This window comes from Misgurnus anguillicaudatus, chromosome 22 (assembly GCF_027580225.2).
Source record: "Misgurnus anguillicaudatus chromosome 22, ASM2758022v2, whole genome shotgun sequence".
In the NCBI taxonomy this organism is placed as follows: domain Eukaryota; kingdom Metazoa; phylum Chordata; class Actinopteri; order Cypriniformes; family Cobitidae; genus Misgurnus; species Misgurnus anguillicaudatus.
Window position 1 is genome coordinate 149,162 of NC_073358.2, and position 70,694 is coordinate 219,855.

The 70,694-nt window shown below is 41.1% G+C and overlaps 5 protein-coding genes across 10 annotated transcripts; 3 read left to right on the forward strand and 2 right to left on the reverse strand.

The window, feature by feature from the left end:
- Positions 1-15,503: 15,503 nt before the first annotated feature.
- wbp1 (WW domain binding protein 1) lies at positions 15,504-23,512 on the forward strand. The gene is made up of 4 exons (XM_055200241.2): positions 15,504-15,721; positions 15,981-16,083; positions 17,277-17,444; positions 21,292-23,512. Exons 1-4 carry the CDS (start codon positions 15,659-15,661, stop codon positions 21,687-21,689), a joined length of 732 nt encoding a protein of 243 aa, XP_055056216.1. The 5' UTR covers positions 15,504-15,658; the 3' UTR covers positions 21,690-23,512.
- An 87-nt stretch (positions 23,513-23,599) lies between these two features.
- lman2la (lectin, mannose-binding 2-like a) lies at positions 23,600-28,413 on the reverse strand. Of its 2 annotated transcripts, XM_055200239.2 has the most exons (9): positions 27,898-28,413; positions 27,580-27,698; positions 27,248-27,365; positions 27,087-27,169; positions 26,956-26,988; positions 26,594-26,755; positions 25,346-25,460; positions 25,145-25,264; positions 23,600-24,917 (listed from the first exon to the last, which is right to left on the reverse strand). In XM_055200239.2, exons 1-9 carry the CDS (start codon positions 28,067-28,069, stop codon positions 24,775-24,777), a joined length of 1,065 nt encoding a protein of 354 aa, XP_055056214.2. In that variant the 5' UTR covers positions 28,070-28,413; the 3' UTR covers positions 23,600-24,774. The 2 variants fall into 2 exon arrangements, with proteins under 2 accessions (XP_055056214.2, XP_055056215.2); XM_055200240.2 differs by lacking the exons at positions 27,248-27,365; positions 27,580-27,698; positions 27,898-28,413 and having other exon boundaries at positions 27,087-27,179.
- Positions 28,414-29,760: 1,347 nt separating this feature from the next.
- Positions 29,761-34,850, forward strand: mtfp1 (mitochondrial fission process 1). The gene is made up of 4 exons (XM_055200242.2): positions 29,761-29,962; positions 31,277-31,404; positions 33,956-34,188; positions 34,282-34,850. Exons 1-4 carry the CDS (start codon positions 29,893-29,895, stop codon positions 34,346-34,348), a joined length of 498 nt encoding a protein of 165 aa, XP_055056217.1. The 5' UTR covers positions 29,761-29,892; the 3' UTR covers positions 34,349-34,850.
- Positions 34,851-35,860: 1,010 nt separating this feature from the next.
- On the forward strand, positions 35,861-38,177 carry LOC129440747 (zona pellucida sperm-binding protein 3). Of its 2 annotated transcripts, XM_055200236.2 has the most exons (10): positions 35,888-36,050; positions 36,144-36,322; positions 36,418-36,515; positions 36,595-36,758; positions 37,029-37,203; positions 37,273-37,378; positions 37,462-37,550; positions 37,650-37,735; positions 37,806-37,898; positions 37,975-38,177. In XM_055200236.2, the coding sequence occupies exons 1-10, from the start codon at positions 35,996-35,998 to the stop codon at positions 38,127-38,129; spliced, it is 1,200 nt and encodes a 399-aa protein (XP_055056211.2). In that variant the 5' UTR covers positions 35,888-35,995; the 3' UTR covers positions 38,130-38,177. The 2 variants fall into 2 exon arrangements, with proteins under 2 accessions (XP_055056212.2, XP_055056211.2); XM_055200237.2 differs by lacking the exon at positions 37,806-37,898 and having other exon boundaries at positions 35,861-36,050.
- Positions 38,178-39,029: 852 nt separating this feature from the next.
- pomt1 (protein-O-mannosyltransferase 1) lies at positions 39,030-46,547 on the reverse strand. Of its 4 annotated transcripts, none has more exons than XM_055200233.2 (20): positions 46,273-46,545; positions 46,064-46,171; positions 45,882-45,988; positions 45,739-45,789; positions 45,482-45,628; positions 45,294-45,399; positions 45,155-45,214; positions 44,896-44,989; positions 44,655-44,810; positions 44,424-44,554; positions 44,263-44,358; positions 44,078-44,170; positions 43,900-43,996; positions 43,731-43,823; positions 43,062-43,182; positions 42,879-42,976; positions 42,657-42,770; positions 40,606-40,732; positions 40,277-40,454; positions 39,030-40,165 (listed from the first exon to the last, which is right to left on the reverse strand). In XM_055200233.2, the coding sequence occupies exons 2-20, from the start codon at positions 46,168-46,170 to the stop codon at positions 39,991-39,993; spliced, it is 2,151 nt and encodes a 716-aa protein (XP_055056208.2). In that variant the 5' UTR covers position 46,171; positions 46,273-46,545; the 3' UTR covers positions 39,030-39,990. The 4 variants fall into 4 exon arrangements, with proteins under 4 accessions (XP_055056208.2, XP_055056207.2, XP_055056209.2 ...); XM_055200232.2 differs by having other exon boundaries at positions 46,064-46,174; XM_055200234.2 differs by lacking the exon at positions 45,739-45,789 and having other exon boundaries at positions 46,064-46,174; positions 46,273-46,547.
- Between the last annotated feature and the right edge of the window lie 24,147 nt (positions 46,548-70,694).

Consider the following 70,694-nt stretch of genomic DNA (forward strand, 5'->3'; position numbering starts at 1 on the left):
ATGTCACCAAGCTAATATAAAAACATGTAATAAATATTTCAATTGAAACTATTAATAGAATGTGCTTTGGCGGGCACCTCACAGACTGTGCAGGCTACCTGCTGCCTGCGGGCCCACGTTGGAGACCCTTCAGGGCAAGGTGTTTTTGAATAAAGGCAGCTCAAACATTCATTTAATTCTGGGAGTAGGATAAGTCCAGCAAACAGCCCCAAAATGTGAAGTACCTAGGCCTACATTATGCTTGTATTGCCTATAATTACCAAATGATAAATTGAAACTGAATAAATAATTACATAATAAAACTGGTTAAAAATAAATAAGTAGCTTGGATGTAGCAAGCTACTATTGATGTAGCTTAGCTTGCTACATTTCCCAGGGGGGTAGCTTCAGTGTAGTGAAGCTTCATTTAAAGAGACACAAGGCAGCATTTTTATGTTAATAAATCATCTTCGTAAGTCTGTATATGGTTAAATGACTCATTACATGACGAATGAAGACTCTCTCGCCCGCCCCTACCGTCTGTAGGAAGAATACCCCACTTGCAAGTTCGCTGTATCCGACCCGGTGTCCTTCAGTCTCGTCAAGTCTCACATATAGAAAGCATTTACTCCCAGACACTAGGGGGAGCTAGTAGAGAAATAATACTCAGACTTGCCTTGTGTCCCTTTAATGTGAAGTAACTGGTAGCTTAGCTCACTACATTTTCCAAGTAACTTGCCCAGCACTGCTGGTATGTTAACATCAGGCACCGAACACTGACTCTGTTGGTACTATTATCCATGCAATAACTCCTTGGCATTTTGACTTACAGACACCGCTACTAGCCTACAACACAAGGCACGTCTCTTCTTTCTGCCTCTCGGTCCCAAACAGTTAATGACGTCGCCGAGCAACCCATCTATGAGTCTAGCTGAAAGACACAAGACACTCCTACAATTAGTAATTATGATATTGAGCTATCACAATTTGTACATCATTAACAATCCTTTCAGACATGTAAATGGTTTTACATGACCTTCCGTAATACAGCAAACAGTCTGATCATGAACTGATATGCAAACATGTCTGATCGCTGTTGGTTGCTCTTCACGTGACAAGATAAAATAGTTTTTTTACCTTTATTAACTCATTTTCTTTTCACGGTTACACTCACAGAAAGGGTGGACTGGTTCCCTTTCAAAAAGTACGCCTTTGTACATGAAGAGGGCATATTAGTACATTTAAAGGTATATTGCTTACAAATGTATACATACAGTATCTGTACGTCTCTTTCAGGACCTTTTTCAAAGGGTACACAGTAAAAATAAACTGTGGTTTTTACAGTAAAGAACGTCTCGGTAACTGAAGGAAGGAAACGGAGACGTCACGTCGTGACCGACGAATCGGGAACTCGCTTAGAGGGACCAATCTGCTTTGTATACTACTAAAACGCCAATGAACTTGGCATTGAGATATTTGCATAATGCTGGCGCCGCCCCGCCAGGTGCGTATATAAGCAGCAGGTGCAAATAGGGGAATTAGCTTCATTTCGCTGAGAAAGCCGGAAAGTGTGACCGGCCGATAAACAGGGAGCAGCCCTGTGGCAACGGGACGTGACGTCTCCGTTCCCTTACTTCAGGGAACGTGGGTTACATACGTAACCGAGACATTCCCTTTCAGTCGGTCACTACGACGTCACGTCGTGACCGACAAATTGGGAATCTCTACCAAAACGCCACTAAGGGCTGACCTCTTCCAGTGTCGGCGTAAAGCCCTCCGGTTCCACTTAAGGAGAAGGAGAATTAGGTTTTAAGGCAGAAGGCCGGGCACTGGATGTTCCTTTAACCCCACAGTAGTGCCAGCGACTGGGAAGCGCCCTATCTGAGCGGTATAGGAACGCTGCGGAAGCCACCAGCCCGTTAAGGGCTATTGGTGGGCGAAAGTCAACCATAGTTGAGGTATAAATGACAGCCGTGGCTGTGTAAGCAAAGCAGTGCTCTGCTGAGGGAAACGTGGGCTAGTAGGATTAACCCCACGGAAAAATACTCACAAAGGAACCCGGTGGGACGCAATGTGGATGCCCGAGCCAAACACATAGGTTCGCGAGGATGCTGCTAGTGAGAGGCTGGCAGCGGATGCTCCGCAACAAAGGAAGACAAATCAAACCATTATGCATTTTTGCCTAGATGGCCTTCCATATTGGTACTCAATTTGGAGCACCAGTCGAAGGCTGCAAGCCGACCTGCGAGGAGACAGGCTCGGCAAGAACACTGTAAAATCTAATGAACGTATTAGGTGTCGTCCAACCAGCAGCTCTGCAGATGTCTGTTAGCGAGGAGCCATGAGCGAGTACCCAAGATGAGGCAACACTTCTAGTAGAGTGAGCTCTCAAATTAAATGGACAAGGAATGCCCTGCAGATTATAAGCAAGGGCGATAGTATCAACTATCCAATGAGACATCCTCTGCTTAGTGACAGCTTTCCCTCTCTGCTGACCACCGTAACAAACAAAGAGGTGATCTGAGGTCCTGAGGCTTTGTGTGCGATCCACGTAGAGGCGCAGAGCACGTACGGGACATAATAAAGCCATGGTTGGGTCTGCCTTAGTCTCGCGTAGCCAGACCTTCAATACTGAAGGTCTGGTGTTTTTCGCTGCTTTTTCTGGACAAAGCCCGCCCACGAGCTGTTTGACCGACATGTCAAACAACCAATCACAGTTTGTTTCATCCAGCGTCACGTTTCGGACTCCCCACAATTACGAGCCGGCTGGCAACAAGTCAGTTATTGAAATAACCAGCCGCAACCAAATAGTATCTAAATAAACAACATTACTCACCATAGGACAACGTTGAGCACTTCATCAACAGCCACACCAATGAGACGATCCTATTAAACGTCTGTTTGAAGCATATCTCTCCACTTTTTAACACATACAAGCAATTCAGGAGAACCAAACTTTTAAACTCCACTAACTGCCTTAAAGAAAACTCTTAGACGTCTTTTAGAGAGTCGATGCCGCGAACTATGCATATTTTTGAGAATCCAATGTTTAGCTGATCATGATAACTGCTCATTATTATCCACGTGAACACGACTGATTCTCTTCCTCAATGGAACGTCAGAGCTTTGTTTTCCAGGGACTGAAACTAATCGCGACACTCGCGTCTCCTGGAAATCCGTTTTTTTCCAACCAATCAAAGACTGTGTGCCAACGCATCCACGCCGAGGCTGCCCTCGGTTAGTGAATAAAACAGGCGACAGTGGGTATCGTCCAGTGACGCGAATAGATCTATCTGCGCACGACCGAACTTCTGCAAAATTAGCTGAACCGTCTGGGGGTGGAGTCGCCATTCACAGCCGCAGCTGCTGCCATATGGCCCAGGAGCTTCTGAAATTGTTTCAGAGGGACCGCATTCTTCCCTCGAATGAACCGAGGCAAGTCAGAATAGACTGGATGCGTGCTTCTGTTAAACACGCCGATAAATCGATCGAGTCTACTTCCACACCGAGAAAAAAGATCCTCTGCACGGGGCAAAGTTTGCTCTTTTCCCAGTTGACCTAAGACTTCTTTCTTCTTAAACAAGCGAGATGCCGAAGCATTAAGTCTCTGTGTTCGCGCAGCGTCTGCTGAGAACGAGCTATTATAAGCCGACTTAAATATAAGCAGAATGCGAACACCGGTCTCTCTCGGGCTTTAATGCCGTCTCTAACACTTTCATGGAGACATAGCGAGAGAGAGACAACTCGAAAGGTGGTACTTTGTATTGATATGCCCTTCCCACGAACGCAGAGCGAAGAAACGGCCTGAGGCGAGGGGAGTTGGACACATGAAGTACACGTCTATAGGTCTAAGGCTGCAATCCGATCTGAACATTGAAATACGTGCCTCTGCGTTAACATCCTGAAAGGTCTCATTTGGAGAGGCGGAGCGTAAATCAAATCGGTCTAAATCCACCGCGTAATTTGGGTACTATGAGATAGAGGCTGGAAAAACCCTATTATCATCTCGGTAAGAGGGACCGGCTCGATACGTCCTTCGCCAGCAGGACATCGACTTCTGCACGCTGTACATGTGCATCGGACGTTTTCACTGTAGTGAAACGAATGCCAGAGAATTTGGGGGTATTCCGGTAGAATTGTATTTCGTAACCGAGGCGGATCGCGCGTAAAACCCAACGAGACGGGCTGGAGAGCTGAAGCCAAGCAACCAGGGACCGTACGAGGGGAATTACGGCACTACCGAAGTACCCGCGGTGGGGCAGCCGAGCAGAACAGGTGCGACTGCCGGTGCGCGCGCCGTGGGAGCACACGCAACTACAGTGTGTGTGTGTGACACTGACCTGAGTCCGCTGAGGGTGACGGTCGTCTGGTCTCCTGCGCGGAGAGCTGAGATTCCGGAAAACATCCGCTGGCGATAGAGGAGGAGGAAGGTGAGCTGGTGTGTGCCCGCTCACGGCTCTCTCAATCCTCAGGAGACTTGGAGAGGGAAGAGAATGCACTCTTATGTGTGGTTATGTGGATACCGTTAGCAGGCTGAGCGGGCGGGGCGAGCTGCTGATGACCGGTTCCCCTGCGCTGCCGAAATGGGGTCCGAGGAGGGGGAACAGAGGTGGCCGCCGCAGGACGCCCTCGGCGAGAGGCAGACTGAGGAGCCGGCGTTGGTGGACCAGGGCAGCTCTCTTCCGCCAGGGCACGACTTAGGATATCGCCTCAGTCTGCGTCGTGGAGCTAAACGACTTCTGGACTCGCCAAAGAGCGTGCCCACGGGAAAGGCACCGGAGGTGAGGACCGAGAGGCCCGAGCAACTCCGAAGTACCAATCATGCATGCGGGACGGTTCGGGCAGAGGGGGGATTAACCCCTCCAACTCTACCGCTTCCGCCACTCGAGCGGGCAAGGCCGCTATCTCCGGGATGATTCCGCCTCGGAGGACAAAGGGGGCTCCCCTCTGATGCTGCTGAAGTGAAGGGACCAGAAGGAGGTCAATGGATTCGGCAGAAATCGTAGAACACGACTCTGTGGTCTCCATCGGAGCCTCAACCGGCTGAGGACGAGAAGGCTGGGAGGTGGAGGACGCATCCCCCGACCGGCTCAGCATAGTGATGCGAAGAGCGACCTGCGACCACGGCGCCGTTCAGCACTGCAAAGGCGTGGACGTCGTTCCCGTAGAAACGACAGTCATCTCCGCAATCCAAGAGGGTTATGCTCTCACAGAGAGAACAAAAACTCTCCACGAACGCATCCTCGAAGTGCCCGATGCCCAAGCACGAAGACCATCTCTGGAATCCTTGTACTTCTGCATCCAAGATAGCACGGAGGAAAAGCTATCCTGAAAAGGACGCTGATCTCCAAATATACGAGAGAGTGGCTGTCTTTAAAAAGACACAGAGCTCTCACGTATCACTCTTTCAGGGAAATCACTCTATAGGTGCTCAGCTGGTGATGCGCACAGGGAGAGGCAACGCACACATTGAAACTCAAAATAATAAAGAAGAGCAGTGGAACTGCGGCGTCCGCTGTGGTAGTACTGCTTGTCAAACCGTTCCCAGAAGAGCAGAAAGTAGTTTCTCAGTAGCAGATATTGCCATTTGGAAGCGAAAAAGCTAATTTCCCTATTTGCACCTGCTGCTTATATACGCACCTGGCGGGGCAGCGCCGGCATTATGCAAATATCTCAATGCCAAGTTCGTTGGCGTTTTAGTAGTATACGAAGCAGATTGGTCCCTCTAAGCGAGTTCCCGATTCGTCGTCACGACGTGACGTCGTAGTGACCGACTGAAAGGGAACTACCAGAAACCCACCTTAAGAAATACAGGAAACCATGTAAACAACAAACATATGGTGGCATTTACACCAGCAGAGGTGGAAAGTAACAAATTACATTTACTCACGTTACTGTAATTGAGTAGTTTTTTGTGTATTTTTACTTTTTTGAGTAGTTTTTAAAATCTGTACTTTTACTTTTACTTAAGTTAGTATGTTTTATTTAAAGTATTGTACTTCGCTACATTTTAAATCATATCCGTTACGGAGTAAAAAAATATTTTAAAAAGCAAGGTGATAAAGACGCGCAACGGATGTAAATGGGCGGGGCCCGGGGGAACGCGCAAAAAGAACCATGGAGACGGACGCACAGGCGCGCGCTAATGCAGACCCGCCTCAGTTCATATCTTATGAAAGAAACCCCTGGTCATATTTAAGTGACCACTATCCACTGACGCGAAGCGAGTGTTTCATTTCTATGAAAGGTAGGATTCATGCTCTTAAGTACGAAATTGCACGACACGTTTTTAATACCATGCGCATTATCTTCCGAGGTCTAGCAGCTTCGCGTCAAGTCAAACACAACTTCAAAACGTCCTCGAGAATGTGCAGGTCATTAGACATTGCAGAGAGAGAGAGAACGAGAGAGAGAGAGAGAGAGAAAGAGAGAGAAAGAGAGAGAGAGAGAGAGAGAGAGAGAGAGAGAGAGAGAGAGAGAGAGAAGAATAAAGGTCATCAGGTCCCCAGGTCAGAGAAGTAAGAAGATAATAAACGTGTCAAATGTATATAGACATGGCACTCATCTCATTATATGCTCATTTAAACTATATATAGTTTAATAAAATAATGTATGTTACCAGCAATACATCAATTACAACCTTACTATAGTGATTGTATTTACAAGCTGCTGACCACCTTCAAAAGTGCATAACTCACATGTAAAAATCATTAAACAATTCCATAAATGTTTCTTACTTTAAAAAAGCTTTTTATTTTATTAACTTTTTGTTATTGCACTTTAATTGTAAAGATGTTCCTACAATTAAAAACAACTAGTTTGAGATGTATACCCTTGTCGTTTTTGAACTATACTAGAATCCTCCACCTCTTCCCGCTGTAAAAAAGTAACTTTTACTCTGAGTAAAGTTAAAATGACTTACTTTTTACTTTTACTTGAGTAGATTTTTAGACAAGTAACTTTACTTTTACTTAAGTAAAATATTATTAAAGTAACTTTACTTTTACTTAAGTACAATATTTTATTACTTTTTCCACCTCTGTACACCAGTAAACCCCCCTAATGTATTTAACTGGTAAAAATACAAGAGGGAACATACTTATTTAAATGAAATATTATCAAATTTGAAGAGTCAGGTATTGTGGAAATTATATTTTACTGTAATAATGTATAATCCATTTGATTTTTTACATAAAATACCATAAATGTATATGTCAAGGTGTTTTTGGAGTTACCCAATTAACATGTTTTACTGTAGCATTTTTACATTTTGTACTTTTTTTACATCAAAATTACGAAAAATGTTGTATCATTTAATCTTCGAGTTTAATACTAAAAATGTTTTTCGAAACATTTAAAACATTTTATTCTGCAAGTGTATATATTGTTCTGTCATGCCTGGTTCTATGCAACATCTTCTTTTCATTCATTGAAATTGTTTGTTTTTAATGTCTTCAGATGTCAACTATTAAGGTGGATCAAAAAGGTTCATCAAAGTTGTCCTAAGACAAGAACGAGTTTTGGGTATTAAAATTTAAAAGACCACTTTTATGAAAGGTTTTGATCCACTTTAAATGTTGACTAGTTAAAAATAAAATAAATATATATAAAGCATTATTAAGGAATAATTTTCATGAAATGGAACAGCTTAATAGTAACAAATGAAATGTCTTCTGTAAAAGTGCTATGAACTGATGTGTGTTGGGATAAGGCTCTACTTTATATAAAAAACTGAGTTGAATATGTCTAAAACTCACAAAGCTCTACGTGAAATCTTCTAGAAACAATCCTGTATCACACCCACAAATCTAACTCATCTCGGTCACTATCTCCACACCTTCAAACGGAACGATGGCCCCCTACCAGGCCCTACGGACCCTCCCGAGAGCCCTAATTCTGACCCATGCTGAGGTGTGAACCTATTTTTGTGTCTGTCCTCCCCTGCGAGTGTTTATGATCTGTCCTCTGATTGCTCCTCATCACTCTGCGGGGCTGTAAAGACTCTTGCAAAGGCGACACATCAGCACGTGTGTTTGCTTTTATCATAACAGCATGCTGTCGTGTAATCAGTGGATGATGTTAGAGACTCTCGGTGGAGCTGTTAAGACACTAAAAGATGCCAAAAAGGCCCCTGGTTCACCAGTGTGAGGGATTTTGACCGTGATGATTTTGTCTCTAACAGTAAAATCTAAATGTATATTACAGGACTTTAGTGAAACCATTCTTATCTATGTGTAATGTGTAAATCAACAAAATAGATACCAAAAACCTTGTCTACATTTCTCTGGATTTTTGAGGCATAAAATACTAAACAAAATTAATGATGTATTTGTTATATACTGAGCACTGCAGGGGTTTCTTTGAGGAATTAATTTGCTTCAAATTGTTAGAACTGATGTGACACGTGACATTTTTATTGGCACATATCTGTTCAATTCTAGGGGAGAAAAACGTGTGATATATGTTTTATGTTAATGGAAGAAACATTACCTTACTGGTCTTTCTTCTGAAGCAGGTTGACAAAAGACATCTGAGTCTGACCCGAAGCAGTGGTGTCAGTCATTAACTGCAGCAGCACAAAGGAACCAATGAGGAAAAGTTACTGGGGTAACCTTTTAGTCCCTTCCTGATGATGACTTTCAGGTTACAAGTGCATCTCTCTAACCACTACTAAGCCACTGCTCATGAGTAGCCTAAAGAAAAAATATCTTTGTTCCAAAAATGATTCAGGACACCATACTAACACCGTCAATACTGCAAAAAGATTTTACAACCTTGTAAAGTTCTGTGCTGGTATGTTAAAGAAAAACTGTTAACCAGGCCGTGTGTGTGTGTGTGTGTGTGTGTGTGTGTGTGTGTGTGTGTGTGTGTGTGTGTGTGTGTGTGTGTGTGCACTAAGGACGTCTGAGCAGTGAGAGGACAGTGCCACCTGCTGGACATTTTGCGACCCATTCCGGGACCCATCAATATATTTTAAAATGGAAAAACACATTTATCCTTTTTAATAATCGATTAGATTTTATTTTTCTTGGTAATTCATTGAAATATCAAAATTTTGGGTATGGGTTAGCAAAATATCTTGACTTGTTTAAAATGCCACGTGACATTTAATCATGATCTGTACACTGCTCGCGCAGAGTTTCTATTATTTAAGAGGGTTTTTTTTAGAGCTTTCATACATTTATATAAACTAAACAATCCAAGTGCATTTCAATAATGCATTTCATAGCAGAACATCAGCAAGGATCTTACGCTGGAAATATTTCTGCATGCTAAGATGAAACTTTATATCTGTAGCTCACCCCACATTTAAGCTATTATGTACACACATATAAGTGCTTATGTATAAATGCTATATTCAGTCAAATGTTTATGGCACTGCTGCGCTTGACTTTATATTTGCTCTTTCATCTTCCATTCGCTGACCTGTTGTGTCCATTCAGCGACTCTGTCTTCACACTCACTGAACACCGACTCTTGATTCACCTCTCTTGAGCTTCAGTTGAGTGTTCAGGTATCCACCAGCCTGCAAAGTCAAGGCTAGCCACAGTGTTTCATCATTTCAAAACATTCAAATCATGTTTCTATGAAGTGTGCTATATAAATGCAAATTCTATTAGAGGTCTAGGAAAGAGAGTCATATGTAAATGTCCTTTAAGAGCAGAGCGCTGGGCCCGGGGCTGACGGAGAACACCAGCAACTACAGCGGTGCGTCATAGTGAACAAGGTGAGAACTCTGAAAATTGCATATCGTGGGCTTGTGGTTTTTGATTCATTGTAAATGCATGAAAGGTGCACGAGTGCAAAACAAAAGCAGATGTGATTGTAGCAATGACCGATTGTTTTGTGGTCAAGAGATTTGTGATTGTCCGCGATTACTGTTAAAATTAAATACAGAAAAGTACACCAGAGTGTGCTTGAAAGTCCTTTGAAATACTGGATGTCTTATAAAAGCTCAGTTTAAGATGAATTCACTTCTGCCTTGCATTTTTTGTCTAGATTTCTCACAGAGACATTTGTGATTTCCTTTTGCTATCTGAAACCTTTTTTATATCAAGGTCCAAAATAGTGTTTTATTTAGAAAAGAAAACTGCTCTGCATATTCTGCGATGTGACTATTATATAGATGTCTAAAGTGTTCTGAAGGAGGGCTGATGAGTTGGGAAACAACAGCTGCTGCTAGAACAACAACAACGTTTTGCTCGTGTGTGAATTTAGCTGCTTCTTTGTGACGTTGTACTGCAACTATATAACTATGGGACTACAGATGGTTTACCTTAGTTGTTATTATGTGACAGTGATAATGAAACTTTATTTCCTTATGCCATCCATGAATGTCATTTGTGAGTCCTGTCAGACTGATTTCAATTCGGATAAATGGATACTTTATGTAAATAGGAAATAAACATGTAGCTTAAACTGTATTACAGGGATAGTTCACCTTAAAATGAAAACTCTGTTATCATTTACTCATCCTCATGTATGAATTTCTTTTTTCTGAGGAGTGGCCACGAAGCTCTCTAAGGACGATCAGCGTCTAACTGTGCTGAGCCGGTCGGGGGATTCGTCCTCTGGCTCTCCGCCTTCCCGTCCTCAGCCGGTAGAGGTGCCTATGGAGACTGCAGCGTTGTGTTCTACGATGGCTGTAGAATCCGTTGCACCTCCCTCTGGATCCGCTTCGACCACAACAGCCGAGGGTGGGCCCCCTCTTTCCGAAGCTGACTCCGACATTCTTCCTCCCTCTGGTCGGGGCGTGAGGCCGGAGTTTGACCCAGAGATGGTGGCCGTGCTCGCTCGAGCGGCAGAGACCGTAGGGTTAGAGTGGGTTAACCCCCCTCAGCCCGAATCATCCCGCCTGGATGATTGGTTCTTCGGAGCTGCCCGGGCTTCACAGCCCTCTCCACCAGTACTTTTCTTCCCCGAGGTGCACAAGGAGCTGTCACGGACTTGGAAGTCGCCGTACTCTACCCGGTTACGGCCGATTCAGCCCTCCCCCCTCACCTCCCTCACCAACGGAGCCGCTAAGGGTTACACGGGGATCCCTCCTGTGGAGCGGGGGGTCGCAATGCAGCTCTGTCCGGCCACCGCTGCCTCCTGGAAGGACCGCCCAACCCTTCCCTCTCGGGCTTGCAGACAGTCGTCCGCTGCCCACCAGGCTTGTGGAGAGGTGGCTTCGGCTCTGCATGCAATTGCTTTGCTGCAGGTCCACCAAGCGAAGGCCTTACGGGATCTGCATGAGGGAGGACACGACTCACCCGTCTTCTCGGAGCTCCGGGCTGCCACTGATTTGGCTCTCCACGCAACTAAAGTGATGTCTACACTCGTGGTCCAAGAACGCCACCTTTGGTTGTGTCTGGCTGACATGACGGAAGCGGACAAGAACAAGTTCCTGGACGCTCCAGTGTCACAGAACGGCCTATTCGGCGAGGGTCGGGTGGAGAATCTTTGGTTTCGTTTTGTTTCTGTTCCGCCGACTTCTCAGCCGGCACCCACAAAACCACAAAAAGAGTACATTCCTATTCCTTCCCCAGGTATTCAGAGGATCGAGAGAGCCATGGACGGGCATTCATCTGCTCATCCTCCCTCTCCTCCATCACCAGCGGGTGCTTATCAAAGTCTGTGCTCCCCACGCAGGAGACCAGATGACCGTCACCCTCAGCGGACTCAGGTCAGTGTCACAACACACACACACTGTAGTTGCGTGCGCTCCTACGGTGCGCGCACCGGCAGTCACACCTGTTCTGCTCGGCTGACCCACTGCGAGATCTCCGGTAGTGCCGTTAATTCCCCTCGCACAGTCTCTGGAAGCTTGGCTTCAGCTTACCAGCCTGTCCCGTTGGTTATTACGCACGATTCGCCTCGGCTACGAAGTTCAATTCAACCGGCACACACCCAAATTCTCGGGCATTCGTTTCACTACAGTGCACATGTACTGCGTGCAGAACTCGATGTCCTCCTGGCGAAGGACGCGATCGAGCCGGTCCCTCCAGCCGAGATGAGCTCAGGCTTTTACAGCCCGTATTTCATAGTTCCAAAGAAGGGCGGTGGGTTATGACCGATCTTGGATTTGCGCGTTCTGAACCGGACTCTCCAAAAGCGATCCTTCAGTATGTTAACTCCGAAACTGATATTTCAGTCAATACGCCCCCAAGATTGGTTTGCAGCAATAGATCTGAAAGACGTGTACTTTCATGTGTTCATTCTCCCTTGCCACAGACCGTTTCTTCGCTTTGTGTTCGAGGGGCGGGCATACCAATACAAAGTACTACCATTCGGGCTGTCTCTCTCTCCCCGTGTATTCACGAAAGTAGTGGAAGCGGCGTTAAAACCCCTGAGAGAGAGCGGTGTTCGCATATTGGCTTACCTCAACGATTGGCTTATAATAGCTCATTCTCGGCGGACGCTTTGCGAGCACAGAGACTTAACGCTTCGGCATCTCGCCCGTTTGACCCACGCAGAGGATCTCTTTTCTCGGCATGGAACTGGACGGGTCATGTCGCATCTCGCCCGTCATCTCCTCCTTTGGAGTCAGAAGCATCTGAGGTCCCTTCGTGCCATTCACATTCCGGGTTCGCTCAATACAGCGGCAGACGCGCTTTCCCGAGCTGCGCGCCCCGGCGAATGGCGACTCCACCCCCAGACGGTTCAGCTAATTTGGAAGAAGTTCGGTCGTGCGCAGATAGATCCGTTTGCGTCACCGGACGATACCCATTGTCACCTATTTAAACCGAGGGCAGCCTCGGCGTGGATGCGTTGGCACACAGTTGGCCGCGGCGGATGCGCAAATACGCATTCCCACCAGTGAGCTTAATCGCACAGACACTGTGCAAGGTCAGGCAGGACGAGGAGAGCCTTCTACTGGTCGCGCCTTACTGGATGACCAGGAATTGGTTTCCAGAACTGATGCTCCTCGCGACAGCCCCTCCCTGGCGATTCCCCTGAGGAAGGACCTTCTTTCTCCAGGAGGGGGCACATTATGGCACCCGCGCCCCGACCTGTGGGATCTCCATGTATGGTCGTGGAGCGCGCACAAGGTTTAGGTGATTTATCGCAAGCGGTATCTAACACCATCGCCGCAGCGCGAGCACCGTCTACTAGACGCGCGTACGCGCTTAAATGGAACCTTTTCTTCGGTTGGTGCTCTTCACAACGCGAGGACCCCCGAGAATGCACTATTAATGTCGTGCTTACATACCTTCAACACCGGTTAGATGGTAGGCTGTCCCCCTCCACCATTAAAGTTGACGTCACCGCTATATCTGCACATCACTCTTTAATAAACGGCAGATCGGTTGGCCAGCACGATTTAATTATTAGATTTCTAAGAGGCACACGAAAGCTACATCCTCTATTCCTCCTTGGGACCTGTCCATGTTGCTGAAAGCCCTGCAGGGACCCCCGTTCGAGCCTTTGCAGTCTGTTAGTCTGAAGTTTTTATCAATGAAAACTCTGACCCTGCTCGCATTGGCCTCTGTTAAGAGGGTAGGTGACCTTCATGCATTCTCCATCGACGATTCGTGCCTTCAGTTTGGTCCTGCTGTCTCGAGCATAACACTCAGACCCAGACCTGGCTACGTGCCAAAAGTTCCCACCACTCACTTCAGAGATCAGGTGGTGAGCTTGCAAGCGCTGCCCCCGGAAGAGGCAGACCCAACCATGGCATTGTTGTGTCCCGTACATGCGCTGTGCCTCTATGTGGATCGAACACAAAGCCTCAGGACCTCAGATCAGCTCTTTGTCTGTTACGGTGGTCAGCAGAGAGGGAAAGCTGTCATTAAGCAGAGGATGTCTCATTGGATAGTTGATACTATCGCCCTTGCTTATAATCTGCAGGGCATTCCTTGTCCATTTAAATTGAGAGCTCACTCTACTAGAAGTTTTTTTCCGTGGGGTTAATCTTACTAGCCCACGTTTCCCTCAGCAGAGCACTGCTTTGCTTACACAGCCATGGCTGTCTTTTTACCTCAACTACGGTTGACTTTCACCCACCATCAGCCCTTAACGGGCGGTGGCTTCCGCAGCATTCCCATCTCGCTCAGATAGGGCGCTTCCCAGTCGCTGACACTACTGTGGGCTTAAAGGAACATCTAGTGCCCGGCCTTCCGCCTTAAAACCTAATTCTCCTTTTCCTTAAGTGGAACCGGAGGGCTTTACGCAGACACTGGAAGAGGTCAGCCCTTAGTGGCGTTTTGGTAGGGATTCCCAATTTGTCGGTCACGACGTGACGTCGTAGTGACCGACTGAAAGGGAATGTCTCGGTTACGTATGTAACCCATGTTCCCTGAAGGAAGGGAACGGAGACATCCCGTCGCTACAGGGCTGCTCCCTGTTGTTTTTCGGCCGGTCACACTTTCCGGCTTTCTCAGCGAAACAAAGCTAATTTCCATATTTGCACCTGTGGCTTATATACGCACCTGGTGGGGCGGCGCCAGCATTATGCAAATATCTCAATGCCAAGTTCATTGGTGTTTTAGTAGTATACGAAGCAGATTGGTCTCTCTAAGCGAGTTCCCAATTCGTCGGGCACGACGTGACGTCTCCGTTCCCTTGCTTCAGGGAACGTGGGTTACATACGTAACCGAGATGATTATTCATTTTAAGGTGAACTATCCCTTTAACATAACATCTGTACTATCTGTCCAATCACTGACGCTTATACAGACGGTGAATGCTGTATACATTATATTGAGTTCTTAAGGGTTATTATTGGAGAAGATATTTCTAAACAAGCAAAGAAAGGCTCAACAACATCCTCCTCACCATCTCATCAAAGCACATGACATCTTCATCATCATCATCACTCCTCTGTATTATACAGTACTTTATTCAACTATAGAGTGTGTGAACAGAACACTGGGCTGTGTGTGTAGTGTAGTGTGCTGTGTAGTGTACTGTAGTGTAGTGTAGTGTGCTGTGTAGTGTAGTGTACTTTAGTTTACTGTAGTGTAGTGTAGTGAAGTGTAGTTTACTTTAGTGTAGTGTAGTGTGCTGTGTAGTGTAGTGTACTTTAGTTTACTGTAGTGTAGTGTACTGTAGTGTATTGTATTGTGCTGTGTAGTGTAGTGTACTTTAGTTTACTGTAGTGTAGTGAAGTGTAGTGTACTGTAGTGTAGTGTAGTGTGCTGTGTAGTGTAGTGTACTTTAGTTTACTGTAGTGTAGTGTACCATACAGCTTACCTTGACAGCGTTATTACAGTTTAGTTACTGGAAGAAGAATCTCCAAATAAATCAATTAAAAATCTTACAAGTTAACAATGTTTCTAGTTTAATATTGTACATGCAGTTGACCTATCAATCAACGTCTCGCTCTGTTGTTAACTACTAGCAAGACGTTTCTTTTTTTAACAATGCAGAATAAAATACGAGCAGAAAAGTAATTCTCGAGGAGTTCTGCGGTCAGGTCTGGTTAAACTCCTCGCATGTTTTTATTTCAAAGCTCATGCAAAATATTAATTTTCAAACATTACAATTCTGTTTTTAAGAAACCACTAAAGAACAGCGCGCTCTCATCGGTGTTTGTGTCGCGCGCGCGACCTGTGACGCAACGGCTCTCTAGAGGTCACGTGAAAACACACTGGCGAGCGCAAACATGTCGCTGGTGTATATCGCGGGCGTTCGTCGCGTCTGTTGAACTCAATCTTTATCATTGTCGTCAAATTAGAAAGAAACGGTTAGAGAGATGCAGCGACGGATTTTGAGCTCGCTCGCGGTGCTGCTGTGCGCGGGGACGCGCTTGGTTCAGGTGAGGCTGTAACTCGAGCTCGAGGATTCGCGCGGCCTCGATGAGCTACTTACAAAACAATAAAACAACAGACGCTTCTCACGATTAAAAACTTTATTATATGACATGTAGAGTTACAGAAGAGATTGAGAAGAGATTTGAGTTTGTAATATTTGACTTTAATGTGAAAGATTTTCTGTATTATTCGCATCTCGGGGTGTGTTGTAAATGAACGGTACAATGTTTCATTGATGTGTTTGTTATGTTTGTGTTTTAACAGGGTAAAGATTATTGTTTTGGTGTGAATAATGAGCAGTACAGATGTGAGATGGGTTACTGTTGTGGAGAAACTGAATGCTGCACTTATTATTACGAGCTCTGGTGTAAGTTAAGTGTCCGTACACATTTACAACGCACTTACATGTATGTTATTATATGTATATCATATGTTAAATGTGTATATTTGCATATTTTGGTACTGTAAGGACACTTTTTGGCCATGCCAATAAAGCTATTTGATTTTTCAATTCGATCTCACACAGTAAAAAGCAGATGTATTATTTCAATGGGTTTAAATCCAGAGATCTGAACTCTGAATCAGATTTTGACTTGAATGTAGACTTTTGATGTTTGTGCACTAAATCATTTCAATTTTCATTCATTCATTCATTTTCATTCATTCAATGCTTTTATTCAGTAAGACTTACAGATCCATTCAATATTTAGCTTTGCCAAAATGTCTACTGTAGATCAGGGGTGGGCATTCCTGGTCCTGGATGGGCACTGTTTGGCCGAGTTTCGTTACAACACTAATTTAACACACCTGTATTTCATTACAAAGTAATCCTTTAGACTTCGATTAGATGGTTAGGGTGGGAGCAGCTAACCCTCTCTGGGATCAGAGTTAACTAGACCTGCCATAGACACTGATCATCTCATAGACCGCTGCCATGGGTCTGCTACTGAAGCTGAGGTGATGCTCTTATTGTAAAACACACAATGATCGACAACTCCCAACCCAAATGTTATGGGAAAACACAGAGCACTTGGCATTAAATAAACACTCAGTGCTTAAAGCAGCTGCTGTTGGTTTTAAAAAAACATGACACTCCTATTGCAAACAATTGAAAAAAAATATATTGTGGCCTCAGGAGAAAACACTTTGGTGAACACCCTGCCTAACCATTGGCCGAGGCCAGAGATCTTATGAATGGCAGGTTTTGACTCCTGTGATAGTTCAGCATTTTCTATTGACATTAATTCAGATAACCTTTTGTCTCAGTATCACATTGGTTAATTATATTGTAGATGGGTAATATTGCCTAGGTTGTAAGAAAGCTGTGTACCTCAGTGTTTCTGAATTCCAGTCCTCATGCCCCCCATTTTAAATCTATTGAAAAATCAAAAACATTGTGGGTTGCGGGACACGAGGATTAAAGTTAGGAAATACTGCTGTACCTGAAAACTGGCCTCACAGAGGATTTTTTTTGGCATTGTTTAACTGACGATGCGTCCATTATTCAACACGTGATCCCACGGCCTGATGTGTTCAATCGAGATGTGTTTGTGTCTGCAGGGTTCTGGTTGGTGTGGACTCTCATCATCATGTTGAGCTGTTGTTGTGCGTACAGACATCGACGTGTGAAGATGCGTTTACAGCAGGAGCAGAGACAGAGAGAGATCAGCCTCATGGCATATCAGGGCGCCTCCAGCTCTTTCGTTTCTCCACCTCCTCTTAATCTTCGTAAGTACTCGCGTCTTTCACCTTCTGCTGATGATCCCTTTCCTTTATGTCTCCAACGTGAATCATGAACTAATGTTTCCAGTGTCACGTGTACAATTGAGCACGGCTCCAAATTAAGCTATAAATAATACCGGCCTTCTGATAAGTGTGAGTGTTTTCTGTGTTGTCGAACACATGCTCTCTTTGAAATGACCCAAAGTCACTTTAAATCAGGCTCCTTTCTCAATTATTTGGTCTTGTTCTCATTTACTTTGTTTAATAAATCACCATCAGCTGCTTTCAAATGGAGCGACTTTTACTACACAGAGCCGTAGTTCACTGAAAAGCGGGAAAATATCGCAGGCGATTCATCTGCGAGTATAAATGCGATATTTCCCCGCTCCATCCGAAAGCAGCTATTACTAATCAAGGAACTGGCTTAACTGACGAGATGCGAGTGACAATCACGTGCAATTTATCATGCAGCCTTAATCCAAATATACAGAGAAAAGTTAACATTTTAAAGTTTGTAAAATAATTCAGTTTCGTTTTTTGGCCGTTTTTTTAGGTTAGCTTTTAATTGAACATTTGTGTTTTATTTCTTTATTTATGGTTTTACTTGTTGTTGCATTGTTTTATATATGTGTGTTTTATTTGTATATTGTTGTTGTTCAGCGCTTTGAGATTTACATTTAAAGGCGCTATAGAAAATAAAGTTTATTATTTATTATTATTATTATTATATTTTAAGGTCTAACAGGTTAACGTTACAAGCACATGTGGTTCAAAGTAAAGACCAGTGCCTCATTTATAAAATACCTTCCTAAATTTTACCGTACACTCAATTCTCAAAAGCGTGTATGTGTGATTCATAGAATAAATGTACGCACAAAAAAAACGTGTACGCCTCACTTTCAGATGTGAAATCTATACATTTTAAATTATCTTTCTATGGCTTATATTTTTAAAAACCTGCAGAAATCGGATAAGAAAAGTGCGTACACAGACCCTGACGTGAGCCTAAGCACTTTTCCATGTCAAACAGTCCACGACCGTCTTTATAAATATGAACGTTGTTGTGGATGTTTGCATATGCAGACCCTATGATCAAATCTGTGCATACCCAGGGCTGTGTTTATGTGGCCCTGATCAGTGTTTGACATCACAATACTCTCAGAGCATTTTAGAAGCTCATCCTGAGAAGTTTGTTCCCAAAGGTGAGGTGAGAATGCAGCAATCGAACTCTGGTGCGCACCAAAAACAGACCAAACAAGCAGACCAAGACGGACTATGAAGAGTTAGTCTCGGTACACTTTCAAATGAAGGTTGGAGTGGTGAGAACACGATCCGAGATTTAACTGAACTAACTGCACTTTTTTTTTACTAAACCAGCTGCTGTAGTCAGCTGCGCAGTGCATTATGGGATGAGGACGTGTTTGTTGACAGTTTCTATTAGTAATATTGCCACAATGTCAGATCGTGGACATACCTGGAATTGCGAGGAGGTGCGGAGCCTCAGAAATTTGGTGTCTTCCCCGTTTGCAGAGCATTAAAACGTTGTTTTCAAGCTGCATCTACGCTTTTTTCTTGAAATGAAGAGTTTGTCTAGAGTGCTGTATACAAACTATATATAACAACAACGGGCATAATTACAGCGCGCAGTCCTCTGTCCATGTTGTCTGCTGTATTTACTTCCTTTTTGTTTACTTCGAGCAGATGTGGGGGACTTGAGTCACATGACTTGACTCAAGTCACAATTTTCAGGACTTGCAACTTGCTTGATTAAAGTATGAAAATGACTTGACTTTGACTTGAGAACAAGTTTCTTGAGACTTGACTTGAAGGGGAAGACTCGACAATGAATTGAACTTAAAATAAACAAATAGCAATAAAATTAATTTAAATAAAAAGTTATTATTGTGACATCAGCCCCACTAATCAGCGTATGTGCCTTTAATGCTGCACAACTCAAACCGCGACGAACATGGCAGACAGTAACGTTATTCGAGTCTCGTTTGGCTATAAAGACTTTGAACTGGACCGTGCAAAAAAAAAGATCTGCCAGATGCAAAATATGCAAAGCGAGAATATCCGACAGGACAACCACAACGTCAAAGACCAATAAGGAAAGGTAAGAAAGTCATCTCTATAGTCAGTTTCACTCTATAACGATTACTAATGTAATAAATTAATCTTTCCTGTTTGTCATAATTTGGCCTTGGTTGCGTATTATGTTTTTTCTTATTAGAAATGTGACCATTATCCCTACTAATATGTATGCAAATGTTAATATTCAAGTAATTTTTAACAATTTAACCACAAAAAGGCGCTAAAGTGAGCAGTTGTCTGTAACTAAGCGCAAACGCACGTGCGGTTGAATGTGTCTGGTCCAGCTCGTGATCATCCCTAGATCAGAACGCTTGATGTGTAGACTAGAGAGAGAGTTGCGCTACTGTCTCTCACGATGTAGTTCATTAAAATACATTTGGCGAACAGAGCACTGAAAAACAACAAAGTTTTTATGCTGTGCTGTTTGAAATTCGACACGTTTCAAAAAACAAGCAAACATAAAATCTTTCTGTTCTTAACAGGGCACATACAAACAAAATGATCTCCACAGTATTCTTTTTCTAATAAAAACATTTGTTTATATAAAGATTAGAGGCAGAAAACCAAGACAAAGAGAACATCAATTCTGTAGCTCTAAAAATATAATTATACTTCATTCGTACAATAAAGACTTATAAAACTTTTATAAGTGTTATTATTCATTTGATTTGATTTCTGTACCTAATGCTAATTTTAGACCTATCAAAAAAAATGTACCCCTATTAATTTTAGTACTGTGACTGGACTTGAAACTTATCAGGACTCGACTTGACTTGCTTAGGGTGAACCCTTGACTTGACTTGTTTGATTTATCTGAGCCGTAACTTGAGACTTGACTCGAGACTTGACTCGAGACTTGATGGTTAAGACTTGAGACTTGCTTGGACTTGACCATGTGTCACTTGTCCCCACCTCTGACTTCCGGTATTCTGTTGGAATTTCCCGCACATTGATTTTGACCAGTCGAGAAGCAGTTTAGGAAATGCGTTCAAAGACATGTGGCCAATGAGTGATGTGGATGTTATCACATCACTGAATTTTGGTTAGTTTCAACTGGTATGGACCAGAGCGATCAGTGTGGTGTGAAAAGGAACCAAAACTTTTAAAAAAGCTACAATGTATTATTTTTGGCCCCGAGCAAATGAACCGAACTACAGATGTGAAAATGCCCTTGACCTCCTAAGACCTGGATGTCCACATACGTGGATAGCACATTTTTTGTTGTTTGCACCATAATACTAAATTCTGTGTAACTGGAACCTGTTTTAAACAAACATGGACAATTGCACTGCTTCATGTTCAAACCTCAAAGAAAAATATTTGGTTATTATATTTATTGATTCCTAGCCCCAAATAGCTGGAAGAAATGTGAAATAAAGACAAACCAAAGCTCAGGTCTTCGGAGGTTAAAGCTATTATTTTAAGGGGGAGCTTTGGTTGCTATGCTTCTCTGTCATACAACCCCTCGTCCACTGCGATTGGACGGCTCAATGTGGAGTACAAAGTGGCATTTGCCGAGCTCAGTGTTTCACCCAAAGTTAAAAAATTTTCAGCTCACCAGTTGCCAGCATTTTCTGAAAACATGGCACTTCTATAGCAAGAAATTGAAAAAAAGAAAGTAAAAGACGTTTAACCCAGAGATGTTTACTAATGCTAGCAGTAGTGTCTCTTTATATGAATGCAGCAGCACCTGCCCAGTTTTTCTTATTAACACTCATTAAGGTGTTTGCTGACTGATTTCTCTCTGAATAACTTTAAGGGTTCTGGACCGATTGCAAGCTGCCCGACTACGAAGAGGTCGTCGGTCATCCCCCAACGCCCCCTCCACCTTATTCGGAGGGGCCCCCAATTGTCCAGCCCCCTAGCAGCCAATCGGAGGCCGCCGTGGTCCTAGAACCCTCCGAGTCGGCGGAGTCTGAGAGACCGGAGTGCGACGAGTCTGATCAGGACGAGCCGAACACCCGGCGCAGGCACGTGACGGGCGATTCTGGTATCGAGGTGTGCGTATGCCAGCTGGACACGGACGAGGGTTCGGGGCCGGAGGAGGAGGGCCGGCTGTGCCGGGGGACGGCCGGCGGGTGCTGCTCCGAACCTCAGGCCGACGGCGACAAGGGCGTGACGCCTGAACCCACCATCGCCGCCGAGCGACTCGTCTGATGATGACGAGGAATTTTGAGCTCGCATCTCATGACAGAGTAATGTCTTTGATTTGATAGCGATCATGATAACAGCTTTAAGTCTGTTTATTTCTGTCTTTCTCCTTGGCTTGACTCTTGACACACACACACAGAAGGTTCTGGACAGCAGACGGTTGTTTGTTTTGCACACAGCTGCACCATGACATCAATCCCAGAGTGACTGCCACACGTCCCAGAACAACAAAACACAAACACACTTCAGCAGCATGATGCAAAGATCCTCTCAACAGTGTCAGGTAATCGTGTACATGTAATCTACTGACATGTTATTCGTCTGGTGATGTACGATCAGCACTGATAGAGCAGATAAACATCTTTATTTTTCTGTTGTCCCTGTGCTGCTGTCTACAGGATTTTCAGTAGCCGTGACATGAGCTTGTGTGTGTAAGCAGGATGTGATGTTTGTTAGAGACATCAAGGTGTCATTAATCTTCTTCTAGTGTGAATGAAATGGTTAAAACTTGCGGCTGACGGCAGATCCCTCAACAAGGACACGTTTGTGTGTTTTCCAGACAGGATATTCACTACTGGCTCATCAGAGTATCTGATGACTATGACCTGGTTTCACAGACAAGACTTAAATTCAGATGTTTAAGTATCTTTTATAAACATGCCTTAGTGGTTTGTCTTGAGTCAAATCAGTGGCGCTGGCTTATTTTCAGATCTGTCAGTGAAAGTTATTTTCAGTTGAGACACCTCAAACGTGGGTTTTAGTCTTGGACTAGCCTAAAGCCTTGTCTTTGAAACCGGGGCTTAAAGTACAAATATACTTTATAGTTCATGCAGAGACCGTCTGGAGGTGTAGACGCTGTATCGGTTCATAGTTGAACGAGTTTATTTCATTTTTAATCTTTAAATGAGGGACTGACTTCAGATAGCAGACCAATGTGGATTAAGGGCTAGAATCAATATATAGATTGAGAAACATTTAATGCTGTTTGTGTCTCAGTGATGTGATTTTTATTCGTTTGAGGGTTTTGTCTTCATGCTGTGATCTCACAAAGCCTCATTTGTTTCTGTTGCACTGATTGCACCCAGCGCATGCGCAGACATCGTGTTGAGCTTTGACGCTTTTCTCCTCGTGTTTCTCTTCAATCCACATCATCTTCGAAGTTTACAAATTCTGTGCCTTTCTCTGTGATAACCAGACTTTACTAGACTTAGCAACTAGGCTATGCAAAAAAAGAAATAACCAGCAGCACGCGTTGTGTGCTGTGGTCTGTACGAGCAATACAGTTTTCACCATCTCGATTCCTTTTCGTCTCATTCAAGAGCTAAAACGTTTAACTACGCTTGTGCACGTGCATCATGACGGTTTGTCTCTTTTTGTAAGCGTGTCGTTTGTCCAGGTGTTTTTAATGGGATTGTAACTCGTTTAAATCTGAATAACCGTGATTTTTATACTCATTGCACATAACGTTGGGTTTCAGTAATGGCACTATGATGTCTGTCAGGTTACGCTGGTGCTCTGAAATCTGAAGCCTTTGACATTGAGCAACACAGAGAGAAGTGCTCGCCTAAAACCTGTAACTTGTGTTTGATTAAACATTTGACAGTAGATTTATGTCATTGATAGCGATGATGTGCTTGATTTCTTATGGGGTGATTTTTGTTTTTGCCAAAATAAGACCTGTGTCGCTTGAATGAAGGGAGACGATGTTTCATTTCTGTCGTCAGGAGGTTCTGACTCCCTGTCGATGTGTTTCTACTGTCTGCTGTGGTTATGATATAGTCATTTGTATTTTATTTTTATAATAAAAATAAACTTGCTTTTGCACTCCACTTGGCTATCTGACTTGATTTTACACCGTATGGGGTTAAACTAACATTAGGCAACACTTTTAGTTGAGACAGTGAATGAAAACATCATTTCTACACAGTGACACAGAATGACTTTTATTCTCAAATAATCAGAATCATTTTGTGTTTGTGTTGAGTTCAAAAAGATCACAGATCGAGTAAATGGTGACATGAGAATAAGGGTAAAGTTTTGTGTGTGTGTCAAACATTAAACTGGAATTTTAATTTGGTGTGTAAATTGCTCAGAACAATAACATCATAATTAAAACGCCACCTGTCTAGAAGAACTTCTTTGTTTACACAGATTTTCATCTTTTCCCCTAAATCAACTATCCATGAATTTATCTGATTTTCCAAGATGATCAGACATAATATTGATTTATGGTTTGCTTGTATGATTTAACTGTTTACCTGTGCTATGTTCAGCTGCACTGATACCTTAACCTTTCTGTCTGTATGACTTTCTTGATACTTACATGTAAATTCAACGTTATATAAATTAACTACAAACCAATTCCTTTATGACATTTTATCTTAAGTTTCTGTAAATGACCATTAACTTGCATGTACTGAAAGAACAGATTATTAGTATTATTTTAATTACATACAAACCTTCTGTCATACAATGAATGTAATCTTTCACTAAATTGTCATGAACTTATAAACCAGCTGTGTTTTGTAGTAAACTCCTCATGTAGTTCTCCTAAGACAAATACGTAATATCAAAGGTTAAAGATTAACTTCTGGGACCAGCTTTTTCCAAACACGAGCAGTTTAATTGACCTCTGACCTTTACATCTGACATCACAACTGCTGCGCAGACCCTTTAAAAACAAACAGGAGACTTATTTTAGAAATCTCTCAGGTGGCGCTGCAGAGTGACGAGCCAAAAGATGAAATACTTCAAATCAAAAAGTGTGACTTGTGCTGCTAAAGAGGTTTGAGTTTTCCTTCAGTTGATTTCAAGGCATTTTAAAAGTCTCTATAAAAACGGCATCCACTATTGGACGTTAAGGCTACAGCAATGTCAACAGAGACACAGAGCTGATTCCGTACAATCTTTAGCACAAAACACTGAAGCCCGAGCTTGAGCGGCACCGCTGAATTGATCCCGGTGACAGATTTCAGCTTGTGTTTAGAAAGGATGAAGGAATATTACTATGAATACAGTACAGTGTAAAAACATAAATAATAAATAAATAATAAAACTTCAAGATGCATATATCGTGATCGTCTGCGTTCTGTCAGTAGAAGCGTTTTCGTCTGTTTTCATTCCAGTGTCCGTAAACGACGAGTCCCACCACCACCAGCAGAAACAAACCCAACATGGAGAAGAGTACGGTGAAGAAGATGGCAACGCTGCTCATGCTCTCCACATCTGTGTATGCTGAAACACAAATACATTGGACAGATTTTAAGAGAAATAAGGAAATTTGAGTTTGCATGAAGGCATTTAGATGAGAACTATTTCCATAAGGACTGCACAAAAAAAATTACTGGTGACCTAAAAATGCTTTACAACTGAAAATCTTTTGCGTATATTAGACGCTTTGCATTACATGAATATACATTTAAGAGTAAGATGTCAATATTGTCACAATGCTAAAGCTTTACGTCTGTATAAGTCGATGTTGTCCACGCTGGGTATTAAGATTTCTTCTTCCTGCTCCTCTTCCTGTTTACTGCGCAGGACGGTCAGCTGGTAAAGCTTCATGGAGATCAGATCGTGATTATCTAGCGAAAAACAAACAGTATGTCAGTGGGAGAATCTGTGAAAAAATAAAGCCGTCTGATTTTTTACGTCAGGGTCTTTACCTGACAAATCTCCAGTGACGGCTGAAGCTCCAAAGTAGAAACCCAAAGGCAGTCGCACGCCCGGCATGTCCAGGCAATCTCTCCATTCATGCTGACCGTCAATATCAAGCATGATCTACACAAAACCACATAAACTCCATCAAACTCTTCTTATTTCTCTATGTTGTTTGAGTTTGGATAGAATAACATTTGAAAACAAGCTTGAAATGTGATGCAGCGATTTTTGTGTGAGCATATCAGTGAACACCCCTGAACACTCGGTGAGTTTCACGTCTTTGTAAACGAAAGTTTAATGCGTTTTAGGAAGGATTGTTCCAGTGCACCTACACAGCCATCGTAGAAGTGGGAGGTGATACAAGAAACACCTGCAAATTCTCGGGCCAGCCGCATATGTCGAAATTTCAGTCAAAACCGTTCTATTTCATCATAAACAATCTGAAAACAGGGCTTTAAGTGTAAAATACCAAACTTGTCCTTTAATCTAGCGAATTTTTGCCAACAAAAGTAAAAAATATGGACTTTTAAACTTTAACATTGTCTTGCACTAGCCGTGTGACGCACCAGTGTGAATCACGTTGAAAGGTCACGCATGATGTATGTGAAACTAGCGCTCCAGTGTTTACAGTGTGGAGAAAGAGGAGCGTTCAGACGTTGTTGTATCTGAATGATAATAATTAATGTCTCTGTCTCAGTTTATTGTTTAAAATGGTGTACAAGTGTACATTTCACTTGTCTAACGCGTGACCCACGTGATTATGTAATGCGCAACATTGCGCTGGCACGTCACACGGCTAGTGCAAGACGAGAATTTGTGGTTTAAAAGTGTTTATTTTGTATTTTTCTTGCCAAACATGACAATCGTTTTGCTAGATAAGACCCTCATGCCTCATTTGGGATTGTTTAGAGCCCTTTGAAGCTGCAATGAAACTATTGGGGTCCAATGCAGTCTGGAAAATCCTGGAATGTTTTCTTCAAAAAAAAAAAATCATCTCGACTAAAATAAAGACATAAATATCTTGGATGACATGGGGGTAAATATGGGGATTTTATTTTTATGAAAGTGGAATAATCCTTTAACTTCACAAACAATGCGATTCTCCACTGAGAAGGAAAGTCTTAAATTTAGGAAAATTTACAATCAATTAACAATGAATTTGTACATGTAAAACATTGTACGTTGTGTGGGAATAGTGTTTTGTAAATATATCATGTTATCATCTCTAATCCCTTTTGTGTTTGGTCTCTCACCGTAAGCCTGCGACGAACGTATCTGATGAAGATGAAGGTGTCGTGCTTCAGGTTGCGCACCATCGCATTACAGCCGCCCAGTTCTGTGGGCCGACCGTCTCGATCGTGATCGTAGCTGATCGTGCCGTTGCCCACCATGGCCAACACGTAGGGAAATATCCTCTGACGTCCAGGAACGATCGAACAAGAGGTGGGACAATTAAACGAATGGAGAAGAAACATGCAGACAAATAAGCAGATCGGTCACTGCAGGAAAGTGGAGCTGGACTGATCAACATCATATCATGAGAATAAGCAGCATGATGTATGAACATGTATGTAATATGCTGTGTTGTCTAGACCAAGCTGGCGTGTGCTGTTACCTGTGTGCGGGGCGTGTATCTCTTCTGTTGGACCTAAAAACACAAATTCAAGTGAATGAAATAAACCCCCAACAGACTCGTTCATTATACGTCAATGAATGATTTGACACGAATGTCCTCGATGGCTGTACCTCCAAAAGTTTCTCTTCGTTAGGGTAAGTGTCCACGAATACACCGAGTCCTGTGAAGAAGTCTCTGTTTCCAAACACAGGACCTGTGAGCATCAACGCATCATTATAAACATCATGTCCGTTTACCTGAACCTTTAACTGAATGAAAGAAATGTTCTGACCGTTCTGCATTCGCTCCTTTGTGTACCACACGGCCAAACCGTCACCATTCAGATTCTTTTTGCCTTGACCGTGAATCTTAAAATGAACCTGCAGTTCCCAGTCCTTCAGATGACACGGCTACACACACATTTATGCGTTTGACAGAAGCTTTAATCCAAAGTAAAAGTGTCTGACAGTGAATGACAAGGTCGTACATTTATATCAGTATGGGTTAGGGTTCGAACCCATGATCTTTTGCGCTGTTAACGCAATGTTCTACCACTGATATAGGTGTATAATGTGTGTAAAATATAACTGTATAAAAAGACTTTTCGAGTGTTTCTTTACTCACAATCCGGCTCCATATGGCTCCTTGTTTGCTCTGCTGGTCTAAAGTGAGACGCACGTGATCAGTGGTGACCACCGCATCTCCCATCAGCTCCCAGTGAGACGAACCCGAGACACCAATACCTTACACCATTAAACACACAAACACATAACAAAATATAACTAGTAACAACAACACATGCACGCACGCACAATAGAGAGATATGTAATGAAACAAATGTGTAGTGCCTCGCATTCATCAGCTCTGCTCATTGCATGACTGAACGTTACGTGAGGTGTTTTTAAGAGATAAATGGGGGTTAGGATGTCTGCGGTCACTTACTCTGGTACGGCTTTGACAGTGAATACTCTCTCTTTAAAAACTCCTCCATTTCATGACCGTCATCACATAAACTGACGCTTAACGCCGCAAATAAAATCAGCGATGACCAAAAAATCATGATTTTAAACCCCGAGTGTTTCAAACGCGTCCGATGAATGCACATCGCGGCCATCCCTTCTCGCGTTACGCCCTGTCGTCACTCTACGGGCTGCTGCCGTTACACCGCTCTGGCTTATTTGCTTCCTCGCCTGTCAATCAGACCATGGTCCGCCCACAAATGCGCGAATGGGACTCAGAATAAAGAATTAAATAGTTAAAAACACAATATACACACGTAACACATTAAACGTGTCCTAACGTCTGTAGGCCATGGAATTCAGATGATCTTTTTTTGTATGGTGAAAATTTAGAGAAACGAAATTAAGACGAATATTTGTAAAATTAAACAAAGATAAATATTGTTAAAAATAAACAAAATACACACACAAAAAATGGCAAGCAATCTTTTTACTATTCTGGCATCAAATACTGAAACAAATCAATCAATAAATAAATGAGTTCTAGATTTATCGTCTGTGCAGTCTACTTCCGGAAAGTGCGGAACTCTGCTTAGGGAGTGTCGTAAAATAAACCGGACAACAATGAGCCTGTCCCAAATGGTGCAATTAATGTTGACTTGCAGTCTCATGGCTTTGAATTGTGCGTGCTTTTCAAGTCTACCAGTTCGCAGTGCCCCATTCGTCATTTAAGTATTCAGAAGTGTGCAAATAAGTGCTCATTTGGACCCTTGATGTGGTCTTTGTCAAGCACCGCTGCAGGCTCCATACAGGTCACCTACCCATGAATTCTTGCAAAAGATCAATCAGATAACGGATGGGAGGAGTTTTGTGGCTGTTTGACAACATGGCAGAGAGGATTTTCAAGTGTAAGTTTTGTTTCTATATAATTACTGTGATTAATGTTCAAAAATTTTTTTTTTTAAATCTATGAATTTAATTTCCTGACCCCTTGCTCTTTGTATGAATATATAGACGGTTTCATCGGACGCACGTGCTTGTCGCAATTACGCGTCTGAGCGGAACTTCCGGTCTCTGTTTAATGGTCTGATTAGTGGCTAAACTATAGACGAGGGGAGACGGCGGTTATGGATCAGCGTTTTTTGATGGGAGGTTTGGCAGCCGATCTTTAATTAAGATTGTATAGATTATATAGTACACATTTTACACAGTAACGATAGTTCAGTGTAGTTTTTGATACGCTTTAGCTATGATTTAAATGAAGGTAATCTACTTGTTGTTTATTTTGCTTGTTATAAGAAATAAGCTACTCTAAAAGGACTTGTTGTTATTATTCTTTGCCACGTTTACAGGACATGTTTCACAAAAGCCTTGTTTTTGACAAACAAAATTGTCTTCTACCACTTCTGAGCACAAGATGATGTCAATCAACAGCGTCTTCCTCTTTCCAGCATGAATTCATCAAGTCTGTCGCAAAATGCACTCTTATGTGCCCTCATGGACTCGCGCTGTACCTCATAGGTCTGCATCTGCACTACCTGACCTTACCAAGTGTGTATTCAGTCCACTAAGCCACAGTGTAACATCTGGGACTGGGCGAATCACAAGCATCAGATATTCAGCTATCAGGTTCAGATTTTGATCTGATTTCAGTGGAGTTTGCAGTGGAAGTCAGAGTCAACCAGGTAATTGTTCATACGCATCAAAATGGTAAAATTATGAGTTTTGTGTATTAATGAACTTCATGGAGTAAAAAGTAAAGTGTAACTAACCATTTACAAGCATAAGTTGTGCTCTTGTTTCATAAATAAAATCCATCAGTCATCATACTTTTATACAGTATGAAAGAGTGTCATTTGCAGACGGTCCCTCGGATCCACTATGGCGCGCGACACTTCACCGTGTGTGTAGAAGTCGACGAGTTTGACGAGATCTGATATTGAATCTGATCTAAATTACGCGGCTTACCGGACTCGTTATGGAGGAGGACAGTCATGAGAAACCGAGCAAAGTGGATATTTATCGGGACACATGGGTGCGATATCTAGGTGAGTAAAAACACACGCGTGACCTCTAATTAACTTATTTGTATGTTTAACTTTATCGATTTCATCACAATCAGATGAACAGAATCAGTTAACGTTATTCATAATCTCGACAGATAGACTTAAAAATAATGGACATAAGTTAAAAAATTGAGAAAACTGGTCAAGCATTCATTTGGCTTATTTTCTTAATGTGGAGACCTCACTAATGTGATGTTTTAAAGTTCATGACATGTACACAATATTATTAAAGGGAACAGTGCGTCTTTGAGGTCTGTACTATTATTATTTATAAAGTAAACACAGTGTGTCATGAAAGACAACTATAATACAATTAGCAGGTCAAATGCATACTTGGACAATGAATATTTTTGCTTCCTAAACTGATATGTTGAATTTGACTTGTCTGTATAATTATTGTGTGAATAGCATCGCAGTACAGGGCAGTGTAAGATGTATTTGAGGTGGTGCATGTATAGTTTTTGCTGTCTTTTGTAAATGTAATTGTTAGCAAGATAAGCTGTAAGTTATTGCATCAGAAGTCACACTGGTTCATTTTAACAGTAGATAACAGTTTTATCTGCCACCCTTTGGGTGAAATGGGCCACCACATAAATTTGCATGTACCTTTTGAGACTTTACAAATTGTATTTTGTATAATTAAAAGATTGTTGTTAAAAAATAATGGCCATATACTTTAAATTAAAGACTAATAATTGCCTGTTAACTTTACTTTTATCTCTAGTGGGTTAATAAATGTCTTCTGAATGCATTATGTCTCATGAGTAGTTACAAACATGCACTCACATGACACATGAGAACCAATGAGATTTCACGTTTTTTACGTGCCGCCATATTGGAATCTGTAGCTGTCGTTTGTTTGTTTACGACTGCGTCTGACTTGTTGCTTTGCTGCCCAATCAGGCAATGACGAAGACAGCTCTTAGAAACGGATTGGGACAATCTTCATATGCAGTGTAACAGAATTACAAACGGAGAGCGTCTTTACAATAACCAATCCCATATTTAAAAAATACAACACTGATTTCGTCCAAGACATGCAATCAAAAGTTATAGAAAATGAAACTAAAATGTATACGAAACTGTGCTCCAACCGGTTTCTCAGCTGATTTATTTTTATCCTGCTCGACCTGTCACCTTTCTCACTTACTCACGCACATGCATATCATTATGAGACACTGAAGGCAGTGAAGGATACACCTGTCTAATCAGATGAAGGTGTCTCAGGAGACAGGAAGTAAACCTAACATTAGATTTCGGACATGCTTTGATCATTTTACTTCATGTGTGTCACAGGTTATGCTAATGAGGTGGGTGAGGCATTCAGAGCGCTTGTGCCCGTCAGTGTGGTTTGGGTCAGTTACGCTGTTGCTACGGCATACGTCTCCGCTGATGCGCTGGACAAAGGCAAGAAAGCTGCAGCGGTAAGTAAAAAGTGACCAAATGTTCCCCTTAACTCTTCATTAGTGGAGAATTACAAAATTAATTTGTTTATACTAGAGGTGAGACGAGACACGAGATTGGGTTCATAATTGAATATAATCACTATACACAGGGTGCGATTTGCTGGGAGGGTGGCAGTGATTATCCCCCCTTGGTCTTTATATCCCCCCATGATTAATGGTCATTATACAGCCATATAAACGACCTAAAATTAAGATAATATATGTTAAAATGCTATCACGCAATAGAGCAAATCATGAATGGAGTATTACTGTCAGTGCTTCTGCTCCTGTGACAATAGATGACAGCATGTCTAGGTTATGTCATAATTATTTTTTAATCCATGACCGGTTTTCCAAATGTAGCCAAACATCATCGTGTCAGTGAGAGCTGTGCAGTAAAAGTAAACACTAGATATTAAAGCTCACGGCCTTTTGCCTCCTTGTTATAGCGTCTGACTCTCATGCCAGAACGGAGTGGTTTAAATCTCGCTCAGGGCAGGTGCGAGTAGGACTGCTTACATTTTGATACATATAACAGTTACAAGAAATAGCTTAATACCCTGAATAATCAATATAAGGCCATTGTTTATATATAAATGGCACTCTGACTATACCATTGCAAAAACAACAAATCTAATTCAATTCAATTGTATTTATATAGCGCTTTTCACAATAGTTAATTGTTTCAAAGCAGCTTTACATTAATAGAAGCAGTAAAAGCACAGAAAAACAACATATAGCACAACATAATACACGATAGCATAAGCAGTCAAATTTGCTGCGGCTATGACTCGACATTATAAGCGAGCGTATACTAATGTAACGTCTAGAAGAGGAAGCTAAGTTAAGCCCAAGAAGGCTGCTTCCCCGGGGTAAAAAACCCCTAGGATAAAAAAACCCCGGGCTGTTTAGCCGAGGAAATAAAAAAAAGTCCTAGGAGGGAAAAACCCTTGAGAGATATATATGTATTTACACATATAAATGGATAAGGAGATTAGGCGGGTTCTGCCGGTGATCGTTGGTCAGGCATCAGCTGGGCATCACGTTGAAGGACGACCAGTAGATCAGAGGTGTGCCGACTTTCACATCCACCAGAACTGGGTCTGTTTGTCTCATTGTCCTCGGGGACAAAGACGAGACAGGGAGAGAAAAACAAAATCATATTAGCGAAGGGGCCGTTCACATGTAATGCAAGTGTCACACAGTGATGTGGTTTAATCAGCTTAGTTTCAGACAGACTAACTGTTGTGGCATAATTATATTATCCACAGTTGAGGATTTTGCAAATTGGGGGCCCACTGCGACGGTATATATGGTAACTAAGGGTCACCTTCCGATCTTTAAGAGAAAATGAAACCCGTCGACCCGTTTGACTAAGGCCTGTAACCCCACTGTCGTCGTTAATGCAGGTTCAGTGGCAAACGGGTCTATATTGCATACTATTTACAAGACCACGAGAAAACGCCAACATCGCAACCTGACCATACGTGTCAACCCGTTTGCCACAGGGAGTGATATGACTCTTCCTCGTTTACATAAACAAAGTGATAGCGATTGGTTAGATACGACCTAAACCAGGCTAGCGCCTGACCACTGATACCAACATAGTTTTCTAGTCTATTGAGTAAGATTGTATGATCTATTGTGTCAAAGGCTGCACTAAGGTCTAGTATTATAAGAATTGAGATTTCACCACGATCGGATGTTAATAGGAGGTCATTTGTAACTCTAAGCAACGCTGTCTCTGTGCTATGGTGGGGCCTGAATCCTGATTGGAACTTTTCATATGTACTATTATTTGTCAAGAATGTGCGTAACTGGCTTGCCACTACCTTTTTCTAATATTTTCGAAAGAAAAGGGAGATTTGAGATTGGTCTAAAGTTATTAAGCTCTCCCTGATCAAGCTGTGGTTTTTTTAATCAGCGGTTTAATAACTGCTAGTTTGAAAGCTGTTGGAACGTATCCTATTTCTAATGATGAGTTAAAGATATTTAGAACGGGGTTGACACTACAGGGAATACCTCTTTAAGTAGTTTTGGTGGCCTTTTGCACAGTACTGATATAATAATGATGAGGCAATAATAATTAGTTCAAATGAAGTATCAGATAAACACATGGTTTCATTGAACAACAATATAAATACTGAATATATTAAAACAGAGTTCTCAAACCAACATTATTGGAAACCCAAACAAGTAAAGCACACACAGAATAATATAATGCATGATGGACAGTAAAAGATTTTATTCTGATATCACCAGAAAGCTTTTTAGTTTGCTGAGAAAAGATCTTATCACACCTCTAGTTTATTTATTATTTCAATTATTATTATTCAAGTATTTGTACATCATGATAGAATTGTTTGCATATAAATTAAAGCTGAAAGCTGTGCGACCGAGATTGGAATGGCAAAAATAAAAATAACCTCCTTCTTTAGAGTTTGGATAAAAATACGAGCCGGACGTGTTGAGCCGGATGTTTAATATGAGCTGGTTTATGAGACTGAAGCTGTACTGATTGTTTTTTAAGGCTCACGGAGAGAATCCAGGAAAGACGGCGCAGGTGTCCGCGGCTGTGATCGACACGTTTGTGTGGCAGGCTTTAGCTTCAGTTGCCATTCCTGGATTTACTATTAACCGTGTGTGTGCTGCTTCTCTTTACCTGCTGGGCAAAACAACACGCTGGCCGTTACCTGTGCGTAAGTGGACGACCACCGCTGTTGGCCTGTCGACAATCCCCTTCATCATAACTCCTATTGACAGGTTAGTCTTTTTGTTGTGTGTGTGTGTGTCTCTGAACAGTGTTGTGTAGAGATGTATTGGCTGACACACTCACTGTCTGCTGTCTGTGTGCAGGTCTGTGGATTTTCTGTTGGATTCGAGTCTGAGGAAACTCTATGGTGGAGGTAAAAAACATGAATGAGCGTGAGGGACGTGACCTCTGACCTCTAATGTGATCATCTTAACACAAACTCCAGTGATCAGCAGGGCTTTAAGATTGAAATGCTGCTCATGTTCACTTTATTTCTAGAGTTTTTAAATGAATTGTGCCTCTCAGACATTTCTGAGTTCATAGTTTTGTGAGATTTTTATCTGTATGTATTTTCAAATGTTTACTTTCCTCTTGTTTAATGCATGGGAGTGAATTTCAGGTCTTTAAAGTGAATCTACCTGATGATGGTATACGTGAAGCTCAGCCTCATTTTATTTTAATAAGTGTAATTAAAAGAGACATTGTTAAAATGTTTAATTCTCTATATTTTATTGTATAATCAGTTGTAATTGTTGTTTTTTTATGTAAAGTGTATGGTGTGGACTACAGATGATGATGACGTCAGTATTTAAGCCATTAAACTCTATGCAAGTTCTGAATGTTTCACAGGAAGAGAAAATGTGCCATTAATAATAAAAGATGTTTAAGGAAATGTTCAGTGCTTTCTTCATCTTATTTCAGCAGTAAGTCATTAAAAGATTGTGTTGTTTTTAAACAAATTGTTAAAGTTAAGAATTTTAAAAAGATGCATGTTCTTGTTATTCAGTTAAATGTGACCAGCATCAGTTCAGTTTATCTAAGATGAACAATAATGGCAGGATTATAAAAATTAAAAAATGTGTTATGGGTTTGATCCCAAGTTAAAAACAAACACTAAAGGCTCGGTTTACACGACATTGTTACTTTTAAAAACTGAGAGATTTACCTTTGTTTGTGCCCCTCGTTTACACGCAAACGGAGAACTCGCCTCTGAAACCAATTGTTTCTAAAAACTCCGGCCAGAGTGAAGATCTTTAAAATCTTCGGTTGCATGTAAACTGAGACAAACGGATGTTTAAGCAGGCAACGTCACAGAGTATGCGCCAGAGCTCGCACCTACGTCAAAAGTGCGACCTATGTTTACATGCGATTGCTACTCTGAACGGTTCTAAGTTCACATTTAAGTTCGTGCAAACTCGTTTCGTGTATTTGTATTTGCAAAAACAGCTGCTCCATTATGTCGAGGAGCAGAGACGAGTGCTCGGAGGTCAGCATTTTTACGCGTGGTTTCACTTCATGCAGCGCTACAAGAACCGACAAACGGATGATGTCAAAGTATCGCGAGAGCGATTCGAAATCAGTCCTTTACGTGTGATTCCTCAACTCGCTCTCGCGGTACTTTGACGTCATCGATCACTTACTGCAACAACTCCTCGCTCCAACATGAACCAGTTCGTGTCACCACCAGCGCTACCGGTGATTGGCTTTTGTGGGCTTGAGCTTCTCTTGACGGCATATATGAACGGGTACGTGTAATTAAACACTGATAACTGACATGTTTGCACGATATTATTTTTGAAACCGGAGAGGTTGAACTGTCCGTTTATGAAAATAGCCGCCCACGTGTAAACATAGCCTGGAATACACTCCTGAAAGCTGCTGGTTTGTGCTCGATGATTGTTTTAACTAGTTGATCAGCTGTTGATTGTCAGCGAGTGGCTGGTTGATCAAGTTAACCGTCAGCTGACAGCTGTTAACTTGATTATCATGAGATCTCACAAAAGCACAAAACACATCTGTTCCCTTTTTGGCTGAAGAATGAATTGGTTTAGTTTGATCTTGTTTTTGGTGGTTCCTGCAATGGCACAGAAAGGTAGATGACTTGTTATTTTGGTTTGATGAGTTGTCGTTTTGGTTTGATGTGTAAAGTTTCTTTTTGTTAAACTTAAGTTGGTGTTGTTTTCAGATTTATTAATAGACTGTAGACGTGATACAGTCAGTATAAGCTGGAAGCCCAGACTGGATCTATCAGAGAAACTGGATTCATCCAGAGCTCTACTGGGCAACTGTCCTCCAAGTTTCTTGGGTTCAGATGATTCACTGCATTTCTATGTTTCATTAAGTGATTGTGGCTTTAATAAGCAGGTACGTGGTTATCGATGTGATGAAACTGATGCTTAGAGTTATCATCTTGAAGACTTTTAATAATCTATTAATCATCTTTTACGTTGCTGTCTAAGGTCAGTGTGAAGTGGGTGAGATACTCCACTGAATTGCTCTATGACAGAGGACCTGGACTCCCCTTCATATCACAAACGGTCCAATGTGTCCATGACTTGTGGGTGATTGTTCATCTACTCAGAATTACTAAATTGGTTTTTGCTGTAAACTGAGCTGTTGACCTGCCCTCCCTCCAGACCTGTAAGTGAAGTGAATGGAGCAGAAGAGGAGGTGAATGGAGCAGAAGGGGAGGTGAATGGAGCAGAAGGGGAGGTGAATGGAGCAGAAGGGGAGGTGAATGGAGCAGAAGGGGAGGTGAATGGAGCAGAGGAGGTGGTCTTCAGCATGGAGCTCATGAACAGTCAGTGAAACTCACTTTTAGGTTTCCTAACACCATGTTATACCAGCTAAATTACTTAAAATGACACTTCAAACCCTGTTTAGACAGATGCGTTATAGTATCCAGTCAGTTCCTTATGGATGAACTCCTGCTAGACCTTTTTCTTGAACATTTATTCTTTCAGAAAGAGTCACCTTGGAGAATAAAGGCGTGTTGGCAAACAATTTTGAATTTGGACATTTAGAGATGCTCACAGTGTGTATGTGTACTGACTGCACATTATATCCACAGATGACTTTAGTGGCCCTGCATCATCGTTGAGTTTTATGCTGGGCTCCAGTATTCCCATCAGAGCTGAAGTTCAGAGTCCTGGACCTCTGTGGATTTTTCTGGACAGATGTGTGATGGCCACAGGGTCTGACATCAGATTTAATAGTAAGGTGCACCCCATCGTTTCTAATTCAGGGTAAGTAAATGTTTTTCATGAATCTTTAACTGTAGTGCATGAGGACTGGCCATACTTTTGCTCTCGCAGGTGTCTGATGGAAAGTAAAGAAGGAAACTCCACATTTCTGCCAAGACGGAAGCCCGGTGAAATACGTCTTTACATCGAGGCCTTCAAATTTGCTCTTGGAGAGAATGTGAGAGCTGCTGGTTTGCGTTAACCGCTAGAGTTACGGTTTTATTGGTTAACAACCTTCTCGGTTTTATACTTGATCTGCAGATTTTTCTTTACTGTGACCTGACAGCATGGGACATCCGCAGCTCAAAGGTTGATGGGAAAGCATGTCACTACGTGAAGGAACGCCACAGGTCAGATCCTCCATCTCTGCAAAGATTAGTTGAGGACTAATAGTCACCCTAACCCTAATGGTGTTTGTAAGCTTTTATTCTGAAGCTGTTTTGTTGTAGATGGGAACTCCTTGATAATCCTCTCCAAAGTTACTTGTGTTCCTGCTGTGAGTCCACCTGTAAATGGAGGATAGACACGCTGAAGGGTATGAGCTCTCACCTCTAGCCAGACCTCATCTGGATTATAAATCCACACAGCCTGGTTTCTTCCTCAAGGCCGATCTGCACGCAAGGTTTTGGGACCTTTTATAATAGTGGAGGATGAATCCGAGCGAAATGTATCGCTGAACACCAATATTACGGAACACGGTCTGTGATGTGGACATCTATTCAAGTTTATTGTCATGGCTCTGTATGATGAGTTGAGCTGATCTTTTTTTTCCAGGTTTAAGTAAATCTCCAGTTTGGCTGGTGATCGTGTCAGTCGCAGCTGTGCTGGTTACTGTAATGGTAGCCATTGCTGTGAGCTACTATCTGTGTTTCTGGAGAGGAGGACGTATGGGCTACAGGCCGAGCAGAGATCTGCTGACGAAATATTGATGCTGAATTGTTTTTCAATAAACGTTGCATGAGAATTGCCATTTTTTTCATGTGCTGTTTTCTCAATTGTAGTAGGGAATAATCTTGATCTTGTCATTGCTGATGTTGTCCAGCAGAGGCTCTTGAGCACCGACCCTGTGAATGAAATTGATTGCCATCAGAGAGACTGCTGATCTTACAAAGGAGCTTTTAAACGGACACTCCACTCTTTTTTTTGAAAATATTTTCCAGCGCCCCTAGAGTTAAACATTTGAGTTTTACCACTATAGATAGTAGTTAGGACAAAAGAAAGCTGTCTGTTGTTATGATCAGTTAGTTCCATATTTAACAACATTTCAAATGAATTAAATTTTACTTCTGCTTTCATTGAGATTTCTCAAACCATAAATCAGAAGTATTCTTAAAGCCTCTTAAAATAAAACAATCCCACCCCCATACCCCTATGATGTATAATAGCTCAAAATACCCCACAGAGTGTTTATAACAACATGTTAAAATTTACACTTTGTAGGTGTGAGCAAAAATGTGCAGTTTTTGGGTGTGTCCTTTACAATGCAAATGAGCTGATCTCTGCACTAAATGGCAGTGCAGTGGTTGCAGATGAAGGGTCGGTATTATTATTATAGATCCCGTTCTGACATCACAAGGGGAGCCAACTTTCAATGAGCTATTTTTTCACATGCTTTCAGAAAATGGTTTACCAAAACTAAGTTACTGGGTTGATGGAAGCACGGAAGACCCAAAAAGTCAGATTTTTTGTGATATGTCCCCTTAAACTGAGCATGTGTGTGTTGTGATGTCACCAGCAGATGGTGAAACTGATTCTCATATGTTTCAGCAAGAGTGAGCAAAACTCAACCATAACATGCAACAATTCAACAAAACAGCCCATACAGGATGTAAAACAAATAATGTTTACTTTTATGTGGAGTTATACTTACTGTACATATATTAAAGGACTGGGTCACACATATGTTTGTGTAAACAACTTAAATTTAGGTTTGGGTCCATATTAGATGAAATACATAAAAACTAAATGATCTGAACACAGGGACCAATCAAGCATTTCGATGTAGTTTGTGACACTTTACATCTACAGTTGTGAGGTTCAGTATATGAGGTTTAGAAAGGCGTCTCCTCATTATTAAATGTGTGATAGTCTTTTATAATCACAGCAATCTGCTGCAAATCTGAAGGGTAAACACCGAAGAGATCACGTTGATTTTTAGCACTGAATAAAGTAAGAAAAGGTTTACTTCTTATATTTTACTTGAGGCTCAATGGTCAATAGTCTATTTGTAGTTTGACTTTCACACAAATGTCATCATAAGCAAAAAAGTTTTTAATATAACCGTAACGGAGGAGCCCCAAAGGAGACATCTGTTACACAAGAAACGTAGTGATACTCATTAGTGAAACAAAACAGGTGAACACAATAAGGGCGGGGCCACAGACGCAGGACTACAACTTGACAAACTACAAAACAGAGATGAAGGACAGGCAGACATATGACGTAAACAAAGAGTTGTTTGTTTGAGCAGCTCAGAGATGGCAAACTGTATCATAAAGATAAACAAAGGTGACTTGTGTGGACAGCCAAGTTTCCCAGAATGGATTCTGAAGAAACCACAATGAAGCATCAATATGAATGTGTCACATAATGGCAGCAGGTGACGTTACTATACATTATAAAATCCCACATGTGATTTTACAAAAATAGTTGATTTAATACTGAGCAGCAGCAGAGTTTTCATTGTAGAGAAGTTCTTTACATTTTTATGTTTGGGGTAACAAGACCCTAAAAGACCCGAATTTTGTAACAAAGACTGAAGGTCCTATTCTTTTGGAAATGAGGGAAGTTTCAGCGTCTGCGAAGAAGAAGATCCCAGCTCTCTTTCCAACATAGTGCAGTCAGCTGATCTGAGGTCAGTGCAGGCTGACCGTAAGTAAGAGGACTCAAGTTGCGGTGGCACACAAATATTGAAGTAAGAACTGCCAGAATAACACCAACAAATGACTTCTGTTGAGCCGAGGATCTGTGAAACAACATAAATGTAAAGAGTTTAGTTGAACTGATTGAAAACTAAAATTTGTATATTTTTAAAGTAACATATATGTTTTAAAAGTCTGACTCTTTGTGTCTTTACCTCAATACGTGAGTGTACAGATGCTCGACAACTATAGGTATCTGCAAGACCTTGAAGGTAAGGGCTGGAAGATAGTGGTACAGAAACAATGTCTTCTCCATTAGAAAGAACGGCACGTAATTAACCGACCAGCCTCCGATAGTCACTACACCCGCCAAAACCAGCTGCTCCCATGAGTCTACATTTACAGAAGTTAAAAAGCACAGATCATTAATAAACATTATTATAAGAAACTCCCTAGCAACTGTCACTCATAATGCCCTAGCAACCACAAAATGCTCCAACTTACTGCACTTTAACCTTTAACTTGACTTTTAAACAGTACAAACCTTCAGAAATGTCCAGGACTTTTCTTCGTCGCCTCAATAAGTAGATTAAGAGCAAAAGAGAGTAAACTGCCAGTGCAATGTTTCCTGTGGTCCAAGTAACAAGATTACCGATCAACTGAATTTGTGCCTGAATTAAACAAAAAGAAAAGGGTTGGTTACTACTGGTCAAGTGATTCATTCATTTAACATTAATAATTTAATAGAATCAATTCATTACACTTAATAACAGCAACAATCCCACCAACACCGTGAACGGGTATTCACTTCAAATTCAGTGTGCAAAGGTTGGTTTGGAGTTTAGTAATCAATAATAAATCTGTATTAAATGCTTTTACTAATCATTCCATAAACAATAAGCATGTTTTGGTGAACTCTCCTTATATTCACCATTCATATATGAGGAGCTCAGATGCAAAAGCTGCTAAATGCCACCTCCATCAAAACAAGATGATGATATTAACTGAATGCTCTCTGCACGTATTATACCTTCATCAAATAGCCTACTTCCCCGGCCTCAGGTCATACAGAAATAACAGTCTGATAAAAGATGACATGAAAACATGACAGACGCACTAAGAGGGTTTTGCATCTGAGCTCTTCATATGCAACCAAAGATTTTATTAAAAGAGCACAAAACTGTTTACAAGAACATAAAAATCCTCCTCTCAAAATCCACCACATTCATGTATTTAGGCTTTCATCTTTAAATGCACAAAGTGACAGAATAAGTTCAGTCTGATGGTGTACATTGTGGCATGGCATACAATACAGTAAATGATGAAGAAAAACTTTAAAGGGGTCAAACTTTTTCCATGTTTAAGTGCTATAATTGGGTCTTCCGTGCTTCTATCAACCTAGAAAATGTGAAAAAGATCAACCCAGTAACTTAGTTTTGGTAAACCATTCTCTGCAAGCATGTGAAAATATAGCTCATTGAAATTTGTCTCCCCTTGTAATATTAGAAGGGGATCTTATTATAATAATACCGCCCCTTAAAGGCGGAGTGCACAATGTTTGATAGCCAATGTTGACATTTGAAATCACCTAAACATACACGCCCCTACCCCAACAGAATCTGGACCTTCTTTTGATAGACCCGCCCCACACATACACAACCCCGGCAAGGATGTGGGTTAATAGACACGCCCCTTACTGCTGATTGGCTACAAGTGCGTTTTGGTTTTTCAAACATTGTGCACTCCACCTTTAATCTGCACTATCCAACCACAACACTGACATTTAGTGCAGAGAGAGAGAAAATAATTGACAGCACAACTGAGTTTCAATTTCATCATTAGGGTGATCAGTGTTTGCATTAACATCAGCTCATTTACATTTTAAAGGACACACCCATAAATGGCACAATTTTAACATTTTAGCTATAATAAATTATCTGTGGGGTATTTTTACCTAAAACTAGAACCCGACCGATATATCGGCAGGCCGTGTCATGAGTGCTGCCATTGTATAGTTTGTCCAACAGAGGGCACTCTACAACCTCCCTGTTGGCAACACTCGTGTATAACGCGACACATATCCTGCAACCTGCTGATCCAGCCAGAGTCGGGCAGAGAGAACAACGGTTAAGTGATTTCATGGTGAGTTGGTCACGAGACAATAAAAGAAACAAGTTTCTTTTTAAAATACATTATCATATTATTTTAGTTAAAACTCATAACTAACTACAAATAACTAATGTTAGGGAAATCTGTTAATGTTTTGTTGTGCATTTCTGAAATAAATAAATAAATAAATATCGGCCGATATATAGGATTTTAACAAACATTTGTATCGGTATCAGCCTTGAAAATCCTTTATCGGTCGGGCTCTACCTAAAACTTCACATGTGTACTCTGGGGACACCAAATATTTATTTGACATGTTAAAAAGTCTTGTGAAATGTCCCCTTTAACTAACTTTTTCACAATAGGCATGCGGTTAATTATGATTAATCACACATAAAGGGTTCCTAGATCATTTGGGATTTTTCTATACCCCCCTAAAAAGAAATGGACAGCCCTACAATCAAAGACAAAAATATATAAACCTACATTAGTTGAAGGATGAAGCCAGTATGCAATGTTTGTATCCAAGGTAATCCATTCAAGAGGTGATGAGCTGTACTTGTGCTCAGACTCTTCATTCTTCACTGTCAGCATCTTCCACTGTCAATCAAACATAGAAAAGCCATTAAAAGCATGTGTGTAAAAATGAACAGATGTTGTGTTTACTGTAAATGACTGACATATATGTCTATAGTTCATATTTTTCACCTGCAGCTCAAGAAATTTGGCCATGAAAGTGAGGTTTTTTGTGATGTCACTGTGAGTAGGTGATTTCAGCTCCAACTCCCTCTCCATCTGTTCCTGACCTGTGGAGAAATTGAATAAACAAATAAAGGAAAAGAAAAGATGACACATTTCTTATGTAAAATAGTCCATCGCGTATTTCCCAACTTCTTCCATAGCGATGCTCCTCCACGTTCCAGACGCCCGTCTGCTGGTAGGCTTTATTAATCTTATCTCCGACCACCTCCAGCTGTTTGAAACCCCACTCGGGCAGAGAGACGCCACTGAGCTGGAAAACATTACTGAAGCACTTAACAAATTACTGTAGACAATTCATTTTAATAATTAATAATAACAACTATTGATATTTATAGCACGGCGCTATTAAATGCTTTATTCTGATTGGTTGAGAAATGTTTGTAAAACACACACCTGACCTGTGAAATATCTTAAAATAACCACCACGGTCCTTTCAATTATTTTAAAATTATGCAATTAGTGTACCTTCGCTTTGCGTCGTGCCGCAGTACCACCTTGGCTGTGTTTATACAACAGTTTGACAGCCCAAGTCCATTAAAAAATAATAATGAAGGGTCTTTAAAAGCCTCTTTTGTGAGGAATTTCTTCCTTCTGCCATGGATTCCAAGCTCAAAATGACAGGAAACCCTTTCAGACATTTGTGTGAATGTCATAACCCTAATAGACATAATAACCGTTTCTAAATATTACTGTTTCTGGGTCATATACACACACACACACACACACACACACACACACACACACACACACACACACACACACACACACACACAGAGTATTATCTGTTATAGCACAAACCTTGAGAACAGCTGAAGTGTTGACATGAACAAATCGCACCTCTGATAAAATCGTCTTCCAGATTTCTCTATCCGACTCTCTGTTGGTGATGTCCTAAAGAGCAGAATGATTAATGAAGTCAAATATGAAAAGTGAATTTCAAAAGGTAATGAAATGATAAAAGTCTTACCACTCTCCATAGATTCTGAGCCAGCATAGACACATTAAAATCAATATAAGCAGACACTTCCTGTAGGTGAGGGCTCATGGGTGCAGCAACATCATGTCTGAAAACAAAGCATCGGTTTATTGCTTCGACTACTAATAAATTCAACTCGGACGAATCTGATACTGGAGGACTGTATTACGTGTTGAGGTAGCGAGATGTCATCCCGTGTACCAACTGAATAACATCGCCGTGTCTGACCGGTTTGGGAGGGCTGTTTACCACCAGACTGTGGCTGAGATTTCCAATAAAATAAAAACATATTTGTTATCAAGTATTGATCGTTAGAGAAAATACGATAATGTTACAATTACCAAACAAACTTACCGGCCAGGGTCCTTAATAATCCACCAGTTGTTTACATCTTTGAAAGGATAGCAGGTCACTTGCTGTTGGTGCGAGCTGCCGCGTCCATTTTCATACCTTTAATCACAGATAAACAGTTAAGATCATAAAAGGAAAACGGCTGCAGACTGATGAAGACTCACCTAACCGGATAGTTAGCCTTGTGGGAATGAAGCCAACATGGTACGGGTTTGCTGGACAAAGTGCGGAGAGTAACCTGGGAACCGAATGCTATCTCCAAAGGCTGCCCATGAGTGATCCTGGCCAGACCACCCTTAATCATCATAAACCAGACAGACGATTTACATCTACTAATTATAACAAATACTGTAAGTAACATACATCAAACACAATATAAACAGGAAGAACAATACCTCCAGGCTTGCTTGAAAAGCACTGCTCATCATCTGATCGTGCGGTCCACTGCGGTAAAGCAGGGTTAGATGAACGTAGAAAAAGCCGAGGTACACGACGACGGGTAAAACCACAAGGGCAAGGAAACGAACCAACACCTCAGCTGCTACTTTGGCCTTGTCTCAGAAACGCAGTAAAACACTTACTAACAGAAAAACGAAACATTTCTAAATCCCCTGAAATGTTATAACCAGTACTCACATTGCTTAATGTTCGATCTCCAAGAAGTTGCCAGATGTGTACAACTGCTAGAGCGAGCAGTAGAAAGTATGTGAACATACCCATGTACTTTACTCTGAAGGCATAAACATATTTATTATTATATTTTAATACATTACTAAATAACAGATTTCTCAATTTTCTTAATTGACAGGTCAAGTTCTTAATGCTGTAAAAACAAATACATGCACATTAAAGTAAGCATCTGGACAAAATAAACCTTTGTTCTGACTGTACGTACCCGACTGCACATGCACAACTGACCCCAGATATCACCAGCCAAAACCACCTGAACCATGAACTTGAAAACACAAGACGACATTAACATAACCATTACATGACAAAACAGATCTCAGACTGACAAAGCGTGTAAATCTTACTCGTGTGCTTTGTAAAAGCGGAGGTATGACAGCACAGCTAGCAGCAAAAAAAAGATCAAAACAGAATCCAGCAACATGAAACGTGACTGCACAATCAGGGAATTTTCTGTAAAAAATAAAAGCGTACTTAATAAAAATAACACATATATCACACATATATATCAGAGACAGTAAGAGAGATAAGTTACCCGTGAGGAGGAGCACCGAGGCTCCTAATGCTGTGAGATGTTTATATCTCAGCTCCAGCACCAGAAGATAACTCAGTGGTAAACACAACGAGCCTGCAATGGCAGGAATAATCCGTAGGCTCCAAACAGGAACATTACTGCTGTATTCTGAATAATAGCATCAGTAAAGATTCATGCTATTATAAAAGCTGACTTATATAATACAAAAAACATAGATTTAATTGTTCAATAACATTATGTAGACATATAAACATCACCTGCTCCAATTCTATTCCAAACAAAGTTGCCATCAAATCCTCCTAAATAACCTAATCCAGACAAACACACACACACACACACACACATTAGGCAATCTACCGATCAATAAGTGCAATAATGTTTCATAAAGTATGTTTCTCACCTCCTAAAGCTAATATCATGTGGCCAAAAGGTGGAGCACTTTCGTCAATAAAATGCACTCGTTTCATGTATAGAGATAAGAACTGCCCATAAAAGACTTCATCAAACCTAAAACCATCAATAGATGTGTAAAGAAAACCCTCACAACAGTAAATAATATAAGTAAAGAGAGACTTAACTTACACTACAGCTTTAGGAAACTGAATGTCATAAAGTCTCGTGAAGAGCGCAAGAGCAGTCACTGCCACGAGCAGCACATTAATCTCCACCTTCACCTTCACACACTGCATTCTGCTTTTAGTCATAATCATAAAGGTTTAAACATACCATTACTACCCACTACAAATAAATAGTTAACTCCATGGTATGCAGTACAACGCATGCGTTTTTACCTTAAGTCACTTTTATTTTGTGGTAAATTTCTGGTTTCGTAAATAAATCTCAATGATCTTCATTTCATAGCTGCACGCTGTTTGCATAACTCGTTCTAATGTAACTAATACTAATATAACTTAAATATCCTAGCACAACTTTGATTTGATTCAAAAGAATAAACATATATCTTTAATAAAATAAGCCTCCTGGTCTTATGTTGTTGTGCAACTTCTTTTTGTGTTTTATGGCGGTTGGTATCCAGCTCGTTGCTGCATTACCGCCACCTTCTGCTCCGGCGTCTGGATTAACTAGCTGGTTACCCATCAACTCAGCTGTTGTGCCGACTGTCTGCCTGAGGTTATTATTACAGAAAGCAGGTGTGAGGAGCGAATAAACTCTGCTTTCGGTTCCAAAACCGAATGTAAGTTCAAGGATATGTAAGTAACTAGCAACTAACTGCTGCGTAATATTATACCTTCATATTATATTACAATATTATAATTTATAAATAAAACATTACTTTTTTATTTTAGGGTCATAAATATTAATTCTCGTTTGCATATAACATTTAATTACGTATGTATTATGTATTATAGACATATGTATAGTTACATTTATTATTTTTTTTTTATTATTTTTGCAGGTTTTATCCTCTATAGAGCAGCCAGGCAGAGATAAATGTCACCTATCAGGCAATCAGAAATGAGCATTTTTTTTTTTCAGAAAGGCGAAAATTATGAGTTATAGATAAATATGCAACTCGCAACAAGTGGAAACCAAATACACATAACATTTAAAATAATTAAATAAATAAATGCCAGTGGTAAGTTACAGAAATTAAAATGATTAAAATAGTTGTCTGGTTAAAATACGTCATCACGCTGCACGCACGTGTGTTACAAGCCACAAGGATCTGTAGCGCGCGAACGAAGTTGGATATGAGCAAGATTCGATGAATACGGTAGATAACTAACCTCTTTATCTTTTTAAGCATTTTAATTTTATGATTCCTGGACGCCTGGGGGGGGGGGGGGTATAGCCAAATTTGAACTAAATTATTATTGATTCAGTCAAAAATTCTCCAACTTGCAGTTTGTAATCAGGAGCTTTATCAGACCTGAACTGAGGAAAGTATAGAGGTTTATGCGTTTTTCATTATTATTACCCTATCATCAAAGCACCAAGCACCATTTATAAGTTGAAATCTCTCATCTTTCTCTCTCTCTCTCTCTCACGGGCGCGCGCGCACACACACAGCACTCTTATGTATGTGTACAGTATGTACATTCAACATCGCCGTTCAGTTGGGTCGTTTGGGACCAAACATGTTTTATTTGGATGAATTAGTCTGTCTTTATATCAGACTTTACCAAGTACTAACTATAAGTTATAATTTCTGGCTCCTCTCCTGACAGATGTCATCTCACTCCAACCTTAAGAGCAAAAGTAAACATTGTAAACATTTTAATAAAGAAATGAACAGGCATAAATGTATGTTGATGAAATGTCCATACATGCATGTTTAAGTGGCGAAGCACAAATAATCTTAAGGCATTTGCAACATTATATACTTGTTTCAACATACACATTCAGTATTCATGTTGTCCCTGTTGTTTCAGCTCTGTGTTATTTATAAACCAAATATCTAAGAGCGTCACGCTGCCTGCAAATTGGGAGAAGAAGAGCTAAAACTGCTCAAGTGTTTAAGTGTTGCTTTGAAAGATTATATAGAGGATTAGGACTTTTTTAAGTCTGTTATTAGCTCAGCCAAAGGACAAGAGATCAGCGTCTGAGTTCATGCTCACATTTCCATTAAAAGTTGAGTTCTGAGATTTCTTGAGATTCTCTTCTCTCCGTTCGGCAGCGCGCACAGCTACAAAGATCTTGACATGTGAGCCTTATTGTGACCCACAGAGTAAATGTGTGTCCTAAACAGCAGTGATTTGAACTCCGTCTGATGGGCTTGACCTCAATGAAGTGCATCAATACACACAGTGAGCTGATCTATAGAGTAAATGTCTGTTTTTGAAACCGAACGCAGAGACAGATGCACTCGGTCACATCAGAACATAAACGCACCTCTTACAGCAGAGACCCATGAGTGGCCATTTGGAGATCAGGGTTAGCTGAAGCGAGCCACTTAACAGCAACCCTGGAATTTCAATAATATTGGACCTTGCTGCAAGTATAGACATATAATAAAAGGCAGAACGAGACAGAGAGGTCACTGAAGTGCCTGATGAGTGACTTTAAGAGTTCAGTGCCTGCTAATGGCACTAATGAATGAAAGTCTGCATGGGCCAATTGTTTAGCACATACAGGTGGACGATTAGACCATTCAGACTTCATTCACCTCAAGTTCTTTACTAAATGACCTTGTGTGCCTATGTTCCTGCTTTCTCTTCATTAATAAGAAAATATTTCTGTTTTCCTAATTAAAAAAAACCTTTCAATTTAATTATAACACTTTACAATAGGGGTGCATTTGTTAACATTATAGGAACTGCAATAGATGATCCTCAATTAATGTTAGTTAATACCGGTTAATGCCAATACGATTATTTGTGCTCTTTTATAGTGCTTTAATTAACAGTAAAAATGTATTAGTAATAATTAAACCAATCTTAAAATATATGCTGGGTGGTTTATTGGTAGTTCATGTTACAAACTAAATCATGTTTACAAATATAACCTCTTTGTGAAGTTTACAGATTTTTTTTAATTGTAAGTCAAATTATTTAAAAGACTGACTCACTTAAGTGTGTTTGGCAAACCAGGAATAGGCCTTAGTTTCATTAGGAAATAAAACTTTTAACTAGTAACAAACATGCCTTATTAAAACATACCTTGGTGTATTTTAAGATATGTCAGTGCAAGTTGTTTTCAGTTTTAACAGCTCTTACATTTATTTTAGTCTAGGACTAGTTTATTCCCTGTCTGGGAAACCGTCCCATTGTGTTTCACATGAAGCCATGTGAATGGATTATAGTTGGTCTTTACAAATCTGGGCAGATTGTGTGGTTTGACAAAACAGTTGCATAGATGACAATTCATTTTAGAAATGTTTCTCTTTTTTACTGGCATCACACATCCATGTTTCTTTGGAAAAGGCCAAGAACAAAAATGTCAAAATTAAAACATCTCTAGCTTAGTCATTATAATGTGAGATTTAACTCAATTTTTCAAGAAAAAGTCTGTCATATTTTAAGAATCAAGATTACAACAATAAACTCACACAAGTATGAGATTAAGTCCTAAAATGTGTATAGAATAGTGAGCAAGAATACATTTAAGAATCAAAATGTTTAAATAAAGTGACTACTCATTTAAAGACATGCACACACATAAAACAAAACCTATTAAAACTCAAACATAAAATGAGTGGTTAAAAAGTGTCTTGTGTGTCAGGAATTGTACTTTATTTCGAGAGTCTACTTTTGACATTCTAGTAACAATAAATAACTGCAACTACACATCAACTAAATTTCATTAGAGTATTAGTAAATGATTAGGGAAGGAGTTAGTAGAATAAGTTGACATGTAGTTGTAAACTAAAGTTGTAAAAATCTTTTGAGAGATCATCATACTAACGTGTTAGTAAATATTCGTGACAGACAGTCAGGGATCCATGTGCAGTGCAGTTAATAATAACACAGAATATGTACAAACAGTTTAGATCAGACTCAGTGATGTACAGTCATGAGGCAGGTAACAAACAATAATAGACGGGAACACAGGCAATGGTCAGGCAAGGTAAACACAAGAAAACAAGATATCACAGGAATAACATGTCAGCCGGGGCAAAACAAAACTTTGCAATAACTGCGTAAGAGCATTAAATAGTCCCAGTTAACACAGATCATCAGGCTATGCAAAGTCTTATGAGAAAAGGAGGTCATAGATTAATACTCGGGTGAGTGAGAGTCCTGGTTACCGATCAAGTCCTCGGGGAGATCTGTGACAATATTAACATACTCTAACTGATCATTGACAAGACATTGCAAAGTTACTTACAGTTAAAAAAATATCTAAAGTGGTCTTCTGCTTCCCAAATCAGCTTGTTCTTAAAATATTATGACTTTAATTTTGTAATGTTATTTATGTCTTGAGATGTTTTCATTTTTGCTTGGCCCTGATCCTCTTCTGTAGTGCAGCGAGCCTCCACAAGGGTGAGACATTGATTCAGATGTGAAACAGAGCAAATATTCACCCTGATCTTTCATTTACAAACCCACATCATATGTGTGTGACAACAATAAGCATCTGATATCTTATAAGAATGAAGTATTAAAATGACATCTAGTGAATCACAGTTCAGCTTCATCAGTTAGAATAAAGCAAAGAGGCTCGCTGACAGGAATGAATTTTTTTTTTTTTTGCTTTCAAACACTTGTATGTAAAAGTACCTGATTCATTTTTAACATTCAAGTTCTGATCGCTGACTTGTAAAACTATATTGACAATCATAGATTGCGCATGCACAAACGCACGCACAAACACACACACACACACACACACACACACACCCACATATGCATGCACGCACACACACACAAAGCAACTTAACATGAACTCATAGACCTGAGATGATAAGTATTAAATATTTACATGTATTCATTCAGAAGATCAAAGAGTGACATACAAATAAGAAAACATTTAATATTTGAGCATATCATAAAGACTGGTTTTAGTTTAATATCATGACAGACAGACAGTGACACACTCATTACAGCAGTTTCTCTATAGCTGGATTATTTCCGGCTTCTGTCTGTCTTTTATGTGCAGATGTTTTTGTGTTGCTTTTGCTTCAACCCTTAAACACATCCACATGCATCAAACCCATAACTACTGTAACACATTCATTTACTGTAACAACATCATTTATTCACTGTATGTCTTTCTTTTATACGGTCATGCCATTATTGGTTAGCATCCTTTTCGAGAAATTAATTTAAAAAAAAAGTAAATATACAAATGTACTTTCAATGATCTTAATTCTTCTGTCCAATATTTACACGGCATTGGCTTAAAATAACCCGGCAGAATTTAGAGTGAACTGAACTAAAGTGAAACGATTTCTTCAAACAGCCTCTTTAACTTTACATTCCAAACCATATTAGCAGAAAATCGTCCAAAAGCAGCAGCATTACTTTAGCTTTCATTTTAACATCAAAGTGGCCATTTACATAAATCAAGAATCTGATGGTTACACACACACACACGCACACGCACACACACACACACACACACACACACACACACACACACACACACACACACACACACACACACACACACACATGCAGAAACTTCAATCCCTTTAATCAAACTCTCACACAAACCTTTCAGCATTATTAAAGCAAACATACTTTGGTTGATTGATGAGCCTTTCTAATGACAGGTCTTATCACAGGTTGATTTTTTGTTGTTTTGTGTTTTTACTTTCACATTAATATGCATCCAGTAATATACGTGTGTCTGTGTGTGTCTGTGTGCAGTTTCTATCCAGAACTATATTGTATCTGTACAGTAGTTACAATCATATCCCCTTTACTTTCTTCTGAGCTTCTATTCTAAGTCTTCAGAAACAGCCATGTAGTTCAACTTCTGCCCTTAGTTTGTCAATCACTTCAGTGGTCTCTACAGGCGCTGGGTTCAAGATTTCCCAACAAAACTTTCCAAAGAAATACAGTCAAATCTTTTTAGCGTAAGATCCTAACAACAACACAAAACCTTTGTTCTTTTGTCAGTTGGCAATACGATCAAAAAAAGTTCAATACAATCTGCAGTCCTGCACTTGAGTTCACCAATAATCAAACCCAACAGACACAGATCTATCCAGCCGCCAGTTAATGTCAGGAAACCCAACCAGAGAAATGTTTGAAAACGGTTCAAGTGATGAGATGATGGAAAGATTTAAGGGGGGAAAACTAAATGATTCCCTGCATCTCACCCGAATGAATTTCAACGCTCACTGACTGACACAATCTCTGTGGAGATTTAGTGGTTACTAAAATACATTGCAGTCATCTATTGGTCGTTACACTGACGCTTTCACTGACTCAACCAATGGGTGAAATTCAGGAAATCTGCATTAAAAAGTTTTTGAAGCTGTGACAGTTTTTGGCTAGTGGTGCACAAATTCACGCTTCACCTTTAGCTTTTATTGTGTCCGAAACACGCACATCACCGCACACTTCAGTAACTCAGTCTTATCATGGATCCTCTTTCATGTGCTGGATTCTATATGAATCCCTGCTGTCTGCAAAACCAAATATCCCAGCGCCTCACAGAATCACAACCCCTCTCTCTTACAGATCAAAGAGTGCATAAAGTTAGTGGGAAATGTAAAACAAACACACAGACACCACCGGAGGCCGGAGATTGTGTACCTGTGCATGCGGGCGGCTTTAATTCCAGAAAAGAGCGGAAGTGCCGTAGTGACCGTCTTGATGTTCTGAAGATAAATGATTGAAATCAATTAGTGGAGAAAAGTGAGAAACTTCATTTAGTGAGGAAGACAGACATGACAGCATAAATACACACATTGGGGTGGTTTCGGACAGGGATTAGACTATTCTTAGACTAAAACAAATGTAAGCACTTTCCAAACTGAAAACAACTTCCACTGACATATATTAAAATACATCAGTGCCCTTTGTTTTGTCTCAAAATGCATGCCAGTAATGTTTATTGTAAGGTTTGTTTGTTAAAACTTCTTAAATGTCCTAATATAACTAAAGCCTAGTCCTAGATTATTCTAAACCCTGTCCGGGAAATCACCCCTCAGTTTTATAGTCAAATCTCACTTTAGTTGTTTTTATTATAGTTTTGTACGTTAACGTTGAATTATAACCCAGCCCCAATAGGCAACCATATAGCAGTGAGACATTGGGATGTGTGAGATCACCACCTAAACTGAGACCAAGTCATGACCAAGACAGGCCGAGACTGAGACAAGACCAAGACCATTGCATGTCACTGCATTAAAACACTTATGATAAAATGTGGAGCATATGATTAGGCACTTCTTGTCTCTCTGTGTGTGTGTGTGTGTGTGTGTGTGTGTGTGTGTGTGTGTGTGTACCTGGTAATTATCACGTTAGGAATACCAGTGTTTTTGTGACCTTGTGGGAAGGGACGTCGTTAAGCCTATTTTAGGGGGGCTGAAGCTACCCCAAAATGTTCCTAAGCCCCCCTAAATGATTATAAGAACAACAATAAAATTTGATTTATCAAAAACCGTATCCTCATTAATATTTAGACTCAACAAATGTTATATATCCAGCTACAAAAAAACATCTGACAAGTCAGACAGAATACGCTAGATGTCGAACGTCAAGTGACCAAACCGGAAAACGGCGATCGCTTCCGGTTGCCTGTATGTGCAATTGTAGCTTGTTATTACAAATTGTGCTCCATACTCCAATCCAGTAGGTGGCGGAAAATGCACCTTTAGTTTTGCCAACCGCCATTAAACACCAGAAGAAGAAGAATCTTGTTATTACACACACACACACACACACACACACACAAACTGATACACGCGCTAGTACGCACGCTAATGGTGAAATAAAGATTGTGATTGTAAGTGTCGTGATACGGAGGAGTGAAATTGTAAGTTGTTTTTAATTACCTGCTGGCTGCTTACCTTTAGCTACGTTTTCTTGAGGTAAAGGAATGGGAATATTTTGGTTTGCTATGTCATGAAAAACTTTAGTCTTGCACAAGCAAAATACAAGAAATTGTTAACTTAGCAATCTAATCACAACTCTTTATTCTTTGCCAACAATATAGGCCTAATAATCTTTAAAATAAAATATCTCTTAAATAAAATATCTTTAAAAGAGGCATATTCAACAGTATCAATCCCCATACAATGTTGTTGTCACTGAAAACTAAATGTCATCATAGGGTCCCTGTTAATGCAATACTGTTGTATCCTTCAATTCATTGAGCAGATGAGATGGATATTAGAAAATATTTTAGGAGAGAGAAAGAGAAGCAGCTGCAGGAGATTGGCAGGCCAGTTGATTCTGAGGGAGCCGGACCCGGTGTGATTGAGATCAGTAATGGTCTATAGGTCTAAGGATTGTTTTTCTTTTCTTGAATTTCTTATAACAATAAGCATTTGTTGGCAGGTATAGGCACTATGCATAGCATACACTACATTTTTTTTCATTATATTTAATATGCTAGCTAGATTCTAACTAGGCCTGAGACTATTTTAATCATATAATGTAAATACGTAGATGTTACCTAAAAGTAGGCTAAAGATGAGTAAATGCCCACACTCTCCACAGATACACATGTGAAACAAAAATGAAAGCAGTCATACAGTACATATTATACAGTAATCATTACTCCAAATCTTTTATTCCTTCCGTCATCAGGTTATTGTATTTATACAGTAGCCACTTTAAAAAGGATCCGTATCAATAGCTTACCTGGTAAAGTATGCAGTGATGCCAATTTTTTTCTATTTCTTGTACTGCTTTTTCTCATTTGTTTAACTTACCAACTTTTTAGCTGTCTGACCTCTGTTTATGGACATTTTGGATGTTTCATGTGACCAATTTGCATTTCTAAAGTCATGAAATTAGCATCAGGGTTTTTTTTATCTTAAATAAAGGATAAAACAGAAGGAGAGGCTGAGGAGGAAAAGGGTCAACAGGCAAGCTGCTTGAGGCAGGATGAGCAAGAGGGTGCAGAGACAGAGGAGCTTGACCAAATGGAAATAGAGAGAGAGGGAGACCAAACTGATCCAGGGAGAGAGGAGCAAACAGACCTAGACCTAGATGTGAGTGCAAAAATTTTGCAAACACAAGTTACAAATACTCTGTGGGCTGAGCCCCCCCTGTCTTCCAATCCTAGTGACGTCCCTGCTTGTGGGGACATTTTGATGTTAATCTGGAGTACCTATAGAGTAGTATGACATCCTTTATATCTCTGAAGAGTCTTTAGTTTAATCAGATTTATAAAAGAAAGATTAGCTTTACAGAATCTTTCCGATAACGTACAAAAAAATGAAGAAGGAGGAGTTATACCGCAGGAGGAGGCAGTACGAGTCATGCAACAACACTATACAACACTGTTTTAACTTATGATTCACTACAGGTTCGTGTCATTTATATAATATGCACGCGACTATTTCCAACATAAGACAGAAGTCTTACTTACCGCGTGCAACTCGTCATGACCCGGTTGGGAAAATCCACTGCATCAAACACACACGCAAAACTCCGCTGCTACCCCGGATAAACTATATCCACTGTTTCCATAAGGCTGGATGTCTTCTCCTTACATCCAAAAACACACTTCTTCTTTCGTGCAATTGTTGACTTTTGAAATTAAACAAAGCTGAGTGTCATGATAAGCTGTTAGCAGCTCTAGCGTCTCCTGCTGATTGACGGGTGGGCGGGGTTTTCCAGGGGAAGTTTTCCGGGGGAAGCCCATATAAAGAAGTGATATGTATCGAAAACCCCTGAAACGTCAGTTAGAACTGTAATCGAAAAAAACTTGCCGAAACTTGTACGAACCCTGGCGAAGTGCATTCGGCACAGAAATACTCTTTAACACGTCCAACTGCTGTTTTGACACTTTGCCTACGTTTAGCATGAGGAAACAACTCTATAACTGTGTTAATAAGTCAGAATGCTTGAAATACCCCCCCCCCCCCCTTAAACAATTCCAACATCATATGCCAAACCTGAATAAACTGCATAAAATTAATGATAAAAATTTATTTGTTAGTGCCATAAGTTGTGGTCTTGACCGGTCTTGGGAAAAATTCAGAGTCCTCTTTGTCTGAGACCAAGACTAGACAGAGTAAAAATGCGGTGGATTCCAAGACGAGACCAAGACCTTTAAAAAGTGACCAGTCTCAAGAACTACAACACTAGTGTGAGATTAGGGTTGCCAACTTTCTCGCTCTGACACACGGGACAAAGGATGCTACCGCCAGATGTGATATAGTTTTGTGTATACAATGTATTTAAGCCATTTGCCAAATTATAGCTAATCTCCTAATTAAATATTAATATATAAATCTTATGCATTGGCAACATATGGTAGGTTTATTAATAGTTTGTTAATTAAATGTTACAGCACATACTTTTAACACAGTCCTTTAATTGAACCATTACCTTTAAATTCCATCTAAATCATGGGTGAGGTGTAACAGCACAAGGGTGATATGTAATAGCAGGATGGGTGAGATGTAACAGCAGGAGGGGTGAAATGTGAGAATGTGCTTGTAGTTGTGCAGCTCTGCAGACAGGGCAGAACCAAAAGTGGAGTGAAGAGGTTCCGCCCTGACCGGTTTGCACAGACACCGGCACTTTCGGGTTTCCCGAGAATCCCCCGCAATCACCGTAATAAGGTACAGCTGCGTGAGCGACGTGGCGAACGAGGATTGGGCGTGCCACGCTAAAGAGAGGGATATAAAAGGAGAGAGTAGAAGTTACTTTAGAGAGGGGTTTGATCACGTTGGATGTACGCTGTGGATACCTGCTGGGTTGTGAGTCGTTTTGATGCTGGAGTACGTTGCTGTGATACGACTGGGATCTGTGAAGAGAGAGAAAACACAGCTCAAAGCCAAGTAAGAGTGTGTTTTTGCAGTGAAACAACACATCGACACCTTTTTGTTGTTGTTGTCTGCACGAAGGACTGGGTGCTCTATATTGAAGACGGCGGATGTCCTGAGAAAGGAGGAAATAAGAAGAGAGAGATTGATTAGAGGCTCGTCAACCGTGAGTAACAGCAAACCAGTGATAAATGTTGAATGTTTACATTTTAAAGGAGAGTGTAATCTGTTTCTAAGCGGCCCTGCCAGATGTGTGTGGTAGGTGGGTGAGCCGAGGGATGTGTATTGAGTTGACACTGGACAGTGAGAGTTTTGCTACCGGTCGAGGCACTGCACGACGTAGCTAGTACGATTCTACCCCTCCATTCAGGCATAGGCCCGCCAGGAGAGGAGTACGGACCCTAACCTATTCACTGGAGTGTGTGCTGTGCAACGAGTGAGTGATTTATTTGACGTGAGTACACAAAGCTTTTGAAGTGTTGTGCTGTGCCCTTGTTGTTTGTACTCACCTCAGGAGGGATTGAACCCCTGTGGATGCCATCAGGAGCCGCTACGACGGTGCGTGTCCAGCCAAACAAATTAAGCCCTGTAACTGTGTCCAGCGGGAGCTCAACGGAAACATCGAGTAAGGTACTGTGGGGAGTGCTGTAGCTACATCAGCCGCCGAGCAGCAGAGGGGTAGTTGAGGGGGATCAAGGAAACCTGGGCGTCCATATATACGTTGTGGGTGAAACCTAATGTGTGTCAACTCCTGTTTTTCGTCTAGATCTTCGCCTGTCTAGGGAAGAGGACGTGCGGTCATTGGCCGTTTGGGAATTTATTCAGCAGGACGTTATTGTGTTAGCCCCGGCCATGAGCCTGACAAAGCCCCTCGCCTCTTGCTGCATAGAATGGTTACGGTGATGTATAGGTTTCAGTTTTGATCTCACTCCCGTGCCTAGTCGAGAAAATACTTACCTCAACACGAGCTAAAGCTAACTTGTCCAGCAACGACCCACAGCCCGAGAAAACCTGAGTAGAAAGGAAGATACTTACCTGACCATGACCTAAAGCTAATTTACCCAGCAACGTCCCACAGCCCTAGAAAACCTGAATAGAAAGGATGATACTTACCTTATTACGAGCTAAAGCTAACTTACCCAGCAACGAGAGTATGAGATGTAACAGAGGGATGGGGTGAGATGTAACAGAGGATACCTGCTGGGTTGTGAGTCGTTTTGATGCTGGAGTACGTTGCTGTGATACGACTGGGATCTGTGAAGAGAGAGAAAACACAGCTCAAAGCCAAGTAAGAGTGTGTTTTTGCAGTGAAACAACACATCGACACCTTTTTGTTGTTGTTGTCTGCACGAAGGACTGGGTGCTCTATATTGAAGACGGTGGATGTCATGAGAAAGGAGGAAATAAGAAGAGAGAGATTGATTAGATTCAAGATTCAATTTTATTTATATAGCGCTTTTCACAAGTGTTAATTGTTGCAAAGCAGCTTTACATGAGAAGATGTAGAGGAGAACACAGAAAATCAATAGATAATATAAGAAGTAGAGAAAGCGGTTAAACCGTACAAGCGAGCATATTAATAATGTAACGTATACAGTAAAGTGCTAAGTTGGCTGACTCTCCCTGGGACTAAAAACCCTCTAGGAAAAAAAACCCAATGGGAAAAAGTCCTAGAAGGACAAAAACCCTTGGGAGGAATTAATATATATTTATATATATATATATATAGAAACGGTAGGGATAGGAGGCGGGTAAGCGAATTAAACTGGTTTAGCCGGTGGTCGTTGGTCGGGCATCGGCTGGTCATCACGTTGAAGGACAGCCAGTGGATCAGTGATGCAATGATCTTCACAGCAACCGGAACTGGGTCAGTTTGTCTCATGGTCCTCGTGGTCGAGGACGAGACAGGGAGAGAAAAACAGAATTCTATTAGCGTGGGGGCCGTTCGCATGCAATGCAAGTGTCAAACATTATAGTGGTTCAAGTCGGCTTGGTTCCAGACAGGCTAACTATTGCGGCATAAGTATATTACCCATATGAGGTATGTGAGTGCTTTGTTCTAGACAAACTAACTACTGCGGGAAATGTACATTTACTGGACATTTTATGTGAATGCTTTGTTAAAGAAGAATGTCTTAAGTTTAGATTTAAATTGATCGACTGTGTCTGATACTCGAACATTATTTGGTAAATCATTCCAGAGCTTAGGGGCTAAGTGGGAAAAGGATCTACCACATTAGAGGCTCGTCAACCGTGAGTAACAGCAAACCAGTGATAAATGTTGAATGTTTACATTTTAAAGGAGAGTGTAATCTGTTTCTAAGCGGCCCGCCAGATGTGTGTGGTAGGTGGGTGAGCCGAGGGATGTGTATTGAGTTGACACTGGACAGTGAGAGTTTTGCTACCGGTCGAGGCACTGCACGACGTAGCTAGTACGATTCTACCCCTCCATTCAGGCATAGTCCCGCCAGGAGAGGAGTACGGACCCTAACCTATTCACTGGAGTGTGTGCTGTGCAGCGAGTGAGTGATTTATTTGACGTGAGTACACAAAGCTTTTGAAGTGTTGTGCTGTGTCCTTATTGTTTGTACTCACCTCAGGAGGGATTGAACCCCTGTGGATGCCATCAGGAGCCGCTACGACGGTGCGTGTCCAGCCAAACAAATTAAGCCCTGTAACTGTGTCCAGCGGGAGCTCAACGGAAACATCGAGTAAGGTACTGTGGGGAGTGCTGTAGCTACATCAGCCGCCGAGCAGCAGAGGGGTAGTTGAGGGGGATCAAGGAAACCTTGATATATACGTTGTGGGTGAAACCTAATGTGTGTCAACTCCTGTTTTTCGTCTAGATCTTCGCCTGTCTAGGGAAGAGGACGTGCGGTCATTGGCCGTTTGGGAATTTATTCAGCAGGACGTTATTGTGTTAGCCCCGGCCGTGAGCCTGACAAAGCCCCTCGCCTATTGCTGCATAGGATGGTTACGGGCATGTATGGGTTTCAGTTTTGATCTCACTCCCGTGCCTAGTCGAGAAGATACTTACCTCAACACGAGCTAAAGCTAACTTGTCCAGCAACGACCCACAGCCCGAGAAAACCTGAGTAGAAAGGAAGATACTTACCTGACCATGACCTAAAGCTAATTTACCCAGCAACGACCCACAGCCCTAGAAAACCTGAATAGAAAGGACGATACTTACCTTATTACGAGCTAAAGCTAACTTACCCAGCAACGAGAGTATGAGATGTAACAGAGGGATGGGGTGAGATGTAACAGAGGGATGTGTAAGATGTAACAGAGGGATGTGTAAGATGTAACAGAGGGATGGGTGAGATGTAACAGCACGAGGGTGAGATGAACCAGCAGGAGGGGTGAAATGTGAGAATGTGCTTGTAGTTGTGCAGCTCTGCACTGAGGTTTTGCTTCTTGAGTGTCAAGTTTTACTAACTGTGTGTTATTTATCATTTTAGTCTGTAAGCTAAAATGGGTGAGATGTAACAGAGGGATATGTAAGATGTAACAGAGGGATGTGTAAGATGTAACAGAGGGATGGGTGAGATGTAACAGAGGGATGGGGTGAGATGTAACAGAGGGATGGGTGAGATGTAGCAGAGGGATGGGTGAGATGTAACAGCACGAGGGTGAGATGAAACAGCAGGAGGGGTAAAATGTGAGAATGTGCTTGTAGTTGTGCAGCTCTGCACAGAGGTTTTGCTTCTTGAGTGTCAAGTTTTACTAACTTTGTGTTATTTATCATTTTAGTCTGTAAGCTAAAAAAAACTGTAAGCAACTTTTATAAGAAAATATAAACATTATTGGTGTGCAAACAATGATACTTATATATTATTAGTTGTTGATAACTGATTGATTGTAACTGATTTATACTGATTTATAACTTATAGCCAGTTATGTCAAGGCAAGTTATTTTTAGTTAAGGCAGCTTAAACATGCATCTTTGTCTGTGACTAGACTTAAACTTTGTGAAATTATATACTCGCAGACCAACTGCAATTACATCACAAGCCACTAGGGGTCTGCGTACCCCCAGTTAAGAAACTGATATGATAATAGTTTTGTAGAATATAATATCACATGGAATATTGAACGACTTATACAGAATATAGCATCAGTCATGTACAACATAGCATAAGTCATAATACAGCACAAGTTCTATAAAACATGAAAGAGGTTTTACAGAATATATTGCATGAGTCATAAAAACCCTAACTGACCACAGAGAAGAGAAAAAAGAGAGGAGAGAAGAGAATACTCAAACATGAAGAATAAACTGACATTAAGAAGTGAAACCATACTACTGTTGAGACAATGCGTGATAAGTGTAAGGGTCATGGAGGATACAATTGCTCATCTTTTCTAGTTTTGCCCTTAACCGTTGGGATTTTGGACAAGCCTATTTGATTTGTACTCCAAGAATGAATTTGTCTGCAGGAAAGATTAGGAATGTTATAGAAAAGTCAGGTTGAGACCAGTGATCAATGGACCCAAAGAATGAAGATAACCTCATTCCCTACAGCTCTAATCAAGCATGTCAGAAGATGAAGATCAAGTCTCCGGATTGTAAGTAAATATCATGTGGTGCATTTAGCTCTAGATTGTGGTCTGTAGTCGGGAATACCATAGTTGCACAGATTGTGAATGAAGATGAATTTAAGCTGTTCAGGCTGTTAGTTTATGAGGACAGTTCACTGTACACAGACTTACTGTATTTTCTCTTTACTTTATCTTTTGCTCATGCATGAATCTTATGTCATTTCCTCATTTGTAAGTGGCTTTTGGTAAATGCTAAATGAACAAATGTGAATTTCTCTCACGACATACAACAGCGTTTGTCACCACCGATAGAAGTTTTTAAAAGTGAATTTCAAGTACATAAAGACTTGCACAAAGCTGTCATATGACCATTAGACTTACAGTAAGATTGTATAGTGGTCTTACTGCAGTTATATGGCAGCACATATCATTCATTCAGATTCGCTGTACTGTACAGAAAACAGCAAACCCTATGAGGGACAATATTCCTGAGATTGAAGAACATGACTTTTGCTTTAGATATGAGTTTTCTTCGAAAACATTGAAAGAAATATTAAGCGGCACCTTGACCAGTGACTACAGTGATGACCACAACCGTGATGTACCGTACCTGCCGTAGAGGAGAAAGAAGAAGAGTTGGACGGCGGGACAAAGTGGCTTTCTGACGGCAGCTCTTAGAGACCTAATGAGGGCTACAGGCTCCGCATGCAAGGTAAACATTATTTCTAGCATATTGTGACTGCCGGTCGCTTATTTATGGCCTGGCTTTTGTGCTCTGGGAGCTAATAACGCTTCAGAAAAACAGCGGAGTGGAAGCCGTCTCTCTCTTACTGCTCCACGGCCACTCCAGAGCCACATCAAACGCTCGCCTCCTGGCCCCGCTCCTGATAATTGTGCACCTATTGTTCTCCGCGTCCAACCCAAGCAGCGGACGAAAGAGAAAATGGAGGCACAGAGAGGGGAAAATAGGCTTTCGTAATGAGTCCACTACAGCTGAGTAAATATACTCTAAAACAATATGAACTGTTTTGGTTCCTATCCCATGCTTGAGTTCCTTGCCATCTCACCTTGATGACAAACACGACCCTAAGAAGCTATAACTGCATGTGCACACTTGTGAGGGCACACTTGTAGCTGCAACTTTTTTACACAAACTTTTGAAACCTTTTTGTCTGACCTCATCCAATATTTGTTTATCCATTGTTCTGAATGCTAGCTGGTCTGCTGGTCTGCCGTTTTAACTTTAAAGACGTAGTTTACGAGTGGCCACTTTATAGTGGTTACCAGATTGATGTTTGACCTAATTTTCGTGACATTTTTGGTTTGGGATTGTTTGTGGAGTGAAAATCTGATTTCTCTTGAGCCAAACATTAACACTCAGCTATTGTAGTGACATTACGTAGAAAAATCAATGATTACTGTGGTAAAGGGTATGGTCCGCACAAGAATCTGAGCTATACATCTGGGTTTGTTGTGAATTTAAAGGGCCGATCCAAACAAATGAGGCCACACACACTGAGGAGTGAGAGCGCAGGGGTCAAGCAGATTTTTATGAGGTGTTATTTTTACGGCAATGAAAGTAAGAACAAGTGGGCCAGTCTAACCTTGATGTGACTGATTCTGACCTGCATGCAATGGTAAGAACAATGACTTTGGGCTGTTATTAGCAGGCACGTGTATGAGCCGGTCTGTACGTGAGGAGAGTGAAGGATCATGGAAATTCACGCATACACCATCATTCGAATCACACGGGGGTCGCTGCAGGAAACGCAGTCGTCTTTTGACGGCGCAACAAACCAAACTGACAAAGATAAAGCTTTTCCTCTCAAAACAGCTGCGCGGTGACCAACAGAATCCTCTCATGCTCCTGCGGACGGCCTCGGCGGCGAGGTGGCTGTAATTGAGTTGTAAATCCGATGTGGCTCTCTTTGCCTCGTGTCAGTGTCCGCCGCCGAACGCTTTTACCCCAAAGCAACGATTCTGCTTTCCTCTTTCCCCCAAAGTCGTGTAGCTGGAGCATCGCTGACAGATGCAGCGATGGTCTTGGACAGAGTGAATATGTAGCAGGATCTCACTGGCTCTCCGCGCTCAGACTGCCACGTTCATTCAGCGTCAACCTCCAAACTACCAATTAGCTCTTCGGCCCGCTCGGCCCTCCGGTGCCTGGCGAACTGCACGGCCTATGGCGTACTGACCCACCGTCCCCCACACAAAACACCCAATGTCCTCACATAGAAACGTCGTCCATCCAAAGTTTTAAGCTCATTAAAAGGCACACTTAAAAGAACTCGGCCATATTTCCACATGCGTCGTGCGTAACTCATCCAACTCAACACATATTGCATTTACATTTATTCATTTAGCAAACGCTTTTAGCGACTTAGAAATGAGGAGGCGTTCTGTTCGCTACACCTTGCTTTGCACATTTCTGGGATTTTGGCATAAATGGAAAGAATTTTTTTCAAGGGCCAGAAGGTGCACAGGGTTTATGTGAATCTTCGGTATAAGGTTAGTTGTTATGAATGGCAGTGGTATTTGTTCTTCTGTAGCCACTCAGCTCGAGGTTAGTAGCTGACGAGAGAAACCCTGTCCACCCTTGGTGAGATGACACACACTTACAGTTTTCCTCAAACCCTAAAGAAAAACCTATTGAACTTCACTCATTTAGGTCAGTTTATTTCATGAAACTAATCTTGTGCATGCTCATATGAGAAACAGGCTGTTTTTTTGTATATGACTTTATGACATCATCACTCATGTTTCTGTGTTTATATTCTGTTGTTGCTGAACAAAAGCCTAAATGAGAGAAAACTTGAAAGGGCAACGCTAAACACATCATGATGTTTCTCCTGCTATTATACTACATTGCTTATTAGACCAATACATTTGAGACACAACAGTCTAATTTAGCCTTATTAAATGTGTTCAGATTCAGGGACAAAATATGAGAAAAACCCTTTATTCGGTTGTGCAAATTGTAAGACAAAAAGAAACATGCAGCGTTTTGAAGGGTGGAACCCAGCAAGCAAAAACCAAGAAATGACGGCTAACTTTAGACCCAATATAGTCCAGCTATGAGTGACCCACTTCTACCCTAAATAAGCTTCAATTTGGTAACATGCCATTTTTGCCTAAATAATTTGGAGAATGAATATAATACATAACGAAGCAAAGTCAACAGGTGTTTAAGGTGTTTGCTTTCATTTCTTTTACATGTGTTAAACGTATACGCACAGTGTATTTTTGGGCTGGTTAAACGTCTGTCTGAGTAAATTAGTAAATTATCGGGATTTTTTAAGGACGCTCTCAGTGCAGTGATGTCATAGATTTACGTGCTCTTATAAGACCTAACTTTGCTTTTGCAGAAGGCTGTTATTATCACATCTATAGTATTGTCATTGTAGTCGGATGATCGGCACCATTGAGTTCCTACAGGAGTACAGTAGCTGTCTTTTGCCGAGAGTTGAAAGGTCATCTTCTCACGCCGGCCCGTCACCTCGTCCAGCCGAGAGAGAGAGGGAGAAGCGCGCGGGGCGAGAAATAACAACAAACCTCAGGAGCTAAAAGGGGAAAAGAGGAAGTGACTTACAATAGACGGGACCTTTGATCCATCGCTGAAGGAAACTTTCCTCTGGGGCGTAAAGTATTAATGTGAAAGTGACTCTACCCTGTGCACATTCATTACAGCAAATAATGGACCCTAAAATTAGTACACAATAGAAGGCAGACGGGCGACGCTCGCGCCCTGCCTTGCGCAGGAAGGGGAGAGGGACTGATTGTATGAAAATGAGTGATTTGCCGGCGCACAGACGTGTCAGAAGTGGCGGGCGGCCTTCCATGGCGCGCTAAAGGGGAGGTGACGGGGCAAACGTTTGTCTCAAAGGTCACATTCTCCACAGATCTATTGTCAGGAAAAGACCTTGAATTATTAAGAATTAATTTACTGTACCGCAGAGAGTTGGCGCTGCAAAGTGAGTATTCAATATTACCTAGATTCTTCTGCGTATAGTTTGAGAACCATGTGCACATCTCAGGATATTTTTTCAAAATCCCTCAAATGCTCTTGTGTGTAATATTGGTAACCACCAAGCCATGTGTGGAATGTGGTGAAGCGACAATCAAACAAACCTGGAACTGCTTTACAGTTGTGTAGTCTTGAATATTTGATCAACCCATGTTGATAACACAGTGTGTGTGTGTGTGTGTGTGTGTGTGTGTGTGTGTGTGTGTGTGTGTGTGTGTGTGTGTGTGTGTGTGTTTGTTTGTTTGTGTGTGTGTGTGTGTACCTGGTAATTATCACGTTGTGGGGACCAATTGTCCCCACAAAGATAGGAATACCAGTGTTTTTGTGACCTTGTGGGGACATTTTGATGTTTCTTGAAAATATGAAGTAGGAGAAGTGTTTCTGTGATGGTTGGGGTTAAGGGAATGGGGTAGGTTAGGGGAAAAGAATATACAGTTTGTATGGTATAAAATGCATTACGTCTATGGAATGTCCCCACAAAACATGGAAACCAGAACGTGTGTGTGTGTGTGTGTGTGTGTGTGTGTGTGTGTGTGTGTGTGTGTGTGTGTGTGTGTGTGTGTGTGTGTGTGTTTGTTTGTTTGTGTGTGTGTGTGTGTGTGTGATAACCGATACACCAGAGTTTGACTTAAACTTCTTATCTCAGTCACAATGATAAATGTTTCCTCTCGTGCAGTTTTTAGACATTCAGTAAAATGACACTGTGAATAACCAAGAATACCATGGGAACTTAATTCCAATATAATGGGAAAATCACATTTTTTAAATGAATAGTAGCACTCAGGTTTGTCAGTCAGCAGTAGCACAGAGAGCATTCGAGCATCCGCACAGATGGAAAGAGGAATTGGTGCACAAAGGTTTTACAAGGCCAAGCTTTAAAAAAGTGATCTGTTGCACATTACCGTTCTCTTTTTGGGGGAATATTTCCCAGGTGTGGAGGTCTTCCAGAAGCTGGACTGGGAAAAGGATTTGATAACCGTAGGGTTCTTATCAGATACAGAGATTCAGGAATGAGAACCAGTAAAAAGCAAACCCCCACTTGTCCCTCTTTGCACTTTTAAGAGATCTTGAATAGCAGGGATTACAAGATCTAATTTCCCCAGAGCTCCTTGCTTCTGAAACACAAAAAGGGGCTGAGCTCACATGTAGCTTGTTTATGTTGGTCGACCGAGAGCTGTTAAGCGTTTAAATTGTGGTAACTGAAGCCAAAGGATCCGCTGTAAGTGCAGGAACATGTGACATTCAGTCTGCCCCCCGTCCCTACTGTCAACAGTAACTCCCGTAATGACGAAAAATTACATTGCTGAGAGAAAAAACGGCATAATATATTTGTCTGTTGTTTCGTAATTCCGATGATGTAAATGGCAAAATTACAATGTGAGATGACAACCCAGAGTTAGAAAGCAAACTCACACAAATGTAAAAGAAACTTTTAAATGTAGTATCATAAACGTTGTGTTATATTTGGGTTTAGAGAAAACACTCATAACCGGATTTCTCACACGCATGCAAACTGTTGGGCGATGGCATTGAGCGTTATAGAAACTCTGACAAGAGCTCCGATGACAAATGGCCGCCACCTGAACCCCTCGCAGCTGCTTCTGGGTATTTAATAAACATGTAAACAATCCAGTTCACCTCATTAGGTGATTGCAAAGAGCCACGTTGTCCATAAATCAAGAGTCAGGTTATCAAGGCCTCTGATCTAAACTGTAGCGGGCGCCCAGCTGTCTACACGACACAAACTGTGAAGAGCGGCTGTAAAGAATTACATTCCTCCTCACCGTTCCTCCTGTGAGATTCTCTGATGCCCAACAGATGCCCGCTGCATGGATTTAATGACTTTTTGAAAACATTTCACAGGTATATAACAGCAACATTTCTTCTTCCCATGTACTAAATGTTTTCATTTAACCGTGAGTAAAATTTCCCTGCAGGTCATTGATAAAGATAAAGTAGTAAAACACTATGATCAGAGAACAAATCAAATATGAAAAGAAGTTTCTGTCGCAGGAATACAGTTGTCTGTAGTGAGGTTAATAAAGATATTGTAAAAGAAGTCTTTAAAAGATTCATCTGATGGGAAATGTGTGCTTGTACAATAAAGTCCACCATGGATGTACATGTGTCATAATGACATTATTATCTAGGGTTGTTCTTGATGCCCAGACACAATCTGTTATGATTAGGAAACACATTTATAAAAGAAAGCAGGGCGACAGGCCGAACCGGCAGAGATTTCTTAGTGGCAGCAGATCAGTTTTAGTTGTGACTTTCATCATGTTGCCTTCGATTGTCTTCTGTGTCTCTTTGATTAAATCCATGATTCTGTTGAGCATAAATGTTCTTACAACTCAACTTTGAAACTGTTGTCATGGAGAACTTACTGTGAATTTTCTCTGTTGTCTGTTTCTGTTTGTCTACGTTTACACATCAGATGCTTTCATCCAAAACCACTTCCAGTCGCATTTCATTTGTGTGTGTTCCCTGGGAATTGAACCCACAACATTTGAGCTGCTAACGCAGAGTTTTACCCAGTGATCTAAAGAAACACATTCTGAAGTGTTATTCAAGTTCGGAGCTGATTTAAGTGAATCTAAGCGCTATTGACAGGAGCAGAAGATCACATGGAGTCGTCCGCAGTAATCAGAACAAGCCTTTAATCACGTCACGGTAAACTCACCCGACACTATTAGATTACCTCATATCCGAGTCGCTCGCTGGATCTTTCACGCTGGCCGACGCGGTGACGCTCGCTTTCGAATGCACAGGGGACACGGCTGCAGAATTTGTGCACGAAATGGACGGTAAAACTAATTACTCACAGCTATGTCATGAAATGAATGAAGTATTGTTGCCGTCAGGGTTATCATTACCTGCAGTGGAGCAGATTATCGGAGCGAGCCGTGGAGGATTCAGTCTAATTTGGGAGGTCTAACTGAATGCGGAAGCTCTGAATATCCTGACCCTACATCTTTAACCTATTCTGGCAAGATGATGTCATGATTAAAAGAGGAAACTGGGACCCTCCCCCCAAAAAACAAAAGCCCAAAGTGCAAGAGAGTACAGAAATAAAACCGAGACGAGCCAGAGAAGAGATCAAAGCCAAGAAGCACTCGAGAAGCTACATCTCACGTTTGTCTTCACGCCAAACACCTCCAGCTACTAAAGATTCGGTCCATCGGGTCAAAACTGCAGTTCTGTCTCTGATGAGGTGAAGTCAGACAGAGAACAGACGAATGCCGCAGTCGGCTCGTATGGCTTCTCACGTGAAACCTCTTTCAGAAGATTTGTCTTCATTACGCTTCTGAAGAGCAACAACTGGAATGAGAGGGCGAGGACACGTCTGGCGCTTTACACAAACAGCTTAGAAGATATGCATGAAAGTCAAAGTCTTTTCAGCAAATGGTTTTTGAAAGAAGGTTTTCATACATTTTTATCTTTTTGCTTAAATCTTTCACTCAGTGGTTTGAAATGAAATGTTGTCCCTGAAGTATCTATTACAGTACAGTGAAAAGTTTCACATGTGTGTTATATGCTGTACTGTTTTAAGAAAGCACATTGGATTTTCTGTCTTTACTAGAAGTCTCTGCAAAGTCTCTTATGACCCCATACTCAGCTGATAGCTCCATGGACGTCGTCCAAACCCTCCACAAGATCCTCAAGTCGGTCTCATGAGGCAGAGAGCTGAACCGTCCGATTGTGTCGAAGAACAAACTCTTCCTCGCTGCTAAACTAATGTTTCTGAGAGCACAGTGCTTCCACTGATTGTATCCTAAAAACCCCACCGCTGGATCCATGTCTGTTTACTTTGCATGTTTTCATGAGCTTTACGTCTATAGCGGGATCTAAGACAAAACCCTTTCTTAATTGTGTCAGTGTTGTCTTTTGTTTGGTTAACACGTCAAATATGGTGTATATATATCTGTGTGACGGATAAAACCGAGAGCACATGGCATACATACAGACTAAAACTTGCTTTTGGACACCCGTGGCATCAGTGTGTATTTTAGAGCAAGTCCAGTCCTGTAAACCAGCGAGAGATTCACTTAAAAACTTCTCACTTTTCTACCTTCAAAGAACATAACTCACACAGACCTGTCACCTCTTCAGTGTAAAATATGTTCTCGCCTTAAACTAAAACAAACAACACATCAATCTCTATCAGCTTCATCCAGAAGACGTGTGCTTCATTTCAAGAGTTCTGATTGGCTCTCATCTGTGATTTAGATTTTTGTTTTTTAAACAATTAAAAGTTAAAGTTCAGGGACTAATATAGAAACACTTGACACTCCTTCTTCAAAGCACTGTGAATCTTGTGTTATGAATATATTTGAGCTGAAAGTTACATTTGCTCCCAACCAGTGTCAAAAACTTTGATGTATTTACCCCTCATACAGTATTTGATTTAAGCTTTTTTATTTAAGCTATATTTCTATTTTCATAGGCGTAGAATGTGCAGGGGACATACCCCCCCAAAAAAGATGATTCTGTCCCCCACACTTTTTCAAGTCACCGCCACCATTTCTGTGCATGTTGTTTGGTCAAATTTAATGGCCTTTAACTTCTTTAACTGCTTGATTCACTTTGACAACAACAACCATTTTCTAGTATAGATGAACTATCTGAAGCATGTTTTACATTGTTTCAAAGCAACTTTACATAAAATAGAAATAATAGAAATCTTAAAAAATTAATTAAATATTAAATGATATGCTACTAAGTGATTATAATATAAAAAGAGATGGCATTTGTAATTTCTCTTCCCTAAATGTCTGCACCCAAATATACTCCATCTTAACAGAAAATCTATATTAAAAAAGCCATGTCAGGTATTGGAGTAATTTTCTACTGAAGTAACAATTTGCATGAAATTAAACTGGGTATGGGAACTTTAGGTACCGCCGGTCAACATCTTCATTCAGAAAACAGCCAGAGAGTTATTTGATTCCACAGCTAAAAGCTCTTGAGTCTCCACACGTGTCCAGGCGCCTGTGTTTGTTTAGGCCAGACCTTCAACCCCTCATCATCTCCGCTTAATCTCAGTCTTTCCAATTTCACCTGACCCCTTGAATGCGCTCAACATGTGAGGGATCTTCTGTCGTGGCTCTGGAAGCCATTTTCTCCCTGTCGTTGACCCGTCGGTTCTGACGGGTGCACGGCCTCCGCGTCAGACCTGATTATACGAGCCGCCGCCGGAGCCTTCGTCCCTCAGAGAGGCTCACGGGGAAGCAATCTGTGGCCGATGTGAGCTCATCAGGATGCCCGGGACAATTATCAGCGTT

Excerpts from the sequence above, each read along its gene's own strand:
- wbp1 (XM_055200241.2), top strand. The coding sequence starts at position 15,659 with ATGCAGCGACGGATTTTGAGCTCGCTCGCGGTGCTGCTGTGCGCGGGG. Across the intron at positions 15,722-15,980 it reads CGGGGACGCGCTTGGTTCAG|GGTAAAGATTATTGTTTTGG; the intron begins GTGAGGCTGTAA and ends GTGTTTTAACAG. Across the intron at positions 17,445-21,291 it reads TCCACCTCCTCTTAATCTTC|GGTTCTGGACCGATTGCAAG; the intron begins GTAAGTACTCGC and ends AATAACTTTAAG.
- lman2la (XM_055200239.2), bottom strand. The coding sequence starts at position 28,069 with ATGGCCGCGATGTGCATTCATCGGACGCGTTTGAAACACTCGGGGTTT. Across the intron at positions 26,989-27,086 it reads ACGAAGAGAAACTTTTGGAG|GTCCAACAGAAGAGATACAC; the intron begins GTACAGCCATCG and ends TTGTGTTTTTAG. Across the intron at positions 25,265-25,345 it reads CGTCACTGGAGATTTGTCAG|ATAATCACGATCTGATCTCC; the intron begins GTAAAGACCCTG and ends GTTTTTCGCTAG.
- mtfp1 (XM_055200242.2), top strand. The coding sequence starts at position 29,893 with ATGGAGGAGGACAGTCATGAGAAACCGAGCAAAGTGGATATTTATCGG. Across the intron at positions 29,963-31,276 it reads CACATGGGTGCGATATCTAG|GTTATGCTAATGAGGTGGGT; the intron begins GTGAGTAAAAAC and ends TGTGTGTCACAG. Across the intron at positions 31,405-33,955 it reads AAGGCAAGAAAGCTGCAGCG|GCTCACGGAGAGAATCCAGG; the intron begins GTAAGTAAAAAG and ends TTGTTTTTTAAG.
- LOC129440747 (XM_055200236.2), top strand. The coding sequence starts at position 35,996 with ATGAATTGGTTTAGTTTGATCTTGTTTTTGGTGGTTCCTGCAATGGCA. Across the intron at positions 37,379-37,461 it reads AATTTGCTCTTGGAGAGAAT|ATTTTTCTTTACTGTGACCT; the intron begins GTGAGAGCTGCT and ends CTTGATCTGCAG. Across the intron at positions 37,551-37,649 it reads TACGTGAAGGAACGCCACAG|ATGGGAACTCCTTGATAATC; the intron begins GTCAGATCCTCC and ends GTTTTGTTGTAG.
- pomt1 (XM_055200233.2), bottom strand. The coding sequence starts at position 46,170 with ATGCAGTGTGTGAAGGTGAAGGTGGAGATTAATGTGCTGCTCGTGGCA. Across the intron at positions 45,629-45,738 it reads TTGGAATAGAATTGGAGCAG|AATACAGCAGTAATGTTCCT; the intron begins GTGATGTTTATA and ends GCTATTATTCAG. Across the intron at positions 44,990-45,154 it reads AGTTGTGCATGTGCAGTCGG|AGTAAAGTACATGGGTATGT; the intron begins GTACGTACAGTC and ends TTATGCCTTCAG.